Source organism: Phaenicophaeus curvirostris, chromosome 1 (genome assembly GCF_032191515.1).
Source record: "Phaenicophaeus curvirostris isolate KB17595 chromosome 1, BPBGC_Pcur_1.0, whole genome shotgun sequence".
In the NCBI taxonomy this organism is placed as follows: domain Eukaryota; kingdom Metazoa; phylum Chordata; class Aves; order Cuculiformes; family Cuculidae; genus Phaenicophaeus; species Phaenicophaeus curvirostris.
Genome location: NC_091392.1, coordinates 123399315 through 123460262, shown reverse-complemented (window position 1 = coordinate 123460262; position 60948 = coordinate 123399315). Strand labels below are relative to the sequence as shown.

At 38.4% G+C, this 60948-nt stretch overlaps 1 protein-coding gene across 3 annotated transcripts; it reads right to left on the bottom strand.

The window, feature by feature from the left end:
* Nucleotides 1–293: 293 nt before the first annotated feature.
* On the bottom strand, nt 294–45070 carry TAB3 (TGF-beta activated kinase 1 (MAP3K7) binding protein 3). 3 transcript variants are annotated; one of them, XM_069873437.1, is made up of 8 exons: nt 44882–45070; nt 16397–16585; nt 12347–13481; nt 12029–12166; nt 8687–8847; nt 6834–6927; nt 6033–6116; nt 294–3060 (listed from the first exon to the last, which is right to left on the bottom strand). In XM_069873437.1, the coding sequence occupies exons 2-8, from the start codon at nt 16496–16498 to the stop codon at nt 2912–2914; spliced, it is 1863 nt and encodes a 620-aa protein (XP_069729538.1). In that variant the 5' UTR covers nt 16499–16585; nt 44882–45070; the 3' UTR covers nt 294–2911. The 3 variants fall into 3 exon arrangements, with proteins under 3 accessions (XP_069729538.1, XP_069729547.1, XP_069729530.1); XM_069873446.1 differs by having other exon boundaries at nt 12029–12106; nt 44882–45069; XM_069873429.1 differs by having other exon boundaries at nt 12029–13481; nt 44882–45068.
* Nucleotides 45071–60948: the final 15878 nt, after the last annotated feature.

Below are 60948 nucleotides of genomic sequence, written 5' to 3'. Positions count from 1 at the left end.
TTTTATACAATACAGTGCATTTTGTATGCCAGCTGACATTAGGGTTTTATGTGCATTCAATAAATATTACATAAACCAATCTTTTTGGCATAATCTAAAGTTCAGTTGGGGCGTGAATGGCATCACCTGCTTTCAGAAGGAAAATCGATCTTCCAATATTCCAAATACAATTTACAGTCTAACAAACTAAAAATATCCAAGCACCACGTAAAGTCTTTACTAGCAATGTTTGAGTATGGGCATTTGCAAGTAAAAATACAACAGAAGGGGTTTTTTTTGTTGTTTGTTTTGGGTTTTATACAAGCAACAAATGAGAATAATTAAAAAACCGGAGTAAAATAATTGGTATAAACAAATTCATTTGCAATTTATTGGCGCTCACTCAGTCTTCCAAGAAGTATCTTGCTGTTATAGCAGCCTTCCTTTTCTTCTGGTGAAGCTGCAACTAAGATTAGCAAATCTCCACTTATGGTCACTATAGTTCAGGGAATTTTTTGACTGTATGCATCTCCCCTCACACCTCCTCAAAAGTAGCATCTATTCTGTCTGAAAATGGCACAACTGTATGGATGTATGACATACCTACTCTCATTTGCTGACTGTCATTTCAGTTGCTATCATTCTGTAATTCCAGCAAAAACAAACGCTTCTAAAACTTCAACAGAAGTACAAATGAACAGAAAACTGAAATAGTACAAAAGCAAAGGCATCACAAAGAAAAGTCATGAAGTTACTGGTATTGTTTTGAGTAATTTGTTATACAGCTGGTAACAGCAATGGTGCTGCTTATCCTAAGCATGATGCTTCTGCTAATCTGTTTTCTAATTATTTCAGTTTTGTCACTGTCCACTTACATGAACCAAATCAATATTTGGCTTCTTACTTCATTTGACAGTAATTTTCTTTACCCCTTTCCACATGTGGAGGGAGGGAGGAAAGGAAAACTAGCTTGGATGCCTTTGACTTTATTTTGCTTATCAGTAGCACACTGATAGCTGGAGATCTCTTGGCTTCTTTAAAATGATGCTCAAGATTTAATAAGTGCAAGAACATATTGAAAAATGCCAGATAAAATAATAGTTCCTCATCTAAGATCACAATTTGATTTTCATCTTTTTACCTTTATAAGCTGCAGGGAGAGAAGACACCAGATTGAGCAATGCAGTCAAGATGAGTTTTCCTCCACACACCCCGTAGAAAAAGCTGCTTGATTTTAAATATGGATTCGGACACATGATTGTTCTACCACAGCTTAACATGTTCTCACACATCAAGTGAATTGTGGTAATTGACCATATGGATGTGGCTGCCATGAGCTAGGAACAATTTTACGTGAAGTAGATTAAATCTCTTCTGGTAAGGTTTAGCTAGCACATTTTGCCTCACAGTGGCAAAGTCAATTACCGTAATTCAGCTGATGTGCTTGGCTGTGTGTCTGAATCTTGATAAAAGTTATCCCATAAAAACTCAAATGCACTGTACCAGCTCCTGACCAGTACACAAGAACATCCTACTCAGTCACACAGTTGTGTAACAATCATTCAGCTGCCCAAACCCAAGTTCGATTTCACAAGTATTGAGTGCTTTATTACAGCAACCTGAAGTATTCAAACAAATTCAATCACCTTTATAATACAGTATTTCATACTCATAAAAGTACCAGTATGATATTCAGTTGCAAGTCTTGTGTTCTTCAGCCTACGGTAAATATTTCCTGACCAAAATAAAAAGAACACAGTGTGTAATTTCTCAGGATCTGGTGTCTGTTATTTTACACAGGCTGGTTTATTAACAACATACAAACAAACCTTTACTGAAGAGCTAATTGATTATTTTTCAGCTAACTTTGAACTAGGGCACAAAGTACCTTCTGTGCTGTAAACATCATGAATTCTTCACAAATTGGAAGCTGAGAAGGCCTAAGGAACTGGATACAAACTCTTCTCATACACAACCATGGCCAAGCTCAAGTCTTCCAACCCAAATTTGGAGTAGCCTGTTTGGCATATGTCACTGTGCTGCTACAGAGCACAGGCTTAGAAGACTGTTGTATATAAAAGCATATTTTAGCTTTGAAACACGACGGCCTAATGAAAGCATGCAGCAGTATTTTCATCCGTAATATGGTAGAATTCATTCTTAGTTTATTACCAGTGTTGACACAGCCAGGTGAGCACTGTACAAGCAAAAGGGATTGTAAAAAATTACCTCTGATTAAACTCTCTGTGACACTCATACAGTATCTCATTTAGTCACCTTAGGTTACTATTTCAAACAGCAATTTTTTGTAGACATAAGTTACCCTGAAAAAAAGCAGCAATTACAAATACCCTTCTCCTTTTTTTTTTTTTTTCAATACATTGCAAAATTTATTGTTGCATTTACCTGTCTTCTTTTCCAGTATTTTACAATCTAGAAGCACAGGGAGCCTTTGTTTTCCAGCTAGCTGTGGCCAGGTTAAGTCAGCTCTGGCTCTTCAGTTTTTCTGGTTAAGTGTAACATTTCACACCATTACCAAGAGTCCTATAATCTTTTTTTTTAAAAAAAAAAAACAAAAACCAAACAGATTTTCAGAGCCTCTAAGCAGTAACTATAACCACAGGACTAAACACCAGTAGTTATTTGCTTTCCTGTATACATTCTTCCCAACATTAATCCTTTTACATTTTCACGTTTCATTTTCTGCTTTGTTCACTGCAGTGGGATAAGAAAGAATTTCACCCTTAATTTATTTATTTTTAGTGCAGCACAAGCAGAAACATCTTAACACATTACTCCCACCCGTTGCAATATGAAGACTGTTGACTGGCAAAGGCCGGGCAGATGGACTGAAAGGTTCCCCATGTTTCCTTCTCCTACAGCAGTCGGCTTGAGAGCCTGTTTTTAACCCAATGCAGCCCCTTCCTGATTTTCAGGTGTATCGTGGCATTTCACACTGCTCACAGCGATTTAGCGCTGGGTGATTTAGAAAGGTGCAACTATCACAATTCCATGGAGCCCCTTCAAAGTCTTCATCTCTTGGCTGAGCCCGTGGAGTCTGTTTGGAGCTGGATTGATGCTCTAAAAAAAAGACAAAGGAAACATTTTTTTCTTATTTCAAGAGAGAAAGATGATAGGCAAGGCCTTACTACTGGTCTGTCCCCTCATTACACATTCCATCTTAAAATGAACACAGAAACCTTTCCACATAGTTAACATTAAAGGTCTTTCACTAAAGCATTTCTAATTCACTTTGTGAAATATTTATAATTAAAATATTTCCCTTCTGTAAAGAGTCATTTAACCATATACCATTAAAACCAAAAAGAGCATTTACCAGTGTTAGGTCACTGATACTGCTAAAGGTTTACTGGCTTAAAACATACTGAAAAGCTTGTTACTGGCACCGCAGCACCATCCTGTCATTCAAGGAATGACTTCACAGGTTTACATACAGCAGTCTATTACCAAATTTTAAATTCCAATAACCCTACTTTACCTCAAATGACAGACTACTTCTAGTAGTCTTCAAACCGTCTGACAGATGATACATTTTCTACATCTTTCTCTAGCATTTACCCAGGCTGAAGAAAAAAAATCAACATAAAAATAAAATGGTAGGCTTTTTTCAAAATAAGATGATTGGTTTTATTCTCGTTTTGCAGAAGGGATTGTATGTGTGTGTAGCAACACTATTAGTCTGTTTTCATTCATAATTCAGTATGTATGCAAATCACACATTAGGTAATAACCACAGGAAAACTACCACCACTACTTCAAGACAGTAGGATATCTACTAAATTAGACAAATACTCCTAGGATGTGGAAACACAGCATTTTATGATATGTTAATATTCAAAACAACGTTAACACACATACCTAGAAGATAAGGTTAAGGTATCCATCTGCTAAACATCTGCAGAACGGCTTAATTAAAAGAGAACTTCTGTTGTAAAAAAGGACTGCAATTTGTAATTCAAAGTGCACACCCTGCTGTCATCTGCAAAGACATCTAGCAGATGGCCGATGACGAAGTTAGTGCAAATAGTACTTATGTTTGTCTTCAGAGACATACTTAAAGAAAATAAAAGTAACCTCCTTGCTTAGATGTAAACCCTCTCCAGTCCAGAAGTTGCATAGTCACATTAACAGTGCTTAGCCTCAACAGACTCCTTCCAAGCAAGTACTGTGTGCACTGGTCTGCATTCATGTTGAACAGCTCGACAGCAGCAGAGAGCAGACACTGGTCTGCCCATGCCTTCAACGGCTGAATATTAAGGAAATTGGATTTTTTAAGAAAAAAAAAAATTTTGCCAACTCCATGTGAAAAGCCAAGCTAAGAAAAAAGTACACCAGCCCTTAATCTGATCTCCAATATGTTGACAGACAAAATCAAGAAGCCAGTCATAAAAGTCATACAAATCCTTACAAGATACTATCTTTCCAATTGACAAATAAAATCACTTATTTCATGTAAGTTTTGCACTTTTTTTTTTTTGCTTTGAAATAATAAATCAAATAGGCTAGCATAATTAAAAGAATCGCTTCTAGCATCATGAAGTAGCAGCGCTATAAATCAACGACATGACTACTGCAATTTAACATGAAATTTAACTCAGGCACCTGCCTTCATGCCACTGCTCATGTTGCTGCTCCTGTCTTTTCTGGACAATACCACCTATGCAGGAAAAATCCCAGTATTGTTTTTGTTTTGAACCACAAGCAGTTGTTCTGAAACTTCACTTTCTTTTAAATTTCCACATAGTACGCATTTTATTATATAAAATATATAAAATACTTGCTTCAAACAAGAGGGAAATATCTCCCTGTATGAATTCAAAATTCAATTGCAAAAAACTTTGTCAAATGCTTATCACCAACCAAAACTTACTTACAAAATTTGGATTTTCAAGCAGACTGTATGACTAGTGATTCAGCAGAGCGACCTCTTTTCCATTAACAATTTTAGTACATGCTAGCCACAGTAAGAGGAGACACAACAGTATAAACCCTACGACACACAACATTTTCAAAGAAATGCCCACTCCTTTGTTTCTATATCAGATCACAGGATCCCAGACTGGCTATTTCAGCAGTCCACGACATTTTTTTTTAACAGATTTCAGGAAGAAAAAAAAAAAAATGTCCAAAAATATGCAAGACAAAAGGTAGGATTGTGCTCCAAAATCACCACTACAGGGAGACGAGTTCAGAGAGCCACCTGGCCACTAGGTGTCTACTGATGGGGAGCTGACTCCCTCTGGGATGTCCTGACTGAATCGCCATAGGACAAAAACTGAGAATAAATACAGAGCTCCTGTAAGCATATAAAGCTTAAATGTCTTCAGCTGGATATGAATCCCAAGTACTATATGATTAGCACAGAGAATTTTAGAAACTAGTAGTGAACTTCTACAACAGTGTCCCACTCGTAACTTTGGACCAGCGTGTGGACGTGTGTTCTATCCTGGTCCTTAAAATGTCTGAAGCTCTTGCTGTACTAAAACTTCAGGGCTACTGTGAAATTCATACTCTGCACAAAAAAATAGGTAAACTGTGACCAGTCAAGTTAAAATATAAATGAAATATAAAAGCAAATTTTAAAAAGCTGCTGTGACCAATTAAACTTGCTTGAAAGATCCCAACTAAGCAATAAAACCCTAACAACACATATTAGAAGACGGCTAAAGAAACCTGAAGACACAGAGCTTTTAACCCAGAGGTATTCAAAAAACCCCAACTTAATTAGGAAGCTCAAGTTAACAGGTAAAACTTAGTATAGCTGCAACTGTTTTTCTAATAGTGAATAACAGTATTTACAAACATATTAACAAAACATTAATTTGCAACAACCTGCCTGACAAAACCAAGTTACAATCAGGATTACTGCACTTACATAAATGTGTTCTGGTTTGGTTTATACCTAGAGAAAAGTTGTAACAATTAGAATTGCTTCCTGTCATCACAGGGGCTTTAAAAATAAAAAAGGAGGGGGAGAGCGGAAAGCTTTCTCAATGCACATTAAGTAACCTAAAACTTGTTAGTTGACCTACCCTTTTTATATGGCTTTGGTGGCACAACAGGACCAGGCTCAATGTTATCGTAGAAGTTACATGTGGCTTTCGGGTCAAAGTTGCCTGTTAGAAAACAAAGAAAGTGCAACTCGGAGTTTATTTACATGCTCATGCCAACGTTACGAACACATCGAGGCTTCAGATTTTATATATCTTTTTATTGTGACATTATATATTAGCTTTTTCCTGAGCAGTCTTTTGTCACAGAATTTCAGTTTTGTGTTGATTCTAGTAATTTTTAGCAGGCTAAACCCATACTGAAGAATCAAGTCCAGCTCAATGTTGTGCTGCTTTCAAAATATGCGAAAATGCAAGTCTTTCTGTAGGACACATTCTTGGTAAAAAACGACTACACATTCTAATCTATTTGATTTTATTTACGCCAAGTTTCTGTCACAAAAAGTGGATTTTTAAATACCCAAGTAGATCTCTGTTTGCCAACTTCTTAGTTGTAAACTATAGGGGTTTTTTTTGGGCAGAGCCTTTATTAGCAAATGTTAATTTTTAAGTGAAGAACATTCATTAAGGAGCATAGGTTTTTTTAAATTAGCTCTTGACAAAGTCACTACTAAGTCATCATTTTCCTGGTAATGTAATTTATTTTGGCCAACAGAAATATCAGCAAGTCAAGTTTATCAGGCTGCAACTGAAAAATACACCTTTCAGAGATAAAGTGATATTGATAATCAAAACTGAACTTTAAAGAGTCCAAGAAGAATATCCACATTTAAGCACACACTATATTTAAATTATGTTTTTAAAAACCTATCAATTCTATACCTCTAGACTGAAGGAGATCAACTTCTTTCAGTGTACAGTCAACATTTATCTGGAGCTGTCTGTTGAGGCTTCTCAATCTGGTCATTTCCTCAGGCTAGAAAGAAACAACCCAAAATAGAAATTGTGGGAAAGTCAGCATCTTATCTGACACAGAAACAACATTGCTGTATCTTTGTTAACAGCTTTATTAGAAACTGATTGTAGGTAAGGCACTGAAAAAAACAGCCAAGATTCCACTGTCCTCCCTACCCATGTTTATTCCCTAAAAAAAAAAAAAATAAAGAAAATCTCCCATTGGCAGCTGAGGATGAAAACAAGCCAAACCAACAAAAATGAACAAGAAAAGATAACTGACCTCGAGTTGATAAAATCATACACCTTATAAAATTCCGTATAAATTCATGACCTGCTACATGAGTTTACATCAAGACAATCAAGAAACAGAATACAAGCTGCATTTAATATTATTGATTACACACAAATAAGATCAGCAGTTTATTTATTTGCATGACTCCAAGGAGTCCAAACTTGTCAAATTTTCTAGCCTAGCATATTTAAATTGTTCCAATACTGTCAGACATTAGTTACTCTTAACAGAATAATCAGGTATTTAGGTCTATGTAATTGCATACCATTAAGTAACCCCAAGTTACTGGAATACAAAGTGTTCTTAATGCTAGCAACAGTGATTATCAACATGTATGTAGGAATAACTATCCTATGCTGGGATACATTTCAGCATCACAGACAATTGCAAAATCACAGAATGTTTGAGGTTGGAAGGGACGTCTGAAAGTCATGTGGTCCAACCCCTCTGCCCAGATGGCAGACAGCTTGTAAGTATCTCCAAGGATAAAGACTCCACAACTGCTCTGGACAATCAGTGAACCACACAGTAAAACAAAGTGTTTCCTGAAGTTCACAGAAAACCTCCTGTGTGGCAATCTGTGCCCGTTACCTCTCGTCTTGTCACTGGGCACCACTGAAAAAAGCCACACTCAGTCCTCTTTGCATCCTCCCTTCAGGTATTCATATATATTAAGATCCCCCATAACCTTCTCTTCTCCAAGCTGGGGAGTCCTAGCTCTCTCAGCCTGTCCTCACAGGAGAGATGCTCCAGACCCTTACTTATCTTTGTGGCCCTTCACTGGACTCTCCAGTATGACCATGTCTCTCTCATACTGGGGAGTCAACTCCTGGACACTATACTCCAAGTGTGGCCTCGCCAATGCTGAACAAAGGGGATGGGCAACCTCTCTCCCCAGCTGATGAATTCACTTATCAGAGCCGTACATATATTTGGGCTAGAATCACTTGCAGGTTGAAGTCACACAGATGGGAAGAATCAACACGGAAAAGATGAGAGGTGCCAACTATTCGAGCCAATACCACTGCCAAAAAGTTACTTGGCACATGCTGCACTTAACAAAAGGCAAACGTCTATGAGATGCAACTACTCAAACAACAAAATCTCTCAATACAACAAATAACTTCTTAAGAAAACATGAAACCTTGCTACATGAACACTAAGCTGTACACAGCTCAGCTCTTTAAACACACCTGGCCATACACCATTATGGGTTGTTAGGAAAGTAACTGTCTATTCAGTTCTGTGGTCCAGAAAAGCCCATGTATAGGAGCTCCAGAAATTCCACTGTGAGCATGAAGAAAGGTGGACATATACATGATTCCTAAATAACAAGAACTGGTTTACAACAAGCCAAGAACTTACAAAAAGTAATCTCCAAATTCTGAAGAATTTATATTCAAAAATATTTTCTGTAAAATAATTTAGTTGATGAAAACATAAAAAAAAATTGTATCTTGAATTAAAATACTAACAAATCGCTTACTGTTGGAATTGCAGTTGTACAGCTAACTCTTCGAAGCCTCCTCTGCATTAGATCATGCTCCATACCATTGACTTCGGCTTTCAGGCGTTCAAGCTCCTCTTTCTCAAGCTTCAGTTCCTTTGCTAATCTCTCCATCCTTGCTCGTTGATGTAACAACAAGGCTAATGTTTTACATGGAAGAAATAGTTACTACCACAGAAAAAACTGGGAAAATAAATTCTTAACTTATGCGTAAGATTCATGAGTGACCTTTCTGGAAAAAAAAAAACGTGATTATAAACATGCAGCCAAATATCAGTGTGAAGATGCTTTCATGCCAAATGAACTACAATTTAGAACAAAGTTCTTCCAGTATAAGAACACATTTTAGGCAGTAACTTGGAGTTGATATTACCATTTTGGTCAAAGCTTCTTTTTTGCATTTGGTCTTTCTCGTCTCAAAAATACAAAGGCACCTGTACAAGGAGACAGCTTCTCTGGATGAAACAGCAACCTAGTTATATTAAAACTGATCTGACAAAACACAAAATAAATACCAGAGGTAAGATCAGAAGGTAACATGCTTCATATCTGCAGCTCGATATAAGCTGACGCACTAGCCTTGATACATTAGCCAAATGTCAGTCCTGAATTGCTTTCTTTTTTTACTTCCATTAGTGATTATGCTATAATAACTAAGTAATCTTGGCTTTTCAGAGAGTATTGCAATTCTCAATACTGGAAGTTCCCCAGTGCTCAAAGACAATACTATAGAACTACAATAAAACAGACTAGAGAATCCAGAAAAAAAAAAAAAAGTGGAGGCAATTCAGGTGCTTCAGAGTCTTTAATTCTACAACAGAGCTGATTTGCTGTTCCCTAACCTCTCACTGCTGTTAATAATTCTCTCATATTTTTGCCATGGTACTGAGATCTATGACTCAGCCACAATCTGATGCTGAGCTCCCAGAGCAGCCAAAGAATTTTGACTAGCTAGAAAATAATATTCAGTTTCAGCAGGAAGACTGTTCCTCAGTATTTCATCATGATGTCAGGTTCATCAGTGTGATGCTTAGCACTTTAATCAGGTAAAACCAGCTAGATCAGAAAGTCTACTAGGACAGAAGAAAAAAAAAAAAGAAGAAAAAATAGAAATTTGCTGTGGGCATTCAGGCAATCACACTGCTCACATAATAAAGGTCCAGCAAACTGTTGAAATGAATGAAGACATTGCAGAATCTGTAAAATGCCATTTCATACAAAGTAGAAGCCAACACCTGCCCTTTTCTTCACTCCTATTCAACAGGGACAAAGAAAAAAAAACCACAAAATCTCAATAATATATACATACTAACCAAAAAAAAGTTAGAAAAATAAGCAACAATATGACACAGCTTACTGGGGTAAGACAAGAAAAGAAAAGTCAGGAGCACAGCAATGACAGTTTTTTTACCAGAATTCAGTATTCCGTGCAAATATGTAGCACTACACTTTTGATTTTGTATGGATCCACCACTTCACGGTCAAAGAATAAACACTGAAAATCCTATCAAAAAATAACATCAGATGTTTGCACCAGTATTACTGAAAAACCTGTTATCTACTTTCTGAAGTAGCATAAATCATCTGAGTAGAATTTAAGAGATCAGAAAATTTTGGGAAGAAAAAAAAAGTACCAATACCAGGCTGTATGATTTTCCACTCCTACTATCAAAACTTGCCTTTGCGCGACTCCTCCAATTTAACATCTGATATGACTACACTACATAGCTTTGCATTATACTCTTGTTCAACTCAAACATGATTCAGGCTGCAAAGAAACAGTGGAAGTACAGAGACAAGAATGGATTTTTGGTAGCACTTCACAACGGTTCATATTTGAAAGGAAATTAAACAAATTTGTTCCCTATATTAAGCTGTTAAATATACTCTTCTTTTTAGGACTCCTTTGTGGTAGTAAAGAATATAATGTTCATTCTTCTACAATTTACTTCTATCAGGAGTCAGAGTTCAGCAATATCAAAGGCTATAATAAAGTCCCAGCTGTGGCAGATACTGCCACAAAAGCAGATACACCAAAATAGCAGTTTTATTGGTTTTATTTTCCATATACACAAATCTAGTCAAAGATACAAAGGCAAAACCAGATTTCTACATTTCAGAACATGTTTTTCTCAGTTATGTGAAGCTACTTATTGTTTTCTCAAATAACTGACAACCTTTAATGAAGCCATATTAGGAACACTAGCAAACAATGCATATGACCTAAGAGTTACAGATCTATTAGCATTCGTCTCTCTAAATAACATTTCCAATTGGGCTTACCAGGTACAGAACAGCTCTTTCTCGATGAGTTAGAATAGCTCAAAAGACACAAAGCAAGTAAGAAATCAAGAACTACAGGGTAGCATTAAAACCATTATTTTAGCTTTCCAGAAGGAGCAGTGGAGGAAGACTCCTCTTTTCCAAACACAAATTCAGAAACAAAGCACGTTCTTCAAATTGCTGCTGATTATTATTCCATCACCACCCCAAATGATTAGTTTAAAAGCTTGTAGACAGATTAATTTGTTCAATTTTAAATGTTTCATACCTATAAAGTAGTTGCTTTGAGAAAAGCAGTTTTCAGATGAAGACTAGATTTTACTATTTATTTTTCTTTTACATAATTCTTCATTTATACATAGCATTAAGACTATGTCTTATCCCTATACAGCAGAACAGACATACTACAATTTGCCTGCAAATCTCTTCCTTCTCTTTGAAAACTCTAAGTGGAAGAGGTGAAGTTTTGATAAAGATCTTCAAAACAATTATTGTAACACCTTTCAACACAAAAGTATGATTTGTACTGACATCCAAAATAATTTCAGCTGCAATCCTACTTCTCTCTCCTCTTTCACTTAATACTCTTCAAACTAAACTAAATAAATTGGATTCAAATTCCCTGCAAAAGTTAATGCTTCACTTTTTTTAAAGTATCCAAGTAAGAAACAAATACAAAAAATAACAAAAGCCACATGTAAATTTATGACATATTTCTTCGATGAATAATTTCCAAACCGAACACACATTATATTAACAAATCAATTGCTTATGTTAGCTGTTTCTTTTCTGGTTTCTTTTAAAAAGTTCCCCTAGCATCAAAAGCATAGCAACTTTAAGAACCTCAGAAATTCGTTATGCATTAGACTGAAATTTGGCCAAGTTTTTTAAAAATCAGAAGAAACTCTCTCATCAGATCATTTTTGGTGCAATTTCTATTCTTTTCTGTACATATCCAAAAATTCTTACTTAGTGAGTAGCAAAATCAAACCGAAACTGCATTTTGCAGTAATGCAATTTGTAGGGTGAAACATTTACCTTGAGTGTAAGCATAGTCGTCTGATCCAGAACTAGAACTTCTCTGATACTTATGGCTTCCTTTTTCTCCTCCGGATCCTGGGATTACAGAAATAGGCTGAATAGGTTCTGGTGCTGCAGAACGCTCTTCTTGGTCCACTAAATTTAAAAGATTCTCAGTCGGTGCTCGACCTACTGTGATTTTAAAAATGGTTGGGTTTGGCTGAGATACCATTACCCGAGGAGACTGTGTTGGTGCACCCGTAGGTCCAGTTGGTTGCGTGTAGGTAATATATACTGGATTAACACTAAATGGAGGTTTGGGCTGACCTGACATACCTCTTGATGGAGAGCTTGAAGGAGGAGTAGTGGCTGTATACAGCGAGTGCTGGTTTCGTTGAGATGGTTGATTACTTATTGGTGAAGGACTTCTGTTCATTGCAGTCCCAGGTCTTTGCGGTGGCTCAACTGTAATTTCTATTTTATTCATAGAACCTTTGGATAAACTAGGTCCAGCAAAAGGAGGAAGATACGATACAGAGTGACTGCCTTGTTTTTGAAAAGTCTGGGATGCTTGCTGATATGGATGGGGTGGGACAGTTGAAGGACTAGGAGGCATGAAAACATGTGAACTCTGATGACCCAACTGAGAAGGTTGAACTTGGTGTTGGGGAGAGCCAAAGGGAGAGGGACACTGAGATGTTGGTGGTGATCGAAAAGCTGACTGAGGGATTTGGGGTTGTTTAGGAGAATACTGAGAAGGTTGATAGTTCTGTTGATGTGGATACACAGGTAGAGGACGAGGAGTATAATGTGGAACTGGGCCCTGTGGCGATGAATGCCACTGTGTATTCTGAGGAGTCTGTCGTCCTGAAGAACTTTGAGATGTTTGTCTTATATAAATAGAGCCAGGAGTCCCATAAAGATTGCTTGGAATCTGTGGAAGAATTTGTAGAGCTCTGGGTACACTCTGTCCAGAGGGGAGGTTTTGTGATACTGTAACAGTAATGGGATTTGTACTGTACCGAGGTATGTGCATATACGTGGGAGGAGGGCCTTGCATAGCAGACGTGTTCATTCCTTGTTGTATGGAAGATGGCTGAGGAGGTGGCTGTGGAGGAGGAGTAGCTGCATTTCTATTCTGGTCATTCATGAAAAATGGATTGTAACTAGGAGAAGCTGCCACAACAGCAGGAGCAGAATGTGGTTCTTGAACTAAGCATATCAGCTGTTTACCTGCCGTGCGTTGTGGATCAATATGTCCATCGCTTGAACTGTGTACCAGTGTACGACCACCATTAAGTTGAGCTCCATCCCCTGCATGATAGCTGGTATGAGGATGAATACCCAGATTAATGTGCAAAAGGCTATTTCTATTCATTCTGGTGTCATCAGGGCTATGGTACTCCATATACAAGTATTTGTTGCTCTCCTGTGCGAGGGCGCGACAACAGGCATCTAGGTTGTTGTTGTGCTAGGAGTAAGAATGGACACAATGTCAAACAGAAAAAGAAAAAGAGGTTGCTCAGCGTTCAACAATCATTCAACTGAAGCTGCAATCAAGCCTAGCTTGAACACAACAAGGGATAGCACACAAATTTTGACATAAAGGTAATACCTTCTAGGTCACAGTGTGCAAGCAGTACACAGCTCGCATACTACCTAGCAAAAAGCTATGGTAACACTAGCTACAGTAGGCCTACTAGAAATCAAGTCCAGTTTGGGAGAAAGCACTGGTTAGACACCTTGGCATCTTCTTCAAGGAACAGGAATGTACAATAAACTACTTCTAATGACAACACAAATAAAACTAAAATAGATCAAAATTGGGAAGTTGAAACAGAAAGGCAGATGGCATTTTATTGTTTACCTGAGTGTTTACTGTTTTCACTTTTACTTTACTGTTTACTTGAGTATTTCTCTTTACCTGGATGTTTAAAACCCCTACATTTTAAACAAGGTTCTCTTGGTAGAACAGAATTAAGTCAGAATAAGTTTTGCTTGAAAAAGTACTGGTAATTCCATAAACCTTATAACTCTGACATAATTTCAACTTCCTTCACGAATTTCAAGCTCTAGGTTAAAAAAAAGTTTTATTCATACATGAGAAAGGAAACCAAATAATACTTGTAAATGTTTGATTTGTTCTGTAGTGCCAGCAGCTGAAACTATACAGATAAATCAGGAGATAAATCAGAAGTACAGTGGGGAAATCCCCTCTCGTCCTTCTCAATATTCCTTTTAGCTTAATCTAGTCTTGTTAAAAGAATGACAAAAATGACAGCTTTTCCAAAAGAGTAAATTCACTGGAAAGAATTCCAGGTTGTGGATGAGTTTTTTTTCCTCCCCCATTTGCTATACAACAACCTATATCGGCCGTGGTTCAATTTTTAATTTAAAAATTCAGTTAAAGAAAAAAAAAAAACAAACACACTTTACAGCAGCACTACATCTGGCCCTCAGCTCCCTAACTTTGTTACATGAGATCCAAGACTGGTACCTTCTGTGACACTCAGCCTCTCCTACCAGAACAAGTGCATACATAGTTATATATACACACATCCCTCTGCCTTCCTTAGTATGCCAAGACTGCCATTCTAAGGAATACATATTAATAACGGTTTCAATTCTATTTTAAACACTATCACTATATAAAGTCTGTATACAAGTGGCCTTGCAATACAATTTGCAACAGCCTAACCAGCTAGTTGAAAATTCAGTTTTATATTTTTTCTAAAGGACTGATACCCAGTCAGTCTTACTAGTAAAGTGAAGATAACCTTTGCAGAACTTCATATGATTTCACTATCAGATGTACCTACATTTTCAACATCGTGTCATCTGAAGACTTGTTATGGACATGACAGAAAACAGAAGAGTAGAACACACAATTGTGTATGGCTCTCACTCTGTGGATGCTTCTCTCTGACAACTTCCCTTTCATGACAATATGCCCTTCTAGACACCAATGGTCAATGGGAATATACAGACATATCACAGGAAAATTTGAAACCAGAACATGTAAGAAACAGACCCTATAATAACCAGCACTACCATGCAAGATAGCAGTCTCTAAAAAGTTAACCACTACCATCAGCCATTCGTCATCTAATCAGGACTTCATAAAGGCAGTCCTCAGCTTTCTTAGGTCATTTTACCAGGCTGGAGGCAGGACAAGCCCTAATCTGCTTTTCTCAGGGTATAGAATATATATGTTATTTCAAGGCGCCCTCTTTTTAATAGGTCCAAAATTCACATTGGTTTAAACCTAGAGCATGCATTGCAATAGCTTAATGGAAACTGCTTCACATATCTTAAAACAAATACAAAGGAGGTTTGGAAACAAATATTACACTTAAAAAAAAAATGACAGATATTTGTAATGTAATGCTAACTAAGTATCCAGAACACTGTGTTAAAGATACAGAACAACACATACTTCTACAGCATTAGGGGATTTTTAATTTTATCAGTTTAGGATGTCTATGACTTCAACATACTTCATCAAAGCTATTATGTACTTAACAGTAGAGAAGAGATGACTGTCAGGATAAGTAAAGTTTTATACGGTAGGGTTTCCCCTGCTTTGCATTCGTCTGAAAGCAATTAATTTTTATTTGTATTATTTAGAAGGCAAAAATTACAGCCAGTTCTAAGTAAACCTACTCTCTTTCAGGGAAAGGCAGGATGCAAATACAGCTTTAGCTACTTTGATGTGCAGCAATTTATCACATTAAGTTCCACCTAGCCACAATTGTACAAGGCCAAACCAGATCTAACATGCTTCTATTCCACTCCTGGTTCTTCCTGTTAATGGAAGGTAATCTCAAATGACAAGGACTTTAAAATATGATTATGTGTAGTCACTTATTAACATTTCCAATTTCTGATTTAGATGAAAGTGGAAGAAAGAAATGGAAAGGGAAGGGCAGGAGAGGTAGGGTAAGAACTGGCATCTGACTTGGAAACAATGAAGTGAAAATAAACCTTTGGATAGCTGTGACAAAAAGATGCTCCAAAGACAGAAAACCCTTAGATTCCTAGCCAAAGGCAGTTCCTCATCTTGAAACAAGGAGTCATTGCTTGCTAAAATCTCCTCCAATGTATGTATGTTATATATGTAGCCATCGTCAATAATCATCCAATCAGCCACTTCCCTTATCCTCTGCATGCATACAGTCACAGCTTGTACGTAAACCCCTCCAAAAACCTAAGTAAGGAACGATAAAATCTTTGTACATAAAAGACCAAACAAAAATGCAAGCAGTGGAGTCTTCCACCCTTTCAAAATAAGAATGAAAAAATCTATGCTCCATGTATACTACCGAAAAGAATACTACAAAATACTACAAAAATAAAATACATACTTCTAAAAACTCTTTACCATACCTGAAGCATGCACTGAGATACCACCCCTTCAGGTATCTCAGGGAAACGTTGTCGGAGATCATGGAGTACCTGCATGTCAAGTTGTTGACTACCCTGCGCCATGCCAGACTGATGATGTTCCAGATTACCAAAAAATGGAAGTCAACAGGCCTTCCAATGGTTATGGTCTTCTGAGGCTTCTGGCATTTTCTGTAAAAAATAAAAACACATTCAATTGTCTTTTAAGCCATCACAACAACTTTGCTTCCTTCCCTAGCTGTGTGTATATAAGAATTACTGTATTATATTTTTGGATCTAGAAATCAAGAGAAACAACGGCTCAAATACAAGACTGGGAATCATGTTTCAAATTCTAATATTAAAATATTTAACATATCACAGATATACCTACATGGCATGTCACTGCAATGTGCTAGTTCAGGTCTTTACACAGTGCCACTGTGATACTTTGTAAGCATAATTTAAATTAACCTGAACCGCATAAAATGGAACTGTTACATATTTACTCCCAGCGAAATTCTGAACAGGTTACAGAAAAGTCTGAAATTACCACAAAGCATGCATGTCTTTGTTATTTACAACATGCTAGAAATAAAATAACAGGGTGGAAAACTAAGTAGCACAATTACCCAAAAATACTCCTCTAGTAATAGGGCACAAACCCTTTCTTCTTTACATCACTACAAATCCAAGACGTTGGAAACAGTTTTTGTGAAACAGCGTTAAACAGAATGTAAAGAGTTCTTCTTAGGATTATCATAAGTATTCAAGATTTTTTGTAATGCACCTTTTTTATTCATACTAACATGATTAGTGACCAGAAAAAAACCTCCATCCATTTCCAGACTCTTCTATTCAACAGCAAAAATATTCTATCTGACCTTCAATGCCCAAAGACTACTAGAAAGCAAATACAGTCTGAGTCAACATATGCTTGTCATTTCTGGCTCATGCTCACAGCAATGATCAAAAGGTAGCTAAGTCTACCTAAAGATGCACAAAGACTTTGCATGAATGTGGTGTGTGACACAACTCCTGTAACACATCTATTATTCCTTAGCTTCAAAAGCCTTTCCAACATTACTACTCTGGTAATGAAAGTCAGATACCAGCAGCGTTGGTGTTCAAGTAACATCTGAGTTACTCCAAGTCCCAAATTTAAATCATGCTTATCTCAGCCTCGCTGCAATTGTGGGTGTAACATAGTAAAGGTATTCCAGTCAGCTTTCACTTGTTAGCTCAACTTCTAATAGCAGTTCAGAGCAGCACAACTGATCGGCACAAACATATGTATTTTAACGCACCAATAAATTCCAACAGTTTCCTATATCTTTCCTAAAAAAGTCTCCTAGTTTTTATAGGCAAGAAAATAGAACACATCTTCAGAGAAACATAAAATATCAGCTTCAGGGTAAAAATTTTGTGTGGGTTGTTTTTTTGCAATATTTTAAATATTAATAACCATGTCTTTCTTTTTTCATGTACTTCTAAATAGTACTTCCTTTCTCTGAAAAGGGCAAGGCAACCACCACCACTACAACTACAAAAACAGAAGTCAAGTCCACTCCACTGCTTTGTATGTGGACAGATCTTAATTGACACCAGCATTCATTAAACACCACGTACACTTACAGGAAGGGTTACTCTCTATGATATCTGATATATTCTAGTATCTAGTATCTGTTACATCACACTCTTATTAAAGATAAATGAGACAAGTTTAAAGAACAGTGAGATATGTGAATTATCCTGCTGTGATTTAAGAAATACTACAATAAACCTATATTGTGTAATCACAACGCAGTTCTGTCCACTGTAGTAATGCTGCAGACTCCATTTATTTTAACAGGCAAGGAATTTCACTGATTACTAGAGCCAGGTGAAATGTCCTATTTACGTTCACAATAGGGGATCTTTTATAAAACTTATTTTTTATAAATAACAAATATCATATCCCAAAATGCAGACTAACACAAGAATTCTCGAATTAAAACTGACAGTAATCAAGCTCTATGTGTTTCTAGACAAGTCTTTTCCCAGGAGGCAGGGGATGAAGTACAGTAATGGAGGAGTAGCCTACCAGAATAAATTGTAGTTAAAACCCCTGTGAAATAACAATGTAAGAATCTGAGACTCTGAAATAGAAATTTTAAGAATTTCATTTGCACGAGTAAAAGCCTTTGCATCACTTCTCTCTGGAAATGCAAGTTCAAATGTAACATAGGAGATCCATCATCAATATTCTTCTACGATGTTATAAAATAATCGAAATTAATAATTTCTTTGATGGTTTTCTAACGCTTTGTGAATGCGTGTGCTGAGTAGGGGTATAACACGCAAAGTAATTGGCAGTTATTGGCCAACTATTAATTTGATTAGAGTTCTCTTCCAAATACAAATAATGGATAACAGAAATTTCCATTCTCATTTGAAGAGTTGAAGTTTCTAGCCTTCACAGTTACATAGGTAGCCTTGAAAAGCGTACAAGAAATCTGAAATAATTGTCTTGAGAAGACCAAACACACAATCATTCAGAACTCCTTGGATGCCATGGCTACAGTACTGTGGAAATTTGTTATTTTTCAGCCAATACTACAACATTCACCACTGCCCCACCTAAGGAGCCCAGCATTCTGTCCTGCCTTATCTGCTTGACCTGCCTGTACCTGACTGCACATTTTGCACTCTCTAAGTAGGCACAAATTGGCTGAAATAAAATACTTGCTTCCCATGTTGCTCCACAGGTAGGTGGAGAATCGAATAGTTCAGAGATCCAAGAGTTCACAGCAAAGACTGTGAAGCTAAGATGCTTAAGACAACAAGAGCTCCTCCCAAGCGATAAGAGTCTAGGAAAGCTATCCTTTAAAATACCTTTTTTTCACAGGCTAAGGGGCTGTGCCAAGGTGCATTAAACTAACAGTCTTACAATCACTGAAAGTTCATAGAGCAGAACACATCAAAAACCAACCCAAAGTCACAACTAAAGTAAAGCCACTTCACCTGCAACTTTCGAAAATGAGCTGAGGATGCCTAAGTCTAGTTGAAAAGTATTTCACAACGATGGCATAAATTAACATTGCTACACACATGGCAGTCCCAATGGCAAAACCAAAGGATATTGTTGCACAATTGGTCCCTGCTGTGTTAACACACAGAGGAAATCTTGGGAGCCACTAACAAATCTTGGGGATTATGCAAAGCATGACTCAATTTCTAAAAAAGTACACTAATTAGTTTTTCACACCTGTTACACGCCCAAATTATATGCACACAAAACCAGTATCTTAATCTTTCCTTAAGCCATTTGTGTACTTTGCAAGTTAAGTAAATAGTCAACCGTTTGATCAATTCTTTTCTTAAATAATGAATAAGAAAAAAATACTGTAGTCTTGATACTCCTCACAGATGTATTCAAATAAATGCAGAAGAAAATCCACTTCACTACAGTTATTTTTGAAGTACTAAATCACCTAAAATGAAGATATAGGAATTATGAGTAATGAGATCCAATTGAAAAACAAATTAGATCAATACATACTGTCTGGAAGTTTATACATTGTGTGTCTGGTGTGCACTTATGCAATTGCAATGTATGTAGCAACTAAAATAATTCCTGAATGAATTTCCAGCAAACATATTACCTGAAACGCAGCTTTTTCGAGCCTCATCAAGCTACAGTTAATTGTTGAAGAGTTTTATAATAACAGTTGGACCTTGAAGGGTAAGAGGAAACAAACAGCACCACAAAATAAAAGAATAAACAAGTGGGTTCATAAAAGCTACACCTCAAAGACATCATACTTCTGAACACTTTATGTAAAGTCCTTCATCTTAAAAGATTATTTAATTCTTTAGGTTACAAGGATGAGAAAACACAGATGAATTTAGGTACAGTCAGTTGAAGAACCTCAGTTTTTCCTCTGAATACTACACAAATGTAAGTCTTAAACTGCACTGTCACATCTTCTAATTAAATGCATGCTAACATCTACAGATAAAAAGCAGATTTATTGAATGGCATTCACATGAACTTAATCCAATATTTGTAATTTTTTTTTTCCTCCTTCTTCATCTCTGATCAAAGTGTTGAAAGTAAGTTTTGGGCTTTAGATTCATAAATGCAGCAGGATTTAGTTTTACCTAAGCATTCACAGGGGAATTCCTTCACACACTTGCACCGGACTGACAGGCTTTTAGCCAAGAGGTAGAAAGGATTCAGGGAAGGTCAGCAAAGCTGGACGCTATTCTGTCTAAACATTGCAGGAAGTATGATGATCTCATGAAACTTAAATGGACAAAAGAGTAAAATAATATCAACCTCTTACGTATGGATTCTTCAGAACAGAAAGAAAACTAATATTAACACAAATTAGCAACATCAAAGAAAGATGAACATATATATAAACATCTCCACTAAGCAAAAATTTCTTTGACTTTAAAGACATTAAAACTCATTAGCCATAAATGTGTAGTAGCAAACCCAATAAACATTCATACAGTCCAAACTCATGACAGTAATTCCTAATTGTTATCTGTTTAAATATCATTTGCCAATACTAACAACCAATTCCTGTTTCTACTTGCTACTGGCATTTAAGGCGTAAAACTTCACAATAATACTGATAGCAGTGCTACTCAGAACTTTGTCTTCTGAGCCAAACACAAGAGCAATAACAGTCTGAATACCCTCCCTGAACGATACTTTCCTTATTTCTCTGGTAGTGAACAGAGGGCGAAATGTGAAGACTGAGGACAGTAACTGAGGAAGCAGAAAAAGATACAGAATTCTAAAATTCAGTTTCATTAATCCAGATCAGTACAGAATTTTACCTTCACCAAAACCAGCAGGGTAAAAAATCATGCCCAAAAGAAAAATGACTTTCTTTGAATGGAAGAACAATAATAAAAGCTTAAAAATCATTTTAAATCACTTTACTAAAATATCTCATTTCATTTTCAAAGCTGGGCTAGACTAACTGCCTGTACAACATGAGTAACTTTCTAAATCTTTTGTTCTAAATTTATTTGTTAAATGGAAAGTAGTTCTGAGTCCATTTTATGAATTACATTTCTTCAATCCATGAGACATTTCTCTGTTTGGTTATGTTAGCTACAGTTCCTGAAATTACTTTTTCAGTTTCATCACTGCATTTTTCCTATTTATTTATTTTGCTGAAGTTGGTCTCAAAATTAAGTTACTCCATCTGTACGAAGAGGAGAAAAAAAAAAAAGAGAGCCCTAGTCTCCTAGTCTAAAGCCTTTTAGAAGAACACAGACCAGTCATGCTGGCAAAAATACTAGCATTATTATACTTGCTTTACAAAGTAACAGTACTAAAGTATAGAGCAAACTTAACAGTACACAGAGGGCTTAGGAAGTACATACAAATGGTTTTAAGTAGATCTCAACTTTTATGTATACATATTTAAAAAAAGAGTTGCTTATTAATGAAATATTAAGACGTTCATGTTTCATGACTACTTACTTCTAGATTTCTAAATTCAAGATGTCTTGCAGTATGGAAAAAATTCCTACCAAAAAGTCATCCAGTTATTGAACTATGATGTTCTCCTTTACCAGGCCCAGCGCATAACAGACACCAAATCCACTATTCTCCCAATGGTGAAAATTATTTCATTATATTATTGTAACACAAAGATTTAAGCTGTATTTAAAAGATTATCCTACTTACCAGAATTATCTTTATAAAACCCAATGGCCCAAGACAGACAGAGGAAACATTCCACCTCTCACAAAAGTAAAATATCACCTATTCCAGCTTTAGTGCTCAAATCAAGCAACTAGTATAGAGCATTTATTATTATTTGGGTATTAAACCAAACCAAAACTTGGGCAAATTAAGTTTCTCGAAACTGTCCAACTGGGAATAGATTCCAAAGTTTTTATTTACATGTACAGGTATATAAATTGAAAACTATTCACTGAATTACAAATTCATTACAATTTTTTGAATGAAGTTACCCTATAAGCAAAGACTTCTTAGGCAGCAGATGTCAATTTAACTTCTAGAACAGATGTGGACAAACTTCCATAGCCTTCAGAGTCATCTAGAGATTTGGATACAGTCCTTCAAGATGCCAAGATTTACTGCATATGAGGCAGCATGAAAATAGAGTGAGATCAGCTGAAGTACATTACAACTCATACACAACTGAACAGCCTTCTCCACCTTTCTTCCCACTCCAGTAAACTCAGCTGAACTAACTTAATCTTCTAAACCAACTTACAAAAAAAAACCCCAAAACATCACTTTTTTTCTAGTTTAATGAGCCCACCAAATATCACTCCACTGTGGAAAGTAAGAAAAAGGGCAAAAGGGGGAAAGGGGTAGAGGACCAGGAACCTCCTCCCCTTCTTTTCAGCACAGATAGGCCAACTGATCAGTTAATCCCCTAACAAAAATACACCTTCACATGAAGCAGACTTTGAATGAAAGAACCTAAGCTGTTCTTGTATGAACAGCACTAAATCAGGATGGGGATTTTGTCAATTGCTGTCAACACTAGAGTCAGAGAACGTGGTTGCAGCACTTCAAGAAAGTTCGCTGTCAGCTGAACTCAGAAGACACACTACCAGCAAGAGGTCAGAACTAAAACCGTACTTCAATCTACACGTCACCTCCCTGCAGTCCATGCAATACTGTTCTCTACAGAAATTCTTCCTCAGAACTATTACAGACCAACTCATTATGGGTAGCCAGCTCTTTATCACTGATATGATTATACCTTCCACATCTCTGTTGACGCATTGGTTACATGCTTCCAAAGGCTAGAATACCCTCCATGCACTGCATGCCAATAGTAAAACATGAGAAGACACGAAGGGAATTAACTCAGATGACAGAATTAGAAAGCGCTTTATTAGACAAGCACTTTATTAATATCCTTTGGTTTTTACCCAACACTGTGGTTTTAAACATATATGATTTTAGCCAATGTCTACATTAGTACATGACCATATCTCAATTCCACTTGTATGTTTCAATACTCAGGCAGGTGTTAAGGTTTGTTATTACTGTGGTGCTTCCCACAGTGACTGCAAACACACAGCAGAAAAGCTGTTAAATAGCAATTTGTAAACAAACATGGATGAAACCACGAAATTTGAGGATGATTCAAACTGAGGTGCTTCACAAAAAGGATTAACTAAGCAAAAACATGTTTTTTAACATCACATCCCATGCATACCTACTATTTAATAGGCATCTGTACCCAATTTTGCATTGTAAACATGCCTGGCACGTGACCTGGCTGTAGATGCAATCACGTAATCTCATCTCCAATCCTTGAGCAGCCTCTGGAACCACTGTTGGCTTAAATTCAAAGGTGCCTGCAGTAGAATATTAAACTGACTGTAAATGGTTTCAAGTCTCATACTACACTGATACTGGGAATAATAAAGAGAGCAATTTTGTACACTAAGTTTCCATTTATTTAACAATTCAAATAAACAAAACCTACCAACTCATCCCACAAGTGTCAGAACACTCACATCAATTCACTGACTTCGGATTTCTCTTGCAGGAACGGAAGGCAAATACTTTTAGGGCAATGTGACACCTTTATAAAGATTTGTCAGCTAGCAGGTCTTAAAATCCCAAAATTACAACAAACTAAATTTTTATAAACAATGCCAAGAGAGAAAATCTTCCTCACAACCATCTTCAGTCACACACTCATTCTGGTTAAAATTATGTATGACAAAACACAAGGATTACTTTTCCCAGCAAGAGTCCAGGTAAAATAAATTTTAGGGCTCCATATAGCTAAGTAAGAACAATTCTTCCACCTCAGAAATCACAACTATTTGTTACAGAAGGTTTTTTATTTGCAGGGCGATACACCCTACAGCTTTGGAATTGTCTTGCTTCACAGAGCAGGAAAGACATGTACAATAGAATTCAAAGACATTTTGTCAGTTCATACGAACATAAGTTCAGCAAAGCAAGTGAGTTGAAGTTGAGCTCAGCACGCCACTGTCACTGCTCTAAATGACTGCCTATGTCACTAACAAGACAAATTCATGGCTTGGTAAGCTGTCTCATGATGAACATTTGTTCACTTGTACAAAAGAAGATCAGATTAAAAAAGCTCCTGGATGGCAGGAATGCAATGTGAATTACAATGAAGAGGTACAGAGCAAAATAAAACTAAAAATAAAGCTGACAAGCTATCACTGTTGACCAATTGGTCTCTAATATTACGCTCACCTGACAATTCTTGGCTGGATGGATACTCCTGTCCATTTAGCCATACAAGTTACACAGATGTGTCATTTAACATCCTAGAACAGCTTGAAGTATTGAAGTGGAATGTAATTCATTAAAGTCAGCACTATGAGAATACTATTACCTCATATTGATGAAATGGGAGCATGCAAGAAAGATGTTCTCTCTCTTGGGTTTTGTTTTTTTCCCTCCAGTAGATTAAACTTGAGCAATGATCAATTTTATCCATGTTTGAAACTATTTCCACACATTTTATAGATGAGGAATATTGTGATACAATGCGGTGCGTGTTCATCACACAAAACCAATATGCAATTCTGAGATAAGAGAAATCAGGATGGAGGAAACCCATTTCTTTTCAAGACGCTGACATAGTTCAGGAATGGTGCTACTGTGCAGCAAGCACTAATTTCTGCAAGAGTTCCATGGAACACTAGGTGAAGCCAGAAGATGCAAACACGACTGAGTTGGTATGCCTTACAAACAATCCTGAGATTATCACAAGAATCACATTGGTACCAAAACCTATGAGGACGATGAACTGCCTTTCTTACCAGGACACATGATCTACTACTATTGACTGCATGTTTGTGAAATACAGGCTGTGGCTGGAGAAAAATAACTGTTCTGAACAAGCACACTATCAGATTTCCCAATTCATAAACTCTTAAGTGTTGGCCCTGCTAAAACCAGTTTTATAATGATGCAATTTTTTTTTGGCCATTAAATCCTATTCTAGGAATTAAAATGAGCCAGAAAGGATACAAAAAACCATGAAACTTGAGTATATACTACAAAACACAGAAAAAGGTTTACTGCAAATCCATGAATCATGAACTTCAGCATTTTTTAAGTACAGTCTGCTTTTCATATTCCATGTTTAACAATTACTAGCGGCTGAGGTTTATACTAGAGAGAAACTTAGCTAACAAACAACAAAAATACTGGACTATTGTTTAATACACAAATTGTTCCAGAAAGTAAGCTTTCTTCTCAGAGTGTGCGATTAACATTTCTCAAAGAAGTAATGTCTGAGTATTGCTATGGAGGGAAAGTTATCTGCACCTCAATCAACTTAAAAGGAATTTAACATTGTTCCAGCCTAAGATGTGTTTGATAGCTCCTGCAACTGCTAAGTGATTCTCAGCATCAGCTCCTGCATCACAAATTCAGTGCTACACTTTGAATTCACACATTATAAATGCAGAACAGACTTTGTTGTGAGATATATTTATTTCCAATGGTCAAAATACAATGACTCTGTCCATAAGAGACTTCCACAAAATCAAACACTGTACCTACTTGCAGGAGTTCAGAGCAGTAAACATTCCTTAAGGTGAGGAGTTTCAAAAAGGCTGAAGGAAACAGTCACGACTTGAAAAAATATGTACCAAATTGTCATTTGATTTACCCACACAGAACCAGCAAAATTTCAGGGTTAATTACACTCATAAATCAACTGCCTCACATCGAAATGGCTATTTGTGTAATTAACCTAAACGCCTCCCTTGCTTTTCTTTACCTTCTCACTTTGATTTGGGTTTCTCCCTATTAAAAATATTTGTTCTATAAAATGAACTGTAAAGAATAAATGTGAAAGAAAGTACTGCCCATTTACAGGGCAAAAGCAACATAGGTTAGTTGTCTGAGCCTGTTGATATTTGGATAAAAGGAACACTGCTGCACTCCATGCATTCAGTGATATACCATCTGCATTTTTTACTAGTTATTTGATTTACTTGGGTGGCTTAGCAAACAATTTCACAGTGAAGTAAAAGTTCGGTCATCCTCCCTAAGTCAGCTGAAGCTGTGCAAGAACTACAAAATTTAAATTCATTGCTTTTAGTCAATCATGCTATGAATTAGCCATAGAATGATTTATGACAGCAGAAACTTTTTTTAAAAAAAAACAAAAAAGTTTATGGTACCAAAGAAAACTTAAACTATCTTAATTAAGTCATTCCTAAGCTAGAAAGAGGAGGAAAAAAAGTCCCAAATCAACTGTTTAAAAATCAGGTTTCCTGCCTCTGAAATACCCCCAACAGTCTGGTGATGGCTAACAGTAACAGTGCTGTAAACAACAGTTAAAAATAACCAGACTTGTATGATTTCTCCAATTAGTTTTTATATGACAAACCTTGAAAATACTCTGAATTGAATACACTGACTGAATCATACAATTATAGAATGGTTTGGGTTGGAAGAGACCTTGAAGAACACCTAGTTCCAACCCCTCTGCCATGGGCAGGGACACCTCCCACTGGATCAAGTTGCTCAAAGCCTCGTCCAATCTGGCCTTGAACAACTCCATGGATGGATGGGGCATCCACAACTTCTCCAGGCAACCTGTTCCAGTGCTTCACAGTAAAGTACTGAACTTTACTCACAGTAAAAAACTTCTTCCTAACATCAAATCTAAATCTACGGTCTTTCAGTTTAAAACCATAACCCCTTATCCCATCACTGCACACCCTGATAGAGTCCCTCCCCAACTTTCCTGTAGATGCCATTTAAGTACTGTAAGGCCACTATAAGGTCTCCCTTAAGGCCTTCTCTTCTATAGGATAAACAAGGTCAACTTTCTCAGCCTGTCCTGATATGGGAGGTGCTCCAACCCTCGGATCGTTTTTGTGACCCTCCTCTGTTTTGTTGATAAGTGCATATGTGGAAGAGCATTACAGGATAAGACTCAGACAATTTCTGGAACGCACCCTGTCTGATGAAGCGTTCACATTTTTCTGCATTAATGAGAAATTACAGAGCATAACTGTACACGTAAAGAAGAATTTGTTTCCCAGCAGAGATAAAAGGGCATACTAACTAGAATTAGTATCAATTCAAATGACCAGTGTACATTTATTAGGGGCCTCTACAGCTGACAACAGTACAAAAAGCAACATCTGTTGCAAAGACTGTTTGCATACTATATTCACTACAACTCTTATACAAAAGATGATCGGTTGAGAAAGAAAAGAAAATAGTACAGGGAAGTACAAACATCTATGCAATGCTGTTTCTGGCCTGACTACTACTAGCCTCTCTTCACTTCGACCACCTTAAACTAGAAGAAAAACTCCAGGTCAGAAAGAAAGAGTTAAGTGAAGGAATAAGAAAACCTCATTTCAGGATCCCCAGCAAACACATACTTATGGAGGATATGACTCTACACAGAGGAGGGAAGTGGAGAGGCACACAAACAGGAACACACACACACACAAAAAAAAAAGACAAATACTGAGGGAGTAGACAGAAAAAAAACCCAAGGAACAGGCAGGAGTCAATACAGACCAATGCAAAAGATGATCAATAGTACCGAAAATGCAAACCACGTACTACCTACATACCAGGAGGCATCACCTTCCACTTTTGAAGTTTCAAATTAAACTTCAGTGGCCTGTCTGTGTAAACTGCTTTGACATGACTAATTGCTATAGAATGTGGTAGACGAGTTATGTAGCATGCTTGTCTTTTCTATCATTCCCAGAGAACCTGCTAAGATAAGGAATTGTAATACAAACCTTGCCTATTTTGAGATTATTTTCCGACAAGCCTTTGCATGAATACCCACCCATAAGGCTGCCACAAAAAGAGGTCATATTAACATAATGTTATGTGTAGCCTCTTAATTGTATTTATGCTATCTATATGTTTATGTCAATATAATTATAACATTAATTCATTAAGGTTATCTATAATCATGTGTACACGTTTAGATGATTATGTGCTATAGTTGAGGAATTGCTGCACTCAATTTTCCAGCATAACAGGAAAGATACCTTAAAATAAAAGCATCATGTACCAACAGCATATATATGTATGTAGCTACATACACACAGATACGCACAGAAACCTTAGAATGAGGTGTGTGTGTGTGGGGGGTTTTTTTGGCTTTTGAGGGGAAGAGAGGAAAGAGTGTCTAAACATTAGTTTGTTCATTCATTTCCTATTAAGACTATTTTAATATGAAAAATTTTATCTCAGCTTAGCCCCAGACTGACTTTCTGGGGAGATGTGCCTCAGGTAGTATACAAATGCAGGCAATTTAAAATGCTTTCATTCTGCAGTGCTTTCAGCCTTCTCTATAAAGAATACTAACAGGATAAAAAAAACAGTCTAGTGGAAGAAAAGCTGTGAGTTTCCCTCCTTCCATAAGCAAGGTCTGTGTTACAACTGCTGCAGAAAGAAACCTTGCTAGTATAAGGTAATGTTTCAACTGACACAAAGATACAGCTGTAGCTGCCCTGTCTGCAAAACTGCTTCAACAGCAAATCTCCACGAGGAAGTCTAGATATTTCAAACCCACTTGTTCCATAATCTTAGGCCAGAAATAGGACAAGCTAAAACAGATAATGGAAAGACCAGAATATGAATGTAATTTTTCATCCTAAGATGCAATTTTGCAATCCTGCCAAAATTCTTGTGTAGCTTCCAAGGATTTGAACAGTATGCAATGGTTTTACTTGATAAAAGCTTCAGAGCATCCCCTTCCTTTTAGTAAGCTTGGCACTAAATCAGGTGTTTTAACACCAGAGAGGGCAAGCTGAGAAACTACAGACAGCAGCAGTGACAGGGCAACCACCAACACTGAGCTTTCCCACAAGTGATATTAGTTCCTGCTTCATATTGCCAAATAACTTTCCTGCTCTTCTGCGTGCTCTGGGTAGAGGACAGGATTGGAAATTGATTTTTTTTTCTAATAATTTGACATTAAATTATAAGCTTTATGAATTACAATGACAGCACAAAGTGATTCTGAAGACTACGCTCTACCTCCCTCTCAGAGCCTTTCCATCATGACTTTGGTACATTGTGGAAAATTGTGTTTGTAGTCCTGACACCTTGGTTACAAAATGACATTGCCTGCAAAGGCAGGTTGTCAGTATTCAGGTCATCAGTCATAACATTTGTTTATTTCTGTTGGTCTGGTTTCATGCCAGAAAATTTCAGATCCAAGTGATGAGATTAACGCAATTCTTGGCTGGAGCATGCATGACTTTTTACATACAGCCGAGTACAAAAAAGATTAGTTTTGTGATGATGGAGCTAGAGTCCACTACCCCAGAGCCTGTGATCACAAAGTATATCAGGAACACATTAAACAACTCTGGCTTTATAAAATCAGGCTTACTGTACAAAAAGTGAAAGGAAAGATGTTCTTTACTACCAGCCAAGCTTTCCACAGCTGACAGAGTATGGCTGTCTGATTGTGAAGTCATGAGCAAATTTCACTTCCATCAGGCATAGTTTAAAAAAAAATAGGCATAAGATTGAATATGAGACAAAATGAATGAAGCACACTTTCTGAAACTTTCAGGAATAAGAAGCATTTGGCTTTGCATAGCATTTCACCCAAGAGTATTCAATTTTCCAGTTTTTAAAGTATGCCTTTTTTTATTCTATATGACAAATTAAATTAAACACGCATGTTAAACACTTAATGCAATCAGCACCTTCTTAAAGCCAGAGCATTTCCACACTGCTCTGCCCTATCATACTCCATTAAGGTTGGTAGGATAAACTGCTCTGATTTCATTTCTCTTATAGGAAGCTATCCTCATAATCCTGCTTTAGAAGACTAACAAGAACAAAAGAAAAAAAAAAGACAGTTTCAACTTAAATTAAGTTACTAACTCACTCTACTCAAAAAGGTTTGGATTATTTCATTTCTCTAAAACAAAAAGATGCTGTCCAGCAGCTCAAGGTAAGTGCATCCTCCAAAAGCACTGTCCTTTTTTGTTTTAATAGACCTCTCTATCCCTATGGGACATGCAGGGTCTTGTGGATAACTTGGTAAAGCTGTAGTATAAGAACTGCTTGAAATATTCTTTACATTACACTAAAATTGCTCTACTATTTGTGCTGTGCTCAGTGCTATTTGCCTTCACAAAAACAGAAGAGAGCAAGAGATATCCATCCAATTGTTTAAGTGGTTGCAGAGACGATCTACAAGAACACAGAAGTCTTTTTTCACCTGATATGGTACAGAGGTTGCTTTGCTTAGATGCTGCAGCAAAAGACAAGATGTGGCGTTCAGTTCTTTAACAAATATCCTGATTTCTTTATTGTTAAGAAGTGGCAATGTCCACATGTTTTCTAGACAGTAATAATTTGGAGCATGCCATCTTCATTTAGACACCAATAATTTAAATCTGAAACACAGACCTTTTGGTGTAACTCCCTGGAAGGGCATCATTTGCTGAGAACAGAGGGGGGAAAAAAAGAAAAACCCAGGTCACGTATCTTCCCACAAATCAAATGCAGTCTTGTATACAACAGGAGATTAGACAGCAGAAAAAACTTAAGTTGAAAATAATTTGCAGTCATCTCCCACACCAGCATATTCCCCTGAAGCCAATAATTGATAGAGTCTGCCCTAGACAAAAGCAACACAAAGTGACAGATCTGTACATTTCAGAATGAAAAAAAGCAGTTGAAAGCAAAAATACATTAAAATAACACTGTAATCTGAGGTCTTGATTCTGAAATCTAGCTCAATTAGTCTCATTCTCTGCTTAACCAAACACCTTCTTCAGAATTCTCATAAGCACTAAACACAAAGAAATCACAGCTCTTATCATCTGCACGACCTGGACTCAAGCATATGTTTTGGTTTTTCTCTGCTTTTGGAAGAGAGGGAGGAGAGCGAAGGAGCTGAAAGCCTTTACTTGACATTTGTGGAGCTGCTTAAGCATTAGCTTTTTGCAGAAGGTTATCTATTTTGTTCTCTGTGTCATTTTTCCCCTTAAGGATGGAAAGCAATGCCACACTTCCAGACTGCTACAAACCATCACCTTTGTTTTGAAACAGAATTCAAACAGAATAATTTTGCTAAATTGGACTGCGTATTAGAACTTGGGTTTTTTTGCTACTTGAATGGGCAGATGAACTGAGGAACACTGTAACAGATCTCCTAAGTTAAACTACACATCATATGCAGACTCCTCATTCATTCCAACTGCTGGAAAAATACACAATTTTAGTATTTAGATACCTCCGTAAGATGCTCAATCCTTTGATCAGTATCAGATTTAAAAAAACAAACACAAAGATAACTCTTCTTTTTAAAGACCCTAATAATACAAGTCATTGATTTTTACCTTAATCTATTTCACAGCACCAGTTTTCCATTACTGTAAACGAGACAACACCAAGCTGAGGGTAGTGGTTGACATGCTTGAAGGACCGAATACCGTCCAGATGGAAATGGACAGGAAGCTTGAGAAGTCAGCCTGTGTGAATTACATGAGGGTCAACAAGGCCAAGTGCAACATATCCTGCATTAGGGTCAGGGCAACACCTGGTATCAGTACAGCCTGTGAATGAAGGGATTCTGAGCAGCCCTGCAGAGAAAGACCTGGGGTACTAATGGATGAAAAGCTGGACATGAGCCTGGAATGTGTTCAGAAAGCCCAGAAGGCGAACTGTATCCTGGGCTGCATCAAAAGAATGGTGCAGCCAGCAGGTCAAAGGAGGTGATTCTCCCCATCTGTGTTGCTCTTTGTGAGGCCCCATTTGGAGTACAGTGTTCAGCTCTGGGACCTCAGCACAGAAAAGACATGGACCTGTTGGACTGAGTCCAGGAGGGCCATGAAAATGATCACAAGGATGGAACGCCTCTCCTATGAAGAAAGGCTGAGTTAAGAGTTGTTCCATCTAAGAACAGAAGAGACTGAGAGACCCTATTGCAGCCTTTCAGTACTTAAATGGGGCCTACAAGAAAGATGAGGACAAACTTTTTAGCAGGGCCTGTTGTGACAGGACAAGGGGTAATGGTTATTACTTTGATAGTTTGTCAGGTTCCCACATCCAACCATTCACTTTGACCAGAAGAGCCACTCCTTGCATATTGGAAAAGTAAATTAACTGGATACAGACAAAATATTCTTCCAACGAGAAATGGACTTTATCATAAAAAAATCTCAAAGTGTGTTTAAGAGTAAAGACATACTTTATATAGTTATACATACTCAATACAACTGAACTGATTCCAGAATAAACAGAACCAGCACATAAACACGCATAAGTTTCAACACCATAGTATTGACTACCTACTTATCTACTATCTACACAGAGTACTCAATATAGAATCATAGAATAACCAGGTTGGAAGAGACCCATCGGATCATCGAGTCCAACCATTCCTATCAAACGCTAAACCATGCCCCTTAGCACCTCGTCCACCCGTGCCTTAAACACCTCCAGAGATGGTATGTACATCAAACCTGTCAATAATTGAACACCATAATGAAAGAATCATAATAAGCATGCTTAACTAATTCACTAAATTATTAATTTGAATAATTTATGACAAAAAACAACTTTTAAAATTCAAATCTTTACTTTCAAATAAGACCCAAAGAATTAAAGGAAATCTCATTACCAGGACTCAAAATGACATGCTTCCAGTTTATGGAATTGTTCATACAACTATTTTTACTTAAATAAAATTGAACTTTTTAAAGACTTTTTTTTAGTGGTATAAAACAACTGTCTCTTTCAAGAAGACTATACAACAGAACAGGCATAACCTAGGTTAGTCTGGAAGCCTGTAGCAGGACTTCACTTACTAGTGAATTCTGTAATACCAGAACTTCGGATTAAGGTGCTATTGAATGGTATTTCCAGGAAAAAAAAGGGAGAAGATAGAAATTCTTAAGCATCTGAAGCACAAAATAATTAACAAAGGAAAAAAAAAGCACACCCCAAAAATTACAAACATGACTACAATCATATCATGTTTCTTACAAATTTTTTTAATAGTGAGTGGGGGGCTTCAGTCTACTTCTCTTCTATGCAAAGAAACAAATACAACACAGTTATAAGGGAAAGAAATACTAGACATCCAAATACACATTTTTTTCCAGCATACAGTGTCACCACTGTAAAAAAACAAACAGAAAGTAAGAAAAATAGAGGGCCTTTTGCTATTGTTGAACTCTGAAAAGCAAAATTGAAACAAGTGATCATTAGGCACAAAACCCTTTCAACTTTAGGAAAGAAGTTCTGGAGGAATAAAAGAATCTATTTGTCTAGGGAAGTAGTCATTGGCATAAAATGCTTAGCTATAGCACAAACTCTGGGTGTTTCCACAAGAAAAAATTACCAAATAGGAAGTCTCATCTGACTGTTTCATCATCACTTTAAACCAGCAAAAATACAGTAATTCTGAAAAAAACAATGTGCTTCTCCTTTCCTTTGAATAGTTGCACCTCCTAATGCACTAGCACAAATCTTTAGGGAACAAATGACAAACTGAATATTATTAAAGCTGAATTTTGATTTACAAATCCTAAATACCAGCTCAATCTGGATCAGCTCCCTGATTCACCTCAAAACCCCAAGAAACTTTGTGGCATAACAGGATACAAAACACCAAGACAGAAATAGGCAGCCAGGGGGGGAGAGAGAGAGAGAGAGAATGAGAATCATTAGATCAAAATGACACAATGAGATCTCACCAGGAAAATCTCAAAAACAGACTGTCCTTTTAAGTAAGACAGAAAAGACTATTAGAAACTAGACTATATTATTACGAAAGCAGTCCAAGTCATACGCCTTTAATTCCATTTTGCACGTTTCCTTCCAGGACACACAGAAACCTCTGTAGCTGCAACCAACAGTTCCAGTTGCAACCAATATTTCTGGTTGGCCATACTTCAGTTAGTGTTTTAGACACTGAAAAACCCAGATAACAGTTACAGAAGTCTTATTTTCCAGGTTAAATGACAGAATAGCAGTATCCCTGTGAAATCCAAATGATCTACGTTAAAGCTAGCCAGGAACCTAAAACTTGGGACAGGATTGATTGTTTTGTGCTTGGCTGAAAACCCACCTTTCTAAGTCTTCATTTTCTTTTTATTTTGAAGAACTGGGAAGAGTTGTTAGCCCTGGCGACAGGAAAATCCAAGCTACCAGTACAGATAAATTGTGAATGAATTTCAGGGATTAGCAAACAAGAAGAATCACAGAAAACAGAAAATAACTCAAATAGAAGGGAAAACTATGCAAAATACCTATATAATGTTTGAAAAATGTTAGTATTTTAAATGAGATGCACAGATGTGATATCAATTTAATCCAGTGCCAGGAAAGAACTAAAACTAACAACTTAAGTTTGCAATCCTCACAGATCACTCCTGAAAAGTTATTCACCAGAAAGTTTTATAATTACATTCATATATCCATAATTTATGCCCCTGACTACCTGTATCTTCTTTTACAGAATTAACACAAGTTATATGTACTCCGATATGTGCATAATAATGATCTATTATAATTCAATCTTGAGGTTTAAACATTAAATAAGTTTACTAAGCCATATGCATTCTTTTTTTAATAGCTAGTGATGTAATTAACCTTTAAGGGAATCCTAGTTAAATACTGCTTAATACAATTGCAATATAACTATTCTACTGCTTTTTAAGAATGTGCTCCCGAAATAACCACCATAATACTTCCTGAATGTTTAAAAAGAAAGGCAATTTTTCTGTAGAGTACCTGTCTACTGGGCAGACTTTTATAACAGTGTTCTGTCATGCTGTACATACTATCAAGTAAGCAAGCCACTAAGACATCCATGCTACATAACATGAGATCATCACTATTCATGAACAAATAATCCAAATAATCAGTTTTTCTAATTGCTTGACATTTCACAGTATCACAGAATCACAGAATAACCAGGTTGGAAGAGACCCACCGGATCATGGAGTCCAACCGTTCCTATCAAACACTAAACCATATCCCTCAGCACCTCATCCACCCGTGCCTTAAACACCTCCAGGGAAGGTGACTCAACCACCTCCCTGGGCAGCCTGTTCCAGTGCCCAATGACCCTTTCTGTGAAAAATTTTTTCCTCACGTCTAGCCTAAACCTCCCCTGGCGGAGCTTGAGGCCATTCCCTCTTGTCCTGTCCCCTGTCACTTGGAAGAAGAGGCCAGCACCCTACTCTCTACAACCTCCTTTCAGGTAGTTGTAGAGAGCAATGAGGTCACCCCTCAGCCTCCTCTTCTCCAGGCTAAACAACCCCAGCTCCCTCAGCCGCTCCTCATAAGGCCTGTTCTCCAGCCCCTTCACCAGCTTTGTTGCCCTTCTCTGGACTCACTCCAGAGCCTCAACATCCTTCTTATGGTGAGGGGCCCAGAACTGAACACAGTATTCGAGGAGCGGTCTCACCAGTGCCGAGTACAGAGGGAGGATAACCTCCCTGGACCTGCTGGTCACGCCGTTTCTGATACAAGCCAAGATGCCATTGGCCTTCTTGGCCACCTGGGCACACTGCTGGCTCATATTCAGTCGGTTGTCAACCAACACACCCAGGTCCCTCTTCTCCAGGCAGCTTTCTAGCCAGACTTCTCCCAGTCTGTAGCACTGCATAGGGTTGTTGTGCCCCAAGTGCAGGACCCGGCATTTGGCCTTGTTAAACCTCATGCCATTGGACTCTGCCCAGCGGTCCAGCCTGTTCAGATCCCTTTGCAGAGCCTCCCTACCCTCCAGCAGATCGACACTTCCATCCAGCTTAGTGTCGTCCGCAAACTTGCTAAGGGTGCACTCGATGCCTTCATCCAGATCATTGATGAAGACATTGAACAGGGCTGGACCCAGCACCGAGCCCTGGGGAACCCCACTTGTCACTGGCCTCCAGCTGGATTTCACACCTTTTCTTAGAGTTTAATAAGAATTAACATTATTTATGATTATGTAACATGTTTAAATAATTCCCAAATTCCACCATACCCAGAGGTAACTTGCCTTGCAAGTTTAAGTGTACCGTATACTTCTGGAGAAAACAAACTAAACACCATAGATACACTGCTTCCAGAAAAAAACCCGGCAGCTGAAAAAAAAAAAAAAAAAGGGCTCAGGAAAAGCAGACAAAAGAAAGGTCTACACAAGTCTAAATGCATTCCCCCCAGGCAAGTCAAGTTTTCATTTTCTGAACAAACTAAATAGCCTGTACCATAAATAGTTTCATTTAAAAATGAGTGCCGCTTACATAAGCACGTGGCAGTCATTTTAACCACTTTCAGTGATGGCAATACAATCAACAGGGGCAAAGATAAGTATATAAACATACACAGTTCAGAAAGTAGCATTTAGGAACAAATACAAAATATCAGTAGCCTTTGCTACAAACTACTAATAACAAAGTTTAAACTCAAATATTCCGTGAATGGACAAATGAATATGGTAGACCAATAATTATGCTCAGGTGAATTTATTAAGAGTAGCCTCAAAGCAGAAATTTGCCATTGTCATGAGAGCACGACTTTTACCATAAGACACATCTGTGCTTTCTGGAATCTATAATGTAATAAAAGCATAACAAGAGCTACTAAAATAGTAGTGTCATAACTACTTTTTTCCCCTCCTGAATCAAAGACTATAAATCAAAGAAAAATACACTAAATGCTTTTCTCTTCCCCATCCCCCGCCCCTCCTTCTTCTAGCATTCCAAGTACTTAAAGGAATCTTACTTTTCAGACCTTTTGAAAAACAAGAGACATCAGGAGGATTCTTTAGACTTCTTTACAGAAAGACAGACAAAGCCCCGTGATATACAATGTAGATTTGAACAAGAATCAATGTCAGGAGGCAACAGAAAAGGACTAGGGTTTTGTTGTTTGCTTTTGTGGATCTTTTTTAAAAACTGAATATATATAATAGTAAAACTTCTTTTGAGCCTTTCCTGACAGTTCCATAACACCACTTCCCCTTTATATCTTAGAGATATCAAGTCCATGAACGACAATCCCCACAGGGAATGCTTCAGTGAGTCCAAGAATGGCAATAAAATGTTTCCTCCACCTTCTCCGATCAGAAGAAAAGTAGCTTTCTCTTTAAGATACGGGTTCCTTAAAAGGTGAGAGAAATAGGAGCTCTTCCCTCATCTTTTCTGTTATTTCTAGGAGGGGAATCCTCCATCAGCCTGAAGACACCTGTCCACTAACACAGTGTTCTGATCTGTCTTTAACAGATGTACATGAGAACAAACTGCACCAGGATTTCTGAAAAAGAAAAGCGCAGAACTACGGCTAAGAACTAAAAAACACAGGATGCTGCCTCTGTGCCCTGATCACATCTTGGCTAACATATGCTCCTAGGAGACCTGTCACACGTTTTTGTTACAACTGTTACAGAAAGTGGTCTCAGTTAGCAAAGAGCAGGTTTCAAATGAATGAATGTTCCTCCAGAAATAGAAGTACTGTTTGTCACAGTACCAGCAGCGTGTGTATTGTTGCTACTAGAGCCTCATTGAGTAACAACATGAAAGATCAGCAGAGATCCCTCGAGGTCCACAATTACTATAGGAAGATGTCATCTAGTTAATGGCACTAAAAACATCAAGACCTGCTGTACAGAGTTTTCTTTCTTGTCTTTGGAAAAATTTAAAGTTGCCCTGCACAGAAGTCATTAATTCACCTCCCTCTCACCGATCCCTTACTGCTAGATGAAGGAACTCTACTGCAACACTCTAGTGACTTTTTCACTCTTTTCTCTCTCTTGTTTTTTTTGTTTGTTTATTTGTTTTTAATGCAGCAGCAGATCATTTTTAAAGACTGATCAAAACAGCTGATGTTACTTAAATCTCTCTTGGGCCTAAGGCTACCTTCAGCCTCATTTACCTCTACTCACAAATCTGGAAAAGGATTGGCAGGTAGAACACTTACTTGACTCAGAATTTTCTTTGAAGTAAAAGAAGTATTACTGTATTTGCTTCAAAAGCAAAGAGGCAGGTTTCATTTAAGAGTGTCTATAATCTGCAATTTATAAACTTAACTCTACTGCAACAGATGTGATAGAAACTGCTTTCCCGTTGTGTCCCCCCTCTTCCTTTAAACCAGATATTCCAAGAAAACGATATTAAAAAATGTTTGTTACAAAAAATGCTAATAAGCTCAAACTGATACAGAAGGAAGCTGGATGTGAACAGGGATTTCTCTCACTGTGACTACCTGCTACTGAAACTACTACACATAGAAGACTAACATCTTTAGTACATAAGCGAGAGAAAGTACAAAACTGCACATATCATCCTGAACATTTATTCAAGCAGCTCATAAGCTCACAACATACAAGGTATTTGCAGATCAACAGTGAGATCTGTTTTGAAATACCTGTATAAAACACCGATGCTCATGCAGAAGGAACAAGCAAAGTTCTAGAACCACATTTTCACAATGCTGTCCTAACAGCAGGAAACGAAGCAGAGACACAGATCAAAATAACTGTTACTCCAGGCTGTCCATTTGAAACTTACTAATGAGTTGTAAAATCCATGCTAATCTACAAAAGCACTGACAAAAATGTCTCCTTTCAAACATTACTTCACTTAAGTTTTCCGAATTCAGTTACAACACATACTCAGCAATTCCAAGGTTACTAATGTCACATCTGTAAACTACCAGATGACCTAGCAGCTAAAACTTGATTTGTACCAGGAAAGGACATACAGTAGCATTTCACCAGAATTACCCAGAAAATAACACAAACTTTTTACCACCTTCACATCAGCAATGGCACGAAAGATGGTATTTGATGTAGAAGTGTTTGCTAGTAAAAATATGAAGACAATTGCATCAAGTTAATACTTTGCCTTTTCTGGGCATGTAATTTCTGATCTGACAATAGCAGGATTACAATAAGAACTACTATTCCATCAAGATAATCTTGAGAATTTCAGGAAAGAAAGGCAGACACATTTCACTAGCAATGCTCCATAGAAGACCTAGTCCCTGGCTTACTACTTCAGCAAGCTGATCTTCAACAACATCAACATGAAAGCCAAATTTTACATTACTTTCAGAACTTGCACAACATCCAGGTTAAAAAAACCCAAATCAAACAAAACCTCACCACCACCACATCCACCCACCCCAAAACTCAGCAATTCCCTCTACTTGCTCTGCACTATTATTGATCCCATGCCCAATGACAGAACAACAAAGAAGAAAACAAAACCATAACTCTTTCAAGTGCTAGGAATAAATGCCCACAGCTTGAGTAAAGCCAAAGTATACAAACTCCCTACAGAATAAAAAGAATTATACTTGAGGATTTATACCAATGTGACAAATACTATGACATATATAGACCAAAGCAAGCATTTCACCCCCTATTTGCAGTAAGCTGTAACATTGTAAACCCGTACGAATTGTTCCAACAGATGAGACTTCAGAATAAATTACCTTTGAACATAACCAAGGAAGGGAAAAATTAAAGCTTAAACCTGCAATGAGATTAAAATACTAGCACTGCTGTGGATGTTATTACCAAATCTGATAACACTAAACACATTTTAGAAACTTACCCAATTTTTTTTCTGCCACCACATCCAAGACAAATATTGGTAGTAACAGAAATTTTTACTAAAAGTATCCCTAGATGGACCCTGATTTCACAGAAACTGATCCACTTTTCAAATTATTATAATTCCAGTGGAAATATAATTCCATTTGAAAATAAGTATTTAATTAAAGCTTATTGTGTGTGGAACATGATTGATTGAACATAATCTGCTGAAAGGTGTTTTTAAGAAAACATTCTTAATTATCCACCAGCAAGCCCATATGCGGGTAGGAAAACGTGGCCTGTGATAGCCGTTTCACTGAGCACTACTATAGCAGAACTACATTTATCTCTGTTCTGTAGCTTTACTGCTTGCTTACAAAGCCATCCGGCTTTATACATCCCTTTGAAAAGAGTAAAAGGAGAAGTAATTTTCTTTGCAACAGAGCTAGGTTAGGACAAAACTTGGTAATACATTGAATATGCTTTTAAAATACCACTACTTTAATTCAGGCCCTGAATAAAATAAAGCCCACCTGGAATTGAAGAACTAATAGTTTCTTAAGAACAAATCTGTATATAGCCTTAACAGAGATAACATTTTTCACTTTTATACTATAGTGGTACGCTGGCTATTACGAAACAGTACTTGAAGAGGGAGAAACATTCAACATAATAATCAATGGGGTGTATATTGAAATGTTAGTTCCACTCTGACATTAAACTGAGACGCACACAGAGCGTGATCTATCTAGTATAATTAATCTTAAAAAAGAGAAAAGAACAAGGAAAAAAAAACATTAAGAACTCGCTGCCCATCTTGATTGTAGGCATTATTAACAACATTGTAACTTTGCCTCACCTTCTTATTACATACTGAATTTGCCAACTGTATTTCAGCTTCTCATGTCAATAAAAAAGCTTCAGTGATGTTTTTTACTGGTAGTTGTGCACATGAGTCTCCTGGATACTAATACCACAGTGCCACCTTCTAAGCACTGATTGACACAGCACAGAAGTCGCTGACCAACTACCACCTTATCCAGAGTAAGAGCCACTCAAAATGGATACTCAGCACCACAGAACCATCTACGCTATCAGGTCAAAGTTCATCATTTGTCTAAAGCTGGAGAGACATCTTTGCATAGTACTACTAGCTTATTCACACTCTGAAGGCCTTTCAAAGGACAACTCTGACGGATACTTTAAGGTTTGGCAGAGTACCAGAACCTATTCTAGAAACGTTTTCAACCAACACCTTCAACATTTGCATACGTGAGTCTAAACAAGTATTTCAAAACTCTCATCTTTTATTTAGAAATAATGCTTCACACATGCGAACTGGCACGACAATGCCACCACACATTCAATCCCAACAAAACGATTCTTGTCCTTCAGACAATATTTTAGTCTATTATGCCTATAAAGAAACAACAGAAAATTTACTTTACATAGAATAAGTGAAGGATAGCTCTAACTTGAAAAGGGGAAAAAAAATTTGGCAGGGATTTGAAAGTAAAACCCTAATATCAGTTTTCTGCACTAGGCAGCACCACTGATCTCCAGTTCAGCTTTATTCTTCTGTCTGAGTAAAGACAGTAACAAGGACATGAAAAAATACTGCAAAACCACAAGTTAGAGATATTTCTACCCTGTAATTTGAAACACTTGCATTCAAAAGGTGCTTATGAAAAAGTCTGAGGGTTGGTGTAACTCTCAGTTTCACTGTTCCTTTGCCACCTGCCTTTTAAATATACCGTGTAACAAATACAACTCTTTCACTGCAAGTACCTTTACTTAGATTTGTGTGTGCACATATAGGTGCACACACACCAGGCACTGCACCTACTTCAGCTCATGTCAGTGTACAGAAAAGCATCATACAGACACTTCTAGAGCAAAATGTGTCATATCATAGTCGAGCTGGATGACTAAGCATACATGATAGACTTGACATTATCCAAAATTTACTAGATTTGAGCATTTAATCAACAGAGGGATCATCAGTAAACTCTCTTTGGTGTCAATGAAGTAAATAAAAGGTTTTTGGCTGTAGTGATTTTGCTGAAACACTGCAGCTGTAGAATATCTGAACTCTCATCCCACTTGAAGATACAGCTCTTCGAAAAATATCCCAGTAAAACATCTTAAGTTTCATATCTATTATATGCTTCAGTACATCCAGAACCATGTAACTCTGACCCTGACAGAGAATACTTTTGCAGGCAATACTTTGAGGCTATTTATGCTATTTAAAATACAAACAAAATGAATCATCACAGATTTAAAGTCAGGAGAAAGCATCTACAAACCAGTGCAACTAAAAACTTAGCTTCATTTAAACTCTATATATTTTTGAGAGGGGACAGAAAGAGATAAGCCATTAGCAGGTGATGTTAAGGATCATATTAATGTATTCTCTTGGATTCTCTTTCTATGATTCTATGACTTCAAAAGAATCTTTTACCATTAGGATTACTTTTTACCACTATTCCTCTGCAACTCAATGGACAGACATATCACCAAAGTTGGGTGGAAAAGACAACACGTTTTCACACCTATTGAATTTACTTCGTTTTCCTCAAGATGACAACTAATGGAAGGAAAAAGGAGCTTCCATACAACCCAGGAAACACCAAGAAAGAATGGACACAGATCTCAATGCTCTTTACATGTATCTGCAATCACTTAAAGTAAAGGTTATGATCTAAACCAGATAAAAATACATCATAAAAGGATAGTATCTTAAATAAGCATCCATCACACTTACCCAACTCACTGTATCTAAACCAAAAGATTGCAGTTTAAAGGCAGACTTAAATGCAGATTTTATTATCCTGTACTGAGGTGTGTAAAATCTGATAAGCTAGTAGTTTTATGGATGAACTGAGATAATCTATATATACATTAATATAAGTTGTTACAGTATTCTGCTGCTAGTAACCAAGACCACTGACAAGAGAGGACAAAGGGCAGGCTTTAACAAGTATTGTGAAATATTTTTAAGAATACTGTTCCACTTTCCCTACCAAGAGGAAATAAATTTAACATTTCTTCTTTATATATGAAATATGTTAACTGAAAATATACTTGACAAGGGGCAGAAGAAAGTATTGCTCTTCTCACAGATCTGGGAAACAAAAGCAAAGCTATCAGAACAGACACTGACCTTTGACCATGCAGGCTTTACCTGTAAGTTTTAAGAGTTCTTTTATACTAAGCCCTCTGAAAACAGAACTGGTCAGGTGGACCTGTTACAGACCATAAGCCTATATGCAACTACTGCTCAAATTTGCAACCGTGAACACCAGCACTAAAAATAACAGACACCTATTCATACATCACCAGGATGGGTTGGCCTATCAATTCTCAAATATTTATTTAGAACAGAAAAAGAGGGGAAAAGGAAAGCTACTGTACAATATAAAGCTGAAAAATCTTGAAATATAGTTATTATACAGGCATTTACAAAATCATTACAAATAACCATACTTCTGACTAATTACTTTATTTAGCTAATATGTACTGTATTCATCAGCTACAAAGGTATTAATAGACTACTAACAGCATCTTCAAATTAATTGCCACTAAAACCTTCAAAAACAGTTTTAGTCTTATTTACCTGAACATATTGTCTTAAACTTTAAGCCTTTCCATTACCTTCCGGTGTGGTATGTCTGGGCTGTTCCATTTTTTTCATGATGGGGATTCTCTACCAAACCCTAAAGTATAGTTACTGACAAGCTACCTAAGAAGCTGCTTTACCTTGCCTTGTTTTCTCCTTGCTAAAGCCAGGGAAAGAACAGCCAATATCACATTACAAATCATGTTTGAACAAGGGGAAAACACACCGACTGCATGGTCAAATGCTAACACTGCAACAGTAACAAGCCAGTAGCATCCTTCCACAGGACCTTATAGATCATCTAATTCCAACCCCCCTGCCACGGGCAGGGGCACTTCCCACCAGATCAGGCTGCCCAAGGCCCCATCCAACCTGGCCTGGAACACTTCCAGAGATGGGGCAGCCACAGCTTCTCTGGGCAACCTGTGCCAGTGCCTCACCACTCTCATTGCAAAGAAATTCTTCCTTATGCCCAGTCTAAATCACAACCAATCAATAAGACCTCAAATCCGACCCGAAGACTCTGGACAGAGCACACCTAAGGCCTTGCTACCTTTGGGGGCCATTTGTCTCCAGAGCCAAACCACAACAGCAGCAGTATCATACTGCAGTCAACACGCCGAGGAGATGCAGTGGCAGCTCTTTTTACCTGTGAATTTATTCACTGCACTTATTCTTTCTACCCAGCAAAAAGGGCGCACGCATGGCCCAGCAGAAATCACAGCCCCCGCTATGTGGGCACCCACCCCGGGCAGCCAACCTGCCACCCTCGCTCCAAAAGAAAAAAAAAAACCAAACCCCACAAAAACCCCAACAAAACAAAAGACCAAAGTTTTCTCAGCTCGGTGCGTGGGAGGGCGGCAGCAAAACAAGAGCCGGGATCAACACCGGCACCCTCCCATCACCACACCCCCGCCCCCGCACACCCTCCCCACCCCGAGGTCCCCTGTGTCGTGTGTCCCCCCCCCCCCCCCAGGTAAGGACCCACCAGCTCCAGCCCGCTGCCCCCTCGCCTCCCCCTGGGCTGGGGGGGATCGTCCGCCGCTGGGCGGAACGGGGCTTCCCTCCCGCTGCCTCCGAGCCCCCTCGCTGGGGGGGCTCTCCCCCTCGCTGTGGGGCTCCCCCCGGCACCCCCCAGCTGCAGGGCTCCCGCCCTCGCTGTGGGGCAGCCCCCGGCACCCGCTCGCTGTGGGGCTCCCCCCTTCGCTGCGGGGCAGTCCCCGGCACCCGCTCGCTGTGGGGCTCCCCCCTTCGCTGCGGGGCAGTCCCCGGCACCCCCTCGCTTTGGGGCTCCCCGGCAGGGTCGGCCCTGCCCCCTCTCACCGTGCTGCGCTGGGGGCTCGGCTCCCGCGGCGGCCGCATTCCGGCCCGGCCCCTCGCCCCCGCCCCGGGACGGCGGCCGCTGCGGGGGGAAGAGGAAACGCGGGCTTTCCCCCCCGGCCCGGGAAGCGCCGGGGCTCGGCGAGGAGGGGAGAGGGGGAAGGGAAGGGGAAGGGCCGGCCGGGCGGCGGGAGCGCTTCCGGGATAGGCGGGCTGGGCCGCGCGCTCAGGGAGAGGCGCTGAGGCCGCCGGGCGCGCGACGCGGGGAGGGGCGGGGCCCGGCCGCGCTCCGGCATGGCGGCCCGCGCGCCGGCCGCGCTCGCGAGACTTGCGGGAGGGGGCGGGGGGAAGGGAGCGGGCGGAGCTCAGCCGCGGGATCCCCCTGCGCCCCGCCCCCTGCCCCGAGCGGGGATTCCCTCGGCTCCGGGAAATAGGGGCGGGGAGGAGGAGAGGAGAAGAGAAGGGAGGAGAGGAGAAGGGAGAACAGGGAAGAGGAGAAGGGAGAGGGGAGGGGAGGAGGAGAGGAGAAGAGAAGGGAGAGGAGAAGGGAGAGGAGAAGGGAGAAGAGGGGAAAGGAGAAAGGAGAAGAGGGAAGAGGAGAAGGGAGAGGAGAAGGGAGAAGAGGAGAGGAGAAGGGAGAGGAGAAGGGAGAAGAGGGAAGCGGAGAAGGGAGAGGAGAAGGGAGAAGGGAGAAGAGGGAAGAGGAGAGGGGAGGAGGAGAGGAGAGGAGAAGGAAGAGGAGAAGGGAGAGTAGAGGAGAGGGAAGAGGAGAAGGGAGAGGAGAGGAGAGGGGAAAGGAGAAGGGAGAGGAGAGGGGAGAGGAGGAGAGGGGAGGGGAGAGGAGAGAGGAGAGGAGAAGAGAGGAGAGGAGAAAGGAGAGAGGAAAGGAAGGAAAGGAGGGAAAAAGAAGGGTAGGAAAGGGAGGGATGGAGGAAGGGAAGGAAGGGAAAGAGAGAAGGAAGGAAGGAGGGGAAGGAAGCGGGGAGGGAAGGAAGGAGGAGGCAGGCAGGAAGGGAAGCTGGGAAGGGAGAGAGGGAGGCAGGCAGGGATGGGGCAGGCAGGCAGGCGTGTGCTGTGCACAGGACGGCCAAGAGGCAAGGGGTGCGTGGCAGCGCCCACAGGAGCAGTGGCTGCTGTGTCGCTGTGCGGCAGCGTGGGCATCCGGGCTGGGCTGGGGAGGCCAGGGGTTCATACGTGTGTAAGGGCTTCCCTCCGTGCTTTGACAGACCTTCCTGAGCACGGGTGGAGTCACTGCTTGGCTCCAGCCTGGGACTGAAACTTCAGGGAGTCATTTTCTGAATATTGGTGGCAATAATAAGGTCTGCAGACACAGAAGTCTGCGTTACAGTTCTTGCTCATTTAGCAGGGGATAGCTGTTAGTGTAAATATGCTGTGCTCCTACCCTAAGCTCTCATCATCCTATGCCATTCCAAGTAATGATTTTGTTTTCCTGTGCTTGCAGGGCAGCCTGAAGTTGGTTGTGATGATACAGATTGATACAACGTGGACTTTTCATTGACATCAGCAAAGGCTGAAATTTTGAGGCAGAGTCTTGCAGATGGTTTAGTGGGTGTACATTGATTTTTTCATCCACAGACTGGGCCTTAGTTTGAGAATACATTCTTCTGTTTGTGTGCCAGTGTAAGCTGATCTAAATTGTCTTTTCCGAAATTAGCAGTTAAAGACCATGATTTCTGTTTCTCTCTTTTTTTTTCATTGTTTAGTCATCATCTGTCTTCCGTAAACCTTTTTGCCTCTTCTGCTGTTCGTCAGAGCCACAGAAATAGCATTGCAAAGAAATTAACTGGAGCAAATGCAGAGTTTCTGTAACCACCTTCTGTCTCTGTTAGAGATCTGGGAAGGGCAGGGTGAAGGGATGGGGCATGTACCTTGTATTACTATTACTGCGTCTCCACGTCATCTTCTGTATGCAAAGGCCTTAGCTCTTGTGTTAGAGATTGTGTGAAGTTAATTAAGGAATTCCTGTGTTCTAATCTTTACAAAGGAAACAAGCCAAGCCTGACTAACATTTCTGGAGAGGCAAGATGCAAAACCAGATGTAAACAGGATCTCGGTTCAACAATACTGTTATCTAGCAGAGACTGATTCTTATCCTATTATTGGAATTAAGATGCTGAAGTACACATTCCTCAGTCAAAATCCATAATTTCCCAGTATAAGTATGTGCTTTTGGACCCAGTGAATAGTTCCAGTACCTCTATCTCATTTCTCACTTTCTTAAAATGTAAGAAACAGCCTGTTGTATCACTATTGATCCTTATGCGCATGAGAGTCTCTATGTCACCTACTACACATACTGGCCCTGTTTTTTCCGCTTTTTCTGCATTTTTCATGCTGTCCAGCTACTGTCTCAATGTATCCTGTCATTTGCTACTTCCAGATCTTTCAATTCAACATGTGAGTCAAACCTTTCCTCTACTATTTCTCACTGTCTGTATGTAAACTCCCTGTGCGGCAGCTCCAGGGTGTCTTGGCTAACCAGTGTGGCATAATGTGAGCAAGTTCCGTGGCCCCATTTCAATTCAGTTGCAACCAATCCTTTATTTTTGTTCAAAAATGATACTTTTCCTCTGCAACACTCTGCAATGGACTAAAACGGAAGACTATCATCTAGCAATCGCTTGATATATCTGCATCCGTCCCACTTTCAAAGCAGGAGTGTTCCAAGAGAAGTTGCAGAGACTGTATTTTTCATCTGCCCATAGCTTGTCATAGATCTGAGAGCAGGATTGTGCTACTGGCAAATTAATCAGTCTTTAAACTTTGCAATTAATCATAGTATAGCCAGTGCTCTGCTCAAGAAAGTAGGAAAAAAAATCCTTATGGGTATTAAGTACCTGATTACCCCAGAAATCAAAGATTGTATATGTTTTAACTTTGCTGAACACATCTCTGAAAGGAGTTAGTTTTATTGCTGATCCAGTTCTTCTGTCTCCTCTTATCCATATGACAACTACAATAATTCATTCTACAGAAAAGTAATATTAGGAAAGTTTTTAATGTATTTTTAGCTGCCTCTAATGGGATTTAGCAGCTGGAAACAAGGAAAGCTGCCACTGAGTAATCAGAGCAGTTCTTAGGCAGCTGTGTGAGAACCAGTGCATCAGAGGCTCTGAAATACATCAATATTTTTTTTTCTGTATTTTAAAAAATCCAATATATGCAATGAAAATTTTGAAAACTAGACCTCAATACTTGCAGTTCAGACAGTAACTCAAAGTAGAATGGAATTCATTGTTAAATCCAGTTCTGTAATACCTTCTAGATGAAAATGCCCCAGGTTTTGTGTGATTTTTTTTTTTCTTTTCTAATTTAATGCTTGTGGCAGTTATTACTACCCATCTTTGAAAGGCCTTAGGTTGGGATTTAAATTCCATGCTACATTCATTTTTAAGCAGAACAAAAATGAGTTATTTCTGCTCCCCTTTTCTCTTTCTGAACAGCAGTCTCAGAGACCCATTTTCCTGTTCTAGAAGAAAGCAATTTTCTGCGTGTTTGTGCCTAAGAACCGCAGCCAGAAAAGTAACTTGGTAAAATGGCCCTGTGGTATTCCATGTCTTTTTCTGTCTGAATAGTTGCTATACTGAGTTAATTCCATTTACAAATAAAAAGCATAGTTTCAATGTAAGCACTGTAAACAGAGTTCTTTCTCTGTGTTACAATGTGGTCAGTAATGTGTGTTTTGTCACTGAAATATGCCTAATGGTTTTATTTGATGATGAATAAATAGAATACAGTATGAATCTATTTGTCATATTTTTAGTTACAAAAATAAGTAACTGGTTTTGGTCCTCATGTAATTGAAGTAATTAACGTCATCATAAGAAAGGCAAGAATGTGTGTCTAGTGTAAGGAGCTACCATTTTTTTCATATAATTTTACATATGGAAGGAAATTATCTTGGGATGAAGTCTAAGCAAAGTAATGTGTAGGTCTATGGTAATACCTTGTGTTAGTGTCAGATCCTGCTGACTACTGTGATAGTTCACTAGTATACAAGAAGTTGCAGACTTAAGGGTCTGAGGACAGTTATTTAGGTGGGAGACTATAAGAAAAAGAGGAGCTCACAGTGAAGGATACACTTTCCTTAAAAATTTAAATTCTACCTACAGGATTGAATAGACAATTTTAGTTCTGGTATGTAAGTTTAAAGTTCTCAAACTTCCTGGGTATTCTTTAATAAATCCTATATCATTGGTTTATAAGATCACCTCACTTCTCTGTCCTTTGTTACATTTTAAGTAATGTATCCTTGCTCTTCCCTTGTCTTAAGGTGAATTCTATGTACTAAAAACAATTTGCAGAGCAAAATTCTTCTGCGAGGTTCCAAATTCAGTCAAAACTCATTGGACTTGTGCATCACCCTTTGTGCTTTGCAGTAAAACTGGTTTGACTTTACTTGGTGCCCTGATTACTTTACCATTTCAAATTGGTGTCAACTGTGTGACACTGATAGGATGATATAAAATGTCTGTTGTTTTAATAGGGATCATGGATCAAGAAGTTGAGTTCAAAATGAAGATATCTTGCAACTTAAGAGTAAATACAGCAATACTGAAGTCAAGAAGTCAAAGTAAACCTGCAAGAAAATGGAAAACATTTGTATGATCACTCAAAAAATATCTTAAGGTGGCATCTTTTCTACTTTACAAAGTGCAGCAACTGTCATTTGTTACACCATTTGAAAGGCTCCCTAACACCATTTAGGGAACCTGTTAATATAGGTATAAATGTGCATATGTATGTCCAATAAATGAGAAGTCATTATCCTTCAGTATTATCTTTTCCATGTCTAGTGTTCTCCAGTTTAGACATATTACACTACAATCACATCTCTAATACACTGGAAAGATTTCAAGGCATGCCTTTTTATTCTCAAGTTGTATGAGTGAGTTCCAGGACTGCTAGCAAGCCGGAACAGATGTCTGCTACTGTTTGGGGAATGGTCTTTTGATGTGGAATGCAGCGCAGACACTGGGAAGAGAAGCAGAGCTAGTGCTAGTATGCACCTTCTGGTTTTCACTGTCCTAGAAGAAAAGCTATAGAGCAGTCCCCATTTTTCTCTTTAAAATTTCCATAATTAAGTTTGCTGCTTTACAAATCTATGGTCTGTGACTTGGAAGAATTAGATCCCACAGAAAAACAGGTTCTCCATAAGCATCCCTAAAAGTTATAAAAAGTTTCAAGAATTCCTTTTAGAGCCTTCTTAACTGTTGCAGTCCTGGCATAGTCACTAACACTACAGCTACCTGTTGCTGAAACTCTGATGAATCAAATCGGTAATCACGTGTAAGTAAGTATTGTGGTGTAAATGTTTTCTAAATGTTTAAATGGGTTATGTAGTGTGAGATAAGAGATAAAACATGCTTGCATGCATGCCTTTATGAACATGCATTTCTGTTATTAGCATTCAAAGAGGATTTGTGATTTTTATTTTTTTTTCCCTGAAGAGACATGAAGACCATATTTATCTTTTGGATGAAATATATATAATTGATTCCTTTAGGGTTGTTTTTCATTGCAGTTAACTTTGGTGCTCTGATCAATTCCACTTTCTAAATACCTAGGTTTCCCCATGGTAGCAGGAGTTTATATGAATGATGTAATTTTCTCATTCTGTGCCAGTGCTATTGTGTGGAACTACTGTATTCTGTAAAATTAGCTGTCCTTATGTATCTTAGGTGTGGCTGTACTTCCGCAGTGAATACAATGACTGTGGTGTAAGTCCACTTTACCATTCATGACCTACATGTGTTACATAGATACACCTTGGCAAATATGAGATTTGTAAAATTGCTGGTAAAGTATTTTGAAATTCTTAGGGATAAAAAAGATATATTAATATAACTTATCATGATATAAGATCGTATGCACTTTTCTTAATTTTGGATGATTTCATTGCTTGAGTCCATTCAAGATGAGAGTAATGTTTTTGACTTTTCCTGTAGTCAGATCTAGTAATATCAGGGTGGTATTTGCAGATCCTAGATTTTTCACTGAGGTGACATTTGAAGAGGAGATAGTACTTTTGAATTGTACTGACTGCTTGTCTAAACTCATCATCACATCCTGTCAGTGGCCCAGTCGTTGCGCAGTGCCAGCTTATCCTGTGAACAGGAATATGGGCAGATAGCAGATTGCCACATCGCATCAGACATGGTTGCTAATAAGAGGAGTCAGAATGATTGGATCAAAAAACCCCAATCTGTAGAAATGAAATACTCATCCTCATGGAAATTCATGAGTTCTGTGCAACATATAGGAAGCACTACTGCCTGAGGTTCAAATGATTATTACATTTTCTTGTTTTCCTATTCATATCTGTTGGCAAGAGACATAAAGGGTGTTAGAGATGTGTTTTGTTCCAGAGGGAAAGAGCAGTGTGTTTTGATTGTGATGCAAGTGCTTCCTTTTGATATCTGTTGTTATATTCCTGTAAAGGTACACAAGGGTAATGAAAAACTGGTTTTCAAACCATGCTCTATAGTACTACATAAAATTGCAACCATGCTGCAGGATACAAATAAAAATGTAATTCTTACATGAGGATTTGGGAAGGGTCCAACTCATTAACTAGAATGCAATAGGTCTCATTCTTTGATTAATTTGATTGTATTGTTTAGCCCGTTAAAGAATGTTTAATTTCAGCCCTACTAAAATATTCCAGGGCAACCGTGGGACTGCTTTACTAGGGTGTGAGATGTGTGGAAACCACTGTTGGCATTCAGTCTATTGAGCCAGCAGTTTTAGTATCTTTACACAGTAAACAATTGGGCACAACCAAGTTTGGGCATAAACTAAGTTTAATCTAGCTAGCATGCCAATTGCAGTCATAAAAACATATCACTGTGGGTTTTAGTGAGGATTTGCAAACTTCTTATATATATTCAGGATTTCCTGCAGGTTTGTACCGTCAGTGAAGTGTGTGCTGCTGCATCTATGTTACTCCTGTTTCTAGCTAGACTAAAGTTAATATGAATGTGTCCAACTACACTACAACCAACACTTGTTGTGGAGAAAACTGCACAGTCTGCAGTGGTGTCATAGTTCATAGACTGGGTTAGTAGCCAGAGATTGCTATAATTTATGGCCTGCATGTGTTGCAAGGTAATAAAAGTATTTTATCTCAAGTCACTGAACAAAACATGTAACTTCTTGGACCTTGAAAAAGAAGCTTTAAGGTAGACCCCTGTAATTAAATAGTTAAAAATATCATGATCATTGATTATATTGCTAGTACTGCGTAACAGCCTACAGCCAGAGTAGTTCTGTAAGTCGGCCGCACACTTGTAGAGGAAGGGTGGGGTTCTTAGAGTAGTAATTGTTCAGGGAGAGTTGGTCTCAGATGTTTTTTTAAATCCCAGCTTGTGCTGCAACACATATTGAAATAGTTCTCTCAGTTCTTCAGAAGCTAGCACTTAATTCTGAGGATATCTGTGACTGTGTTTCCTGTTTCAATCTTTCACCTCAGGACAATAATCAGTAAAGGAGTGAACTCCCAGCAGCCTGTGGCATCTGTGAATATTATAAAGGTCTACTGATAACCTAAGGTCAGAGCATGAGACAGTGTTGGTGATTCTCAAGGACTGTGCACAGTATCGCCTCTGTGCTTGGAATACTTTCTTCAGCTTTGGCACTACAGACTATTATACACAATGAGATTTTGCAAAGTCACTAACAAACGTGCCTTGTGTGGAGCTGGGGGCACATAGCTTCTATTTGTCAAAGTCATACCAGGTCATACATGCTGTTTGAATAGTTAGTAAACTTGTTTGCTGAATTACATTAGTTTCCAAGTGGGACAACTTCTTTTCTCCAGCTAGCTGCAAAGCATTGTCCCTTCTTTCTACCTGATGCTGTGATCAATGGTGTCAGGTGCTTCCAACACTTCCAACGTGGTTTACCCTAGTTAAGTGAAGTATGAAGAATTCTTCCATTTCTCCTTACGTCTGTCTCTATGCGGAGGTCCTTTTGCTGCCACATATTTCTTGGTAATAACTTCAAAGCAATTAATTAATCAAGCCACACAGCATCAAGTATCTATGATTCTTAATATAAAGTACATGAAAACTGGAAGCAAACACTGCTGCTATCAGGCATAATTAGATGAACATTGAATAAGACTGGTTTGCGGGAATTCCAAATGGTGTATGGAAGAGTGTTTTTCACCAAGACACTCATAATAAATATTCAACACCTTCTGTTCTTTTTGAAATGAAACACATAACAAACTTAGTCCACTATTTTCCTCCTTACCAAAAAGTAGATTCTCTACTAAGAAGAAATTGCTATTGCTGGGTTTGTATGGAAGACTTAAGTTTTATAAATTTAGGCAACTGTTCTGAAATATGTAGCTTAGATATATTTGTTCTATGCTATTGAAAGCTGTCACAGTCTTAGCCTTATGTATTTTTCTCTACACATGTTAGCAGAGCACAGAAACAAGTTCTAATTAACCTTCTGTCAAGTGCTGCAGGAGTAAAAGCAAGGTAAAAAAAAGGAAAGAGAATTGCAGCAGTTCTCCTGACTTGCAAAATTAGGGTACGTAGTTTCCTTCAGTCTGGTAGCTTGAAAACCTAGGAAAAGTTCACAGGGGAAGGAAAATTAAAAAAGAAAAAAGGTGAATGCTGAGTATTAGAGAGATATAACATAGGAAACTAATGCCTTTTAAATAACCCATTAATCTGACATGCAGCTTTCCACTGGGGAAAAAGAATGTCCTTTCCAAGCAATATATTATATTTTCCTTAGTGTCAAAGTCTGTGCCCACACAATAGTGAACACAGTGAGTGGAAGTTAAACAGAATGAAAATATTAATTATTGCATTGAAATTAATAGAGAGGAGAAAGTGAATACTTGGTATTTGGTATTTCAGAGAAATATCAGGTAACTAGGCGAAGCAGTAAACAAGTTAGGGTAAATATTTCACTTGTCATTAATAGTAGCGTCACTATAAACAATCATATTTTTCAACCTCTTCCTAGAATTGTTTTCTTAACACACGCTTTTAGTTGTATGTAAAGTGAGGTAGCTACTAATTTCCAAACACTGATGGCTGTGTATTTTTAACTTACTTTGTCCCAAGGGAGCCACACAATCCTCTGTTGCAATAAAACGCAAAAACATGGTCTTGGGATGGGCTACATTTCACGTTAGGCAGTGGCTGGTGGCACTACTATTGAAGACAATACTTTAAATGGTCTGCAGGTATGGAGGGTTGCTTTTTTTGTCTGACTTTTCCCCAAGAACACATCTTGTTTAAAAATTTGCCTTTGAAAATGTGCCTTCATCAATATAATAGCTGGAATTATGCTATTCAACCTTGGAAACAGGAACTCTACTCCACAACCCCACCCAAAGTTACAGGCTATATTGTGTCCTGTTTCAAGTGAAAGCAGTTCAGTTTTATAGTAATTGCAAAGCACAGTGGCATTTAAAGAACTAGCTGCTTTTTAAAATTACCTTTCAAACCTCACTTATAGAGGGTCTGCTACTTATTAACATTCAAGTTAAAGGCAATCTATTTGCACTTGCTTTGGCACAGAAGCTAATTCTTATGCCTTGTTTGCATGGGAAGGCAGCCAGCTTCTAAGTGTAGGCAAGAACTCCAATAGTATCCCCACAGCAGAGAGTTTGCAGGACTCCTGGCCCTGTGCCATTCTTAGCAATGCTATACGTACTCTGGGACCCATCAGCAGAGAGGAGGCTGATTTCCACCTCTGCTGTTTCCTATCTCATTGCAGTCTTTCATCCACAAGATGTATCTGCCAAGGTGATGGAGCTGGTGTAGTTTCAGGTGCTATTGAATTTTGTCAACCCTGCAGCTTCACTCAGACATAGGTGTTACTTAAGTCAATAAGCTTGCAAGGACTTGTTTGGTTTGGTTTTGTTCAAGGATGAGGCAGGTTTTAGGACAATAATCAAATGGTACCTTTTTTTTTTCTTTTTCAAATAACTTTAGAAAAAAAAATGTAGTGTACAAAAATCACCTCTCTAACCCACCACAGCTGGATTTACTTTTAGATTTTTAAAAAGCACACTTAAACCTAACATAGCTGGAAGATTTCCCCCTGAGTCAGACTCAGACCCATAATATCTGAGAAGAGAATCAAGTGGAAGACACGCTCAGTTGAAAGAAATTAAGCGTGTATGTCTTTCTTCCTTTAGGCAAATTATTTTTTTTCCTGGGCTTTCTCTTCCTTGAGTCATGACAATATGCAAATTTTCATTGCTGTGTGGGTTTTAGTCATGAATGACAGGATCCCCAGACATTAGAGGAACCTATACTGTCAATTTTCACTTCCACTGCAGTCCTCTCAGTTGTCAGTGTAAGCTGAGAGTTTTATCTGGGTTTCACTACAGCAGGCTAATGCTCCTGAAACCAAGTGACCCCCCCAGAATCTCTTACAAGAGCAATATAGTCATTAAAGATTGTTAATAGACCAATACAGGTCTTTCCAGGTCAAGGCTACCAGAGGCTAAATAATTTCAATTAGATTCCATGTAGACTAAGAACTGGAAAGGTCTATAATTAGGTCTGTTTGGATCACTGTCCTTTTGCCATCATGCATGCAGTGTGATCCCCTGGAGTCCTAACTGAAATGAGGGCTTTGTCAGCTCAGTTTAGGTAAGTGTTTACAGGATGAGCTTTGTAATTAAAATTGAAATGGTCATTCTAGTCTAATATCTTCTTCATACACACATACACATATATAAATTTCTCCAAGCTCTTGTTTTTTTCCTGGTTTATGTCTTCATCTGTCTCACCTTTGACCATTTATGTTTTCTGTGTTAGACTGCTGCCGTGGTATATAAATCCCCACTCATGTGCAAACCATTGTTCCTGCGCAGTTCTTGCTGATTTCTGTGGGGTCTTAGCATCTTGCTAAGTTTTGTTAGATCCCAGTTCTGTTTGTTCTGTAACTTTTTCTAAGACAAATATAATGGTTTGTTAACGTTGATGCCTACTAGCTATGGAAGTGTCCCTACACTGATTTATGATTTCATGTAAGCACGTATTACCAGGCATCACATCTCATAATTTGTAGTGGTGAAGAGCTGGTCAAAGTGTGCATAGGGGACACGCAGGGTTGGAATAGTAGCATTTCATAGCCTTTTAACATGGGCAAAAATAACTGCACAGGGTAATTTTTTCTTTAAACAGTGTGAAGATTTCCTGCTTCAGTTACATCTCTGCATCTTCAGTGACACCAAAGCATTTGTAATACATTTCAACAAGTCCTGAATTTGGCCTAGAAACTGTGAGACGGTTTAAATTTTTTCTTACATGTGATTTTTGCTGCATTCAGCTCTAGGGCCCCCAGCATAAGAAAGACATGGACCTGTTAGAGTGTGTCCACTCTAGGACAGTGGAGCACTTCTCCTATGGGCTGGAGCACTTCTATGAAGACAGGCTGAGAGAGCTGGGATTGTTCAGCCTGGAGAAGGGAAGGCTCTAGCAAGACCTTATAGCAGCCTTCCAGCAGCCAAAGGGGACCTCCAAGAAAGCTGCAGAGGGACTTTTTACAAGGGCACGTAGTGACAGGACAAGAGTTAATGGCTTTAAACTGAAAGAGGGTAGATTTAGATTAGGTGTAAGGAAGAAATCCACTGTGAGGGTGGTGAGGCACTGGAACAGGTTACCCAGAGAAGCTGTGGATGCCCCATCCCTGGCAGCATTTGAGGACAGGTTGGATGGGGCTCTGAGCAATCTGATCTAGTGGAAAGTATTCCTGCCCATGGCAGGGGGGTTGGAACTGGATGATCTTTAAGGTCTCTTCCAACCCAAACCATTCTGTGAATCTATGATTTTGCAAGTACAGTTAACATATAGTTATATCAAGATATTTGCTCTCCAAGATACAAAACACCTTTGGTTTGCTCTCCAAGTATTCCTTTAAAATAGACAGTTTAGCTCGTATACTGCAATTGCTTCCTAAGCAATAAGCAGCACAAAAGTAATTCCTAACAGATCTCGTATTCATGCATCTTCCCCAAACTATTTTAAGTAGATAATTAACACTGGGTAATTAGGAGCATCCTTAGTCCATGTAATTGTAGAGCTGATAATTTTTCATAGTAATGTGATTCATTTTATCTGAAGTTGTTCAACACATATCTTTGTAACTATTTAATTTGCATGCTTGGTTGGTGCTGCCTTCCTTCAGTTGCCTTTATTTTGTGAGATGCTAAGTTAGTCACAAGGCTAAACAGACAGATTCAGGCTGATTCACAGCTTTATTTGAGTGCCCTTTGCTCACTGAAATCCTTAATAAGACTTAAAATGCACACTATCTTTAGGGCTAAACTTCCAGCGCAGCACCACAGCCTGCATTTTATAGATAGCATACCAAAAGGGAAAAATTCCATGGTCATTACTGCCTAGCAAAAGGAAGCTTGTCTGTGAAGATGGAGGGATCTGTTAGGTACGTATATCTTTTTCCACAGCTTTACAGAAAGCACAGAATATTGACACTTCTGTTTGCCCCATCCTGGGCTTTTGTATATTCTCTGAAAAAAGTCTGCCTCTCAGTACCCCTATTAAGCCACTGTAGTTTTATTGGCAGGGTGCTGCATGAATCAGAAACGGAGCGCAGGTTTGACTCAGGAAAATTGACTTCTAAGTAATGAGCAGCCATTGTTTTCTAATGTGTTAAATGAAAAAAGATTGTGTTTTGATAATTTTCATTAAAAAAAAATGTTTTATAAGTAAGCTACTTGGTATAGCATCCATTTTCTGATAAAAATGTAAGATGAATATGAAAAAAAGTAGTTCCTATGTTAACATGCTTACATTGTTGCTGTCTCAATGTTTTAATAGAAATACTCTTAGTAAAAACATATTTCCTAAGTGAACATTGCTTTGGCTAACAATTCTAATTCAAGTAATGTAGGACAATGGGCCATATTCTGTATTTAGCCTGGCATGAGGCTCCAGCAGAGAATAAGGTGGGCAAAAGTAATTTCAAGCTGTCTCTGTGCTGTCTGAATTCTGAACTTGATTGCACCTGCTTGCTCCAGGCCACAAAGCCCAAGCACTAAAAGTCATAACTGTATCAAATTCAGAGTCTGTCTAAGAAGAAGTAGAACTCAGCAAAGTTTGACATTAATGTAAAATGCTATTGTGATGGGGTCAAAAATCACTTTTGGTTATATTTTTGATAACTCATTGAGGTGAACTGTGTTGCCCAGAAGAGAAAAAAAAGGCCATTCATATATGGGAAAACAAAATTGTGTTAGCCATGACTCTCAAAAATGTCTTCTACTCTGTGCCACTTCCTGGCACGTGAGGTAATTCCCCATGGCTTTGCTACTCATGGATCATTTCAGTAAGCCTTATTCTTCCTGGCTTTACTCAATTTTTCTGTCTTGGGGTAGATCGTAGCAGGTAAATGGTTTGCCATTTCTTTGTCCAGTGGACATTTTCTCTCTGTTTTAGGAAATCTGTGAATTTGTTTTTCTCTTCCGTTAGATTTTGTAGTGAAATGGTTGGACCCTTCTTAAGTGTGATAATTACATCTTTTCTAAGTTCCTCTGTCACATTAGTTCCTATACATATGTGTTTCTTTCCATGTTGTTTCTAATCCACCATTTTTCTAATCTGAATGACCAAAAACTTGAAGTATCAGTCAAGGAGGTGTTGAGGAAGACTGAGAGGAACAGTAACCAAGAAATTAGCCAGGCTTCTGGTGGAAAGGAAGAGGCTGAAATACCAACCTCCAATACATTTATTCTAATAAAGAGAAAGACTATTAAAAATAAAATATAAGGTTCTTTTCTTATAGTGCATTTTATCCATAAGAATGGAGACATAGACTGTAAGCCCCAAGGCTGCCTATGACAAGTTTTACAAGAAATTTGTGACATGGACAAGAAGCAGGATCAGTGCATAGTTTCTTTGGCTTTCTTTTCCTTTCAGGAAGGGTTGTATGAAATTCTCAGCTGATAGAGAATCAACAAAAGGGGAGCATCATTAGCAAAACAGTAAATCTAAATGGCTGAAAGGAACCATTTTCCCAACCCAGGTTGTGTGGCTTTGTTAAATTGGAGGACTGGGTTTCTATGAGGTCTTCATTGTAAAATTAATTTAATGGAACATTTTTACTGTCAAGTCCTGATAATACTTCTGTTAGAGTCTGAAAACAAATTCAGAACATGTTTTAGTGCAACATCAGCCCCACCAAAATAAACCCAGCTCCCAACACAGCATATCTGAATGGCATTGTGACCTGCACATGCACAACTGTCAACAGATTTGAATCAAATTTCCGTCTCAGTTACTCAGCTGAACTTAGAGATTCATTGCCACTTTGATATGCAAAGTTGTGGACCTTTTGCTGCTGGCAGCCTCTCCTAGTACCAGCAGTATGCAGTATGATTGCCTTTTGCTGTGGGGAGACTTTCAGTTCTGGATGTAGCGTAGCTTTTAGTGACCAAATCTGCAGTGATCAGCTGACTTCTTTCTGATTCTTTCATTGATTTACAGCCCACTGTGCATGGCATCACTTCAACAGGACAAATCTGGAACAGAGCTTGCTTCTCTGCTATCATTAACTTTGGTTCATCATGATGCTTCAGCAAACTGCCAAGCTCTCCAGTAGTAATGAGATAAATATAACCAACTGAAGTAACAACAAGAGTGTAAGCAGCAACTTTATCTTGCCATTTCAACTTTACACTTCGGAAAAGGAATGACTGTTCTGGATGACTATCACAGCAGTTGCTGATATTAGCCTGAGTTGTTGATGTTGACAAGGTTTCCAGAGGAGACTTACAATGTCCCAGTGGATTCATATTTTATATACGTCAGCTTGTAAATGGCTGGAACTTCCTTTTGGCATTACGAGGGATCAGCAGTAAAAAAACTACATAAGCCAAATTCTGTCTTGCTATAATTGATACAATTGACTTTTCAGATGATCTGGTCCAAAGTACACATTTAATCCTTTCAGTGGTAGTTTGGTTTTTTTTTAATTTATATTAGTGAAAGAGCTTTCCCTGGTTTGCCCTAGGTTTATGTTGACATAAATATACAAAACATACAGAAACATGTTCCTGAAAGTGACCATCAATGTACTTAGTCCTGCAGAAGAAGGGCTAAATACTTCTCTTATCTACAGTGTTGTAAATCCTAAGTAGTACTGACAAATCAAAATAATTTAGTTTGACAGGAAAATGCACTACCTAGTACAGAATGTATATTTCCTTCAGCACCCACAATGGTAAATCTGTGCTAGCAAACAGTACGCCTGTATTAATAAGACACTAAAGTAAAAAAATTATCCAGTATACAGGAGGGGGAACAAAAAAAACCCCTGTAGTTCTAACAAAACAATATGGGAGACACACCTGCTAAGCCAAGGCAGGTGACCTAGGGTAGCTTCCAGTCTACCCTGCCATTGTACACCTTGAGCAACTTTACTGACTTCATTAGCGTAACTGAGAGCAAAATATGTCCACTATATCTTTAAGAGACCAGCAGCCCTAGGCCAGCAAGCAAAATGTGTGTTAGTAGCAGCAGCCTATATGTCAAATGAATCTGACTTTTTAACATTCTATCTGTGAGGGTGCAGTTGCAAACAGTGTTGGTGTATCTGTGTTTCTCATTTTTCATTCAGAGATGACACCTTCTATGTTATGCTTGCGTCCATTGTGCATTAATCTACTTTGCAGTTTTATGTCAAATACCTTGTTGAAATCCAAGTAGATTATGTCCTTTAATCACTTTGCCCAGTCTGTGTTCCTTGTGATCTCATCTCTTATTAATATCTTTAGGATCTTGCCTACCACCAAGGTCAAACTGGTCTATAATTTCCTAGCTCGAGCTCAGGCCATCTTAAAGAGGGTTATGTTTGTGTAACTGTGATCCTTCAATAGCTACCTCCTTTTCAGAAGGTTATAAAGATTCTTTCACCTGGGTTGAATGGTTTTGTCTTCTAAAGTTTTCTAGAAATCTTGAAAATGTGGCTTTGTTTAGTTGTGTAGTCTGATCCAGTGTGTTGAAGTGTACATCTGGACTCCTCACTGCTAGAATTTTTCCATGTTTGCT

What these genes read in the sequence shown, in the direction of transcription:
- TAB3 (XM_069873429.1), bottom strand. Translation starts at nt 16,498, where the DNA reads ATGGCGCAGGGTAGTCAACAACTTGACATGCAGGTACTCCATGATCTC. An exon ending in TATCTCAGTGCATGCTTCAG is followed by an intron (nt 13,482 to 16,396) that starts GTATGGTAAAGA and finishes TCTTACTCCTAG; the next exon opens with CACAACAACAACCTAGATGC. An exon ending in GTACAACTGCAATTCCAACA is followed by an intron (nt 6,928 to 8,686) that starts GTAAGCGATTTG and finishes GTTTCTTTCTAG; the next exon opens with CCTGAGGAAATGACCAGATT.